Here is a 72,089-nt window from a genome sequence, read left to right on the forward strand (position 1 = left end):
TTTCAGTTCCTCCACAAAGCCTCTCTGCCACCAGGAGGATTGAGCCGGGCCCTGCCAGAGTCGAGGTCCATGGTGGGCCTCATCCGGATACAACTTCAGGCCCCCCCGCCACGGATCACGACATCGAGGGCTTGTTAAAATCCAGCCCACTGTCCCGAATACCCTCTGTGAACTCGTCCTCAAGGCTACCTTTGCCAAGTTGATTTGTCCAATCTATATGAATATTTAAATTGCCCACAAATATTGCAGTACATTTCTCACAAGTCCCCATTGTTTCTTGATTTATACTCTGCCCTACTGTGTAGCTACTGTTCGAGGCCTATAAACTACTCCCACCAGTGATTTATTTCCCTTGCTATTTCTTAATTCCACCCAGGTCTTTTGAGCCAAGATCATTTCTCACTACTGTACTGATCTCATCCTTGATTATTAGAGCTACCTCACCTCTTCTCCTTCCTTCCTATCCTTTCGAAATGTCAAATACCCTTGATTATTCAGTTCTCAGCCTTGGTCACCTTGCAACCAAGTCTCTGTAATTGCTATCATATCATGCCAATGGTTTCTATTTGTGCCATTAATTCACCTATCTTGTTACGAATGCTGTGTGCCTTCAGATAAAGAACCTTTTTAGTTCTGTCTTTTTACCATTTTTCCTGCTCTGACCATATTTGCTCGTGCATTCTTGTGCTTGTACGCTCGTATAGTGGAAGTAGCCATCAGACTAAAGGATCTCCACAGAACAAAAACAAAGGGAAAACAATGCCACTCAGGTTTAGCACGCTATCTGGTTGTAGAAAGCTAATTCTGGATCTAAGATAAATGACTCAGGTTTGAACATAAAAATTCATGCTGTTCAGCAGGGCTTTAACAAATAATTGCCATTTTCATGTTAACGTAGAGTATAGAGATATTGTTTTAAAAAATGATGGTCTGAAACATCTGCAGTAGATGTATGAATGCCGCCTTTTCAAATGGGTGGCAGTGTAAAATTTCAACTGGAAAAGGCAAAGGAAATATTGTAATAATTGAGGAAACTACTGGGGTCCCAGCATATTAAGCAATAAGAAGTACCCACTGGTGTGTTTTAAAAATTTAAAATTACAGGATAACATAATTACACACCAATTACTTTAACTTTTTTTTTAAGGACACAAAAGTTTTAACTTAGAATCGCTGCTCCGCTCCCAAGATCTTTTCTCTGTCTAAACTTATCTTTACATCTATCAATCCCTTTCCTAACCATATTTGCTCATAATGTCATCAAAACGGCCCAAGGAACTTCATAGAGGCACAATAAAACCAAAATGGATGCCAAGGCAAATGAGGAATTAGAAGGGTTTAACCAAAAGCTTGGTTAAAGAGATAGATTTTGAAGAGCATCTTTTAGGAGGAGAGGGAGTGGAATGTTTGAAAGAAGAAATTCCAGAGCATCAGGCCTTGATGCTGAAATCATGGCTGTCAATGGTGGGAAGTGGGGGAGGGATCACAAGGCCAGAGTAAGGAATGGAGGGAAGTTTAGTTCTGGAAGATGTCACAGAGATAGGGAGGGGAGACACCAGCTATTTAAATGAGCCGCCGCACGGCAGATCGAGTTGGTTCTGCAGCTTGCAGCTCGCATGTGCGGCCCAACGTTTTTTCATCCACCGCCAGGAGCGGCAGCAGGCTCTTAAAATCCAGCCCCATATTCCTCATAGGGCTATACTGCACTATCACAGCCCTTAAAATGGTGCAAAAACATGTTTTTGTGTTCTACTTCAAACTTGGTCCCTGTGGGAATACCATAGATAACAATTAATTAAAAATAAACTATGTTAAATATTTAAGCGTTAGTTTGTTGCAACCCTTCTACTCTTTCAACTGTAATATTAATGCACATATCAGTTCGGAAAGCTTAAACCAATTGGCCCAAGGAGATTGTCATTTTCCTGCACCTGCAAATTGAACAGCAATGACAGCAGCTTCAACCTTCTCAATTAGATTGGCATATTAGTCATGAATCTTATTCACTCAATAGATATTTAAACCTTTGTGTTTTAAGTAAACATTCAGGCATTATATTTAGTTAAAACACTGCCTGTGAAAGAATAAGTTGCTCCACTTGTTCTATCACAAAGAATTTTAAATTGTACCTTCAGAATGGATTATCTAATTGTAATTGTGCAAAAGAACCAGAATATAAATTGTCTCTTTTCTAATAAAATGTAACACTGAAGTCAAGATTACTAGTATTTTAATAAACTATTTCAAAATTAAAATGTATTCTTTTTCACAACTAGAAGGAAATCAAATGTTTCCTTTAACCCCCAACCTAATGAAATGTGAAATATTGGTTTCTCCACTTGTTGATATAATATAAATGAGTAACATTTTGTTCAAGAATATAAAAAAGATCCATACCTTATCTGTTAGTCCTTGCCTCACGCTGCAATGACAAGGCCTGCAGGCTTTCTTCATCCATATCCAGGTTGAGGTTTTCAAGGTAGTGTTTTACCCTCCGAGCCATCTGTCCATCTTTATAGAGTTCCCTTGCATCAAGAAACGAGCTGCAACATAAATGTTTCCTGTGTCCGCCTGTCTGCATCACATCCATCACAGCAGCATTTGTACTGCCATGGCTAAGCAACCTGCCACAGGGGAAAGAGAGAGAGATGCCATTGATTTCAGCATGGAAGGTCAGGTTCAGGTCAGTCTTGTTCAAGCTCAAAATAACACATGCTTCATTCCAGTAAGTCAGACAGACTAAAATAAAAGAAAAGGAATGAAGAATGAAAGAAAGATAAAAAACCAGCAACTACTCTGCAGATAACCCTCTCCTGCTTCAAGTTGGCAATCAACCTTTACACTACTATAAGCACGTATGTTCTTATTTCTGCCCAATAGTTACTTCTCAGCAGAAGAGTTGGAGCAGGAGTCAAAGGTCATGATGTTAAACAGTAGTTGTAATAAATCCTGACAATATTAAAAAGAAAATTGTCTCGATATTTCTCTACACCACTTTATGATCAGCAGGAAGGTAGACTCTCTTCTCCTCCCAAAGAATGGAATGTTTTCCTCTACATAAGATTGAAAAACAAATAACAAAAATCACTCCCATCACCTAAACAATGTCAGAATGTCAGATTCCTATGAGTAGATAAAGATCGTCCAATACGAGACCAGAGCACAAGAACTGAAAAATGTCAAAGCCAGAAGGAAGCAGCAGAAAGAGAAAATGCAAAATGGCAAAAAACATCCTTGGCACCTGCAGTAACCACCACTTACCCAGACTTTTCCATTTCTTCCTCCTGTAAGTGATAGCCCTGAATATTGAAGCGTGGGTTTCGGAAGAAAGACAGACAAAAATCCCAGGCGATTTTGTATTTAAATTAGCCATGCGACGATGGGCACGGAGAACACGTGGGATCATGTGGCGGGGGCGGCCTTTCATTGGTGGAACCCACCGTCACTGCCCCAAGCACCATGATCGCCACAGATATAAAACATTCTGTGCTTGCAGCCTCAAGGATTAACAGCCTTCTTTTCATGTAAGTATCTTCAGACCAACTTAAGTTGAAGCTTCTACTTAAATCAAAATCACCACCAACTTCATATCATTTATTTTTCCTACCGTCAAAGTGAATCACATGGCAGCCAGCAGGCAGCGTCCTGCTCCACGGTTCAGTGATGACTCCCAGCAGGTTTTCTTCTAGGCCGTCAGGGAAAGGCGGGAGGTCCTCTTCCTTGCAGATGGAGTCCGATGAAGTGCCTCACCAAGGCAGCCTGGATGGAGGTAGCAGAGGAGATCGCGAACTGTGAGGTAACTCTTAAGAACATGGGTGTAGTGAATCAATGATTTGTTCAGATCAGCAAGTATAACTGGTCCTGGCGAGACTGCTCCTTTGATTTGATCCATGGCTCTGTGTCTTTAAGGTAGAGGGTATGCAAGGAATGCAGCCAAATACATCAGCAGCCTTGGTCCCAACTACTAAATGATGAAGATTGACATTGTTTATCTGATTGGATATGTCGTGCGAAAGCCAATGCAGGATGAGTGATGTTGATGCATATATGCAATGGTAGTGATGCAACATTTGCCATGTCACAAGCTGATGGTCACAACACAGACATGTCCCAGCATCTGAGGGAATACGTGCCAGTCGGATCCCTTGATACTCGGAGGACTGCTGGGGACCAGGCCCCCGCTCAGCCCTATGGTTATGATGATCCTCTGTTTGTTGCTATGAGAAGTCTGCTGGATATGCAGCAAAGCCATGTGGAAAATATGTCGGAGATGCCTAAGATCATGCGTGGCTTTGTGCATGCCATGGAGGAGCCTATGCAAGTCATGACGTCTGCCATGTCCCAGGCATTTAAGCATAACGCTTCCTCAGTCGAGAGTCTGGTGAGCTCTGTGGTGCGTCTGGTTGACCACTCAAGTCATATGCGATCTGACCTGCACTCCATCGATGTTGCCATGGGCTCCATGTAGCAGAGTCTAAGTGAGAGGGGTACAGGGAACCTGGACCTCCCTCCAGGTGCTCCTTCCTCTCAGGGAGACAGACAGGTGCCATTGTGCACCCAGATGGAGGAGGAGCACATGCCAGCTGCCCCGGGGCCTTCCGCTCAGGACACCCCAGCACACGCAGTGTCTCATCCTCCCCCACCCCCCCAACCCCCCCCGACTTGACCACCTCACCTCCAGCAGACGAGCACATGGGGGAGACTCAAGCACTATTGCTGCAGACCCCCAGTAGGATGGAGCCATCAAAGCTCTGTTCCTTCAGAGGACACCTGCCCCACTCATCCACAGCACCGGGACAGTGCACTGAACAGACTGCCTCCACCTCAGCTGCTAATGTCAGAGTAGCACAAGGACGTAGTGGCAGGAAAAGAAAATTGAAACAGTTCTGAGCACAAAGGTGTCACGGGTGATGTTGAAATGTTCATGAATGCAAAGATGTATTGAAACCTTTTTATTTCTTGCAAACTTTGATCCACTGTCAGTAATACTTTGAGTGGTTACAGATGGATAGAAAGAAGTTTATGGAGGCCTATGGCAGGAACACAATGATGCTTGCAAAGCATCTCAAGAAATATCCTGTGTCCATATCTCATTGGGCTTTGAGCCTTCACTTTTCAATGATGGCTGTTTTCCTATCGATGACTGATAACTTTTTCGAACCCTGTCATTTGCTTTCTACGGTCATAACTTAACGCTGATCGCAAACATTCCTTTCAGGTGAAGCAGCGATTTACTTGAACTCAAAGTTCAGTCCGGCAGGCTGTAGTGTGCCTAATGGGATAATGAGATGCTGTTCCTCGAGCTTGCGTTCATGTTCAGTGGAGCACTGCAGCAAGCCCACGATAGAGATGTGAGCATGAGAGCAGGGGGGAGTGTTGAAATGGCAAGCAACCGGAAGCTCAGGGTCCTGCTTGCAGACTGAACGGAGGTGTTCCGCAAAGCGCTCACCCAGTCTGCGTTTGGTCTCCCCAATGTAGAGGAGACCACATTGTGAGCAGTGAATACAGTATACTACATTGAAAGAAGTACAAGTAAATCACTGCTTCACCTGAAAGGAGTGTTTGGGGCCTGGGATAGTGAGTTTATTTCATTTCATTGTAGTTTGTTCAGTTTGCTTACCCACTGTTTTTTTTCATGTTCGTACTTGCTGCTGCTCAATCTTCAGTTCGTTAACACCCTATCTGTACTAATGCTTTGTCTTTCAACACACCATTAACATATTGTTTGCCTTTGCTCCATGACCTCTTGGTCAGCTATGTGGCCTTGTCCAATCTACACCTTCTCCTTTGTTATCTCTTGCCCCACCCCCGGCTCACTTGCTTATAACCTTTGACATTTCTAATATTTGCTAGTTGCGAAGAAGGGTCACTGACCCGAAACGTTAACTCTGCTTCTCTTTCCACAGATGCTGCCAGACCTGCTGAGTGGCATTTCTTGTTTTTATTTCAGATTTCCAGCATCTGCAGTATTTTGCTTTTATTGTACTTGGAGGTTTTGTTTTGCCATTATTCTCCACAAAGACCAAGTAAATGCAGAAAACATTCTGTCCATTGTAGTTGCAATCATATATCAATGGGAACAGAACCTCTAATAACTAGAACACACAGATCCATCTCAAACCTGGATTTCTACGATCCTTACAGGTACATACCAGATACTTATCTCAATATATCATTTGAATGAGAGTCTAAAGCTCTGTTAAATATGCTATATTTCTTTATAATATAAAATAATGTACTTTTTTAGTAGTTCAGGTTGAATTTTCAATTACTTCTGCTGATGGGTTAGATTTTTAACTTGACGACGCAGAGTAAAATTGACAGAGTGGATTGCCTCCCCAGTATAGAAACTGTAGATTTTTATTTTTGTTAGCAGCAAGTTGAAAATCCACCCCTAAATTCAAAGTCTGTTCAACTTAAAATATCTGTTCAACTTAAAATATTTGAGACAATACTGCTTGTCGAAAGTGTCTTATTTTGATTTAATTCTCGCCCAAATACTTTTAAAATATCATCTGCTAATGGGCAGTCTTACATCAAAAGCAACCAAATGCACAAGGACCACTGATTGGCCCAACAGGAAATCTAAAATTTACATTATTGCAGTAATTACTGATAAAGGTAGTAATGGGAAAAGTAAGATTCATCTGAAAAAGTAAAATTTACTTGGGTTGGAAACAATGAAATAGTGATCACAATATCAGACATCTTGCTTTCTGTGAAAACCTGATCTTGGGTGGCACAGTGGCGCAGTGGTTAGCAGTGCAACCTCACAGCTCCAGTGACCCGGGTTCGATTCCGGGTACTGCCTGTGCGGAGTTTGCAAGTTCTCCTTGTGACCGCGTGGGTTTCCACCGGGTGTTCTGGTTTCCTCCCACAGCCAAAGACTTGCAGGTTGGTAGGTAAATTGGCTGTTATAAATTGCCCCTAGTGTAGGTAGGGGAATTGAGGGGATGTAGTAGGAATATGGGATTAATGTAGGATTAGTATAAATGGCTGGTTGATGGTCAGCATAGACTTGGTGGGCTGAAGGGCCTGTTTCAGTGCTGTATTTCTAGATAAATAAAATTACTTTATCAAATGGTCTGCAACTGAAATGCCTGATAGACAGTATACAGAGCCGCTTACAAAACCAGTGTTAGAAATCAATAATCTTCATCTTCCTATTTATTAATTGTCTGGTTTGTTTAGCAAAGTGATTTGGTCACCACAATGGAAAGAACAATAGGGAAAAATCACAATTATAACAAGCCTAATTGTTCATTTTAAACCAGCAGATGCATTTTAATTTTTTTGAAAACAATGCACCTGTTAGTTTGTTTCATGAAATTCCTTGATGATACACATAGATGTTCTTTATCATACTTTATTTTAAAAGAGGACGCACTTCACTGGAAATATGAGTGCAGGGACTCTATGGGAGGGTTTTGGTTTATTCAAGCTACTACAGCTTTTTTTTGTTCCTAATTTCAATTTGGCTCCATCATGGGATGACGAACTCAAGTTGAGTCAGTGCTTCTGACTTTGGAAAACTAAAGCAGTGAATGTACGAAATACATGACTGTACAGAACTTCTTCACTTATAGTAACAAATAGTAACCATTTGATGCTTTTATTTAGCTCTTGTTCCTGCTCCTATGTCCCTATGTTTCTATTCTAAATACAAATGACATAAGGGGATATGAGGATAGCGTGGGAAAAAGGCATTGAAGTGGATTATCAGCCACGATCATATTGAATGGCGGGGCAGGTTCAATGGGCTGAATGGCCTACTCCTGCTCCTATTCTTATTCTAATTTATTCTAAATTACTATAAAATATGAGACTTCTTCACCCTGCTTGTGTCAGGCCTTTGAAGAGCATTGCACTGCAGAAAGAAAAAGAGACATTTCCAAACACCGATTGTAAAACATTGTATACCTGACATTTAACACCAAAAACATACACTGGCAACATAACTATGATTAGATAATAACTAACACAATAACACTGCTTTTTGTGCTAGGTTATGCAATTCTTCGTTCTGTGGTATCAGGCAGGTTATTTCAATGGAAAGCAAGTTATTTTGTATCCTCAGAGTACCATTGCTGCTGGGTTTTCTGGATTGAAACAATCTGAATTGTGCTTATTCTTTTAACAAAAAGCATCTTGTTCACAGCCATCCCTATCTAAGAAGGTACTTTATTATCTACAATGAATAATTTAATGAGCTCAGATTACACCACTATGGATTCTATCATTCTGTGAATAGATAACACTAACCTTGTTCTGAATGTAACATCAGGATCCACATTCGCTGAAGCCATCCGACCAATATGACGAATTTCGTTGGCAATCACCCGCAACTTTTCATAATTTATCACGCCGTCCACTTTGGAGTCATTACCTAAGAGGATTTAAAAAACACTATTGACAAGGACAGCTAAACATATTGCTATTTTGCAATAAAATGTTTAATTACCTTCTAGAGAACCCCAGGTGAAGGACCAAGATCCCATTAAGGTTGTAAAGGTAAATCAGGAAGTAATGAATTGATGACACCAAGCTTGAGTTGTTTTAAATGTCTGAAGATTGCAGCAGGAAGGAAAGACTGAGTAAGATACAGAATTCCAAAGAATTCCAAAGTATTAAAATTCTGAGAAGGGATGAGTCAGATTATGAGACTACACAATGAGTATTAATTTCAATACTAGGAATGTTGGTAGGAGGAAGACTGCACTCACTGTAAATTGGGGCAGAACTATTAATAGTTAGCAGCTATGCTAACCTACAATAACATTGTAATTGTTGTGACCAAGGCGGGAGTAATGCATTATTAATTCAGTCCAACTACTCCACAGGTCACAGCATATCAAGAAAGTTTTCCACCTACAAAAGAATAGCCAAATTAGATACTCTATTTGTCCCCCAGAATAAAGCACACAAAACCAGGTTTCTTGAAACGACAACAACATTAACTACTTATTATAAAAGAAATAATAAGTCTTAAACAATAATTAGATAAATCAATATGTGAAAAGATTTTTTATTACACGCGGCGGCTCATTTAAATAGAGGGGGCGGAGCAGTCGCCCCCTCTGCATCATCAGGGGTGGCCACTGTGTCCCTGGCAATGGCGTCTGGCACCACCACACAGGCACCGGCGTCATTTTTAAAGGGCTTCAAGCCCTTCAGTAACATTTTAATATTTAAAGGTTCCGGTCTCTGGAAATAAAAATAAAATTTCATTTCAATTCTAAATCCCATCTCCCACCCCCCAATGGGTAATTTATATATGAAATGCCCTCTCCCCTATCATAAACTTGTATTGATATCCTAAACATTCCCCCCAGAAATGTGTTCCCTTTGACCCTCAACCCCTTCCCACTATCCCCACAGCCAATAAAAAATTTGTGCCCCATTCCCCCACCCTTCCCACCCTGAAAATGTTATTCTTCCCCCGTTCCCACCAGGTTCTCACCTCAGAACTCCGTACGGCGTTCCGAAGGCGCGCGAGCTGCCTTCGGCAGCCGTAAAATCGGCGTGGGACAGCCACCAAAAGTAAGTTCATTTACATTAATTTTTGTTAATTTAAATATTTAGATGAAGGTGATGGTGGTGCTGCTGACCGGAGTCTCCCCACTGCCAGGAATATGCGGCGGGCCCTTCTCGATGTCGGGGGTTGAGGTTCAGCCTCTCTCCACAGAACTTTACAGGCCCGTCGCCACAACCCATGGTGTTGAAGGGCTGGTAAAATTCAGCCCAATGTATTTAAATGGTAATAATCATTGAGAAATCATAAGAATGGTGTGAAAAGAATAGCGACACTTTAAGGAGAGCAAACTCTAAAAATGAAGCCACAGTCATTTTTTTTACACAGACCTACCTTCATGCAGGAATGTCAGATCTTTCTTGATGACTGGGAAGGCAGGAATAATGGGATACTGCAGGTTCTGATTGTTCAAAAGATTGCGGTATTTTGCCATATTCCTGGAAGGTTCCAAGAGGTCCTGAAGATCCTGAAATATCTTCTGATACTTGAATGATAATTTTTTCCAAGTATTCTGCAGTCTTGCCACTGGTGCTAGATATAGACCACTAGGTTTTGTGCAAAGACAAAAAGATACAATAAATATTACTTACAACAAAATTTAAAGAGGTCTTTTAAGAAGTGTAATCACCAACTTAACTGGAAATTTTGACATCTTTCATTCTTTTAAGCAAATGTTTGTTTCTCCCTTTTTTTATAAGAACTATTGAATGTTTGACATTATAGGTTGAAATGAAGATCATGGGTAAGATTCAGTTCACAATATCCGTGAGCAATACCAGTCAACAAAAGGTGTAGCACACATTTAGCAATATAGACTGTGACCACATCCTGCAGAGTACCTTTATAAGAGAATAAGATCTACAGCACAACTTATACTGTTATAATTTCATATTTTCCAAGATTGATTACAATAAATGTTGCATTGGTCTGAGTTTAAAGCAGAAATATATTCTTTCAAGCAGCTCTAGTTTCAATATTGTTAACAATTATTACGGCCGATCACCGACCAGAAATTAGCCAAATTGAACACTTTATTTAACCCCCAGAATAAAACACACCAAACCAGGTTTCTTCAAACAACAAATTAAATATTTATTAATAAACTAAATCAAAACAATACTAATTTATTTAGAGATACAGCACTGAAACAGGCCCTTCGGCCCACCGAGTCTGTGCCGACCAACAACCACCCATTTATGCTAACCCTACAGTAATCCCATATTCCCTACCTACACTAGGGGCAATTTATAACAGCCAATTTACCTATCACCTGCAAGTCTTTGGATGTGGGAGGAAACCGGAGCACCCAGAGAAAACCCACGCAGACACAGGGAGAACTTGCAAACTCCGCACAGGCAGTACCCAGAATCGAACCCGGGTCCCTGGAGCTTTTTTTTTTTAGAACATTACAGCGCAGTACAGGCCCTTCGGCCCTCGATGTTGCGCCGACCTGTGAAAACATCTGACCTACACTATTCCATTTTCATCCATATGTCTATCCAATGACCACTTAAATGCCCTTAAAGTTGGCGAGTCTACTACTGTTGCAGGCAGGGCGTTCCACGCCCCTACTACTGTGAGGCTGCGGTGCTAACCACTGCGCCACTGTGCCGCCCGGATAAGATAAATGTATGTCTGAAAAGACTTTATAACTTCTTATTCTTCCTAACCCTCATGCACACACACACTGGGCTGGACTTTATGTCTGGCGGAAGGGAGCTGGCCACCGACTGAAAAGTCGGTGGCGAACCCGCTTCCGCCCGGCCCGGGAATCCGACCCGCATTTTACGGGTCCCCGGGCTTTAATTGTTCCGAGGCGGGACTTCCCCCCACTTGAGGCAGGAAGTCCCGCTTCATTGAGCTGCCGGACAATCATTGGGCCAGCAGCTCTTCGTCCAATTAGCGCCACTGGGAGCGGTGGCCACTGCTGGAACTGCAGTCCAGCTGAGGACATGGAGCCAGGACTACAGCTAAGTTTGGTTTCCCTCGCCTGTGTGATTGGTCGCGTCCCGGCGAGGCAAGGGTAGTCATGTGGGGGGAAGGGGGGTGGGCGTCTCAGGTCCTGGGGGTGGTTGGGGAAGTGGAGACAGCCCTCAATCAGGCACCATGTGTCTGTTTGTCCGCACCCCCCCTCCACCACCACCACGATGCACTGAGGTTTCACTGGGCATCCTTTCACATCTCCCTTACACCCGCTTGCCATGGGTAAAATCCCTGTGGAGGAGGACAAAGGCCCTAAAGTGGTCGTTAGGTGCCACTGAAGGGTCTCAATTGGTCTGGGGCGGTGGCCCATTTCTCGCCCACCACCAGCCACATAAAGTGAGGCAGAGGAGCGAGCGGGTTGGGAAGGCCTCCTGGAGCCTCCCGGTCAATTTTACGCCACTCCCCCACACCGCAACCATCTGGCTAGGTGGGGTGGTGGAAAATTCTGGCCATACAATCAGAAACCAACACTCAAGCGGTTCTAAAATGCTGTTTTAAAAATTAGAGCTGTTTCTTAGGAATAATAAAACAAGTGGGTTGTAAGTCTTGGTGGGTTACATTCCCGATTCGGTGAGGTATCCCAGAGTCAAATGGTCAGATGCCACTCGAACTCTCCAGGCGAGTTTGATAAACAGTCTGTATTGGATAGGCATTCACGGTACTTTGGCTGCAGTAGGTGTCACACAGATCTTTCAACAAGAAGTATAACAACAGATCTCTTTAGATTTTGAATTAGCAGTCTATCAGTAGAAACTTTACTGAGTTTCCAGAACTCTCAGAAATACAAAAGGCAACAAAAAGTCATTCCTGAGGCAGAGACTTCTTGGAGACTGGAAGTAAAAAGGAATTTGCTACCCCCAGTAAGGCAAATATTCCTTTCTGAGGGTCTTTTCCTCTTTAGGTGAAACACAGCCTGTAGGCCTATGTAGATTTTATGTTGAGTGAGACAAATTCTTCCTTTCCTTCAGGAGAGCATGCTTTGCTGGTCTGCCAGTTCAAACCAGTTCTAGCAAGTCTTTACACACAGTCAAACTGATACAATATGGCATGTGATCTCTCTTTTCCTGTTGCTTAGGAAACTGGCTTGCAACTCACACTCTGTTCCCAGAGAATATAAAAACTATTCTCAGTCTTAAAGGCACACAGACGCCCTTTATTTTTTTTTAAAAAAACACTTCCATGACAAGATTAATAGAAAATAGTGTAAAAATCACTTTCTATTTCCACATATAATTAAGAATGCATTTTAAAATGACAGTTCCTGTTGCAGGTTTCTTCTACAAATATGTAGAGATAGCATGTAGTAGATCTTAAAAATGTTTAGTAAATGAGCAATAAAGCATGACTCATTTTCCACTTGCGTCCTCCCTCTTCCTCATTTTTACATTCTCGCTAATCCCCTCCTGCTCTTGTTTCTATCCTTACTCATTACTGAGCTAACTGCACCATTCCTCCCACCTTTCAGAATCTTCTTCCTGTTAAATTCAATAAAGCCTTGCAAGGTTTACAAATGATCACATAAACTACTGAGTGAAATTGAAAATAAATATCCCTGGATGCCAGTAAAGCACGAAAGAGGATTTTTGAGAAAAATGCAACTTCTCTGAATACAGCAATAAGAGGCCTCGTGCTCCTGTTCAACACCCACCTCATTAAGTGCTACTCTGAGACTGTTATGGATTTCAGTTCAAGCCAACATGAGCCTTTGCTCAGTTTTATATCCTGTACATAAAGTAATTGCTGTGTAATGATAAAACATCTGAACATAATTTGAATTCCCCTTGCCAGCTTGAATGGAAACACACAAGGGTTTCCTCTCATATTTCAGCTTTAAAGCATCTCCCTACCTTTATACTTTTATATTGTGTACCAAGTTTTCCATAGTGTATACTGTGTTTTGTGTTTTCTAAGAATCGGGATTTGATTTTCCTTCTGTCCGAGCATCCTTTTGGAAGCATGTGTGTTTGGCCTTTTTCATTATTTGTCTTCTATTTAAAGCTCAACATTGATCTATAAAACTCTAGGAGAAAGTTCTCATCCTAGTGTTTATTAACCCTCCACAGTCTCACCTCTCCTGAATATCTTCCAGCCATATAAAACCTTCATCCCATCCCCCCACCCCCACCAAGAACGATGCATTCTTCTGAAATTAACCCTATGTACAATCCTCCCCTACTTTTGCTTTAACATTGGTGGCCATGCTTTCAGTCATCTAGACCCTACGTTCCGGAATTCCCTCTCTAAACCTCTCTACTTCTCCACATCCTTCTCATCCTTTTAGAATCTCTTTAAAACTTGCCTCTTTGATTAAGCTATTAGTTACACTTCCTAATTCCTTCTTTGGCTTGGCATCATTCTTTTAATTGATCCTCAGGATGTGGGAAGCAGCAAGATAACTATTTATTGCCCATTTGTAGATGAGAAAGTGCAGTTGGTCTATGTCTGGAGTGACATAATGGCCAGCCTGCATGAGGGTGGCAGGTTTCCTTCCGATTACGTTTTGGTGAAGTGTCTTGGGATGTTTTTCCATATTAAAGCACAATATTAATGTTAGTTATTTTGCTGTAAAATTTGTCTCCACAGTCCCTGCTGCTATACACCTCATCATATTTCAACCATCATAAACTTCTCTGCTGCATGGTAGATGTTTCAACACCACATGGCTCAATACTGAGTTAACAATCCCAAACCCAAAGGTAGTTGGAGTAGTGATATATGTTTGCTAAATTTTGTGATACAAAGTTAGATTGTCTACTATAATTGAACATTTATTGTACTTGCATTCCATTTACAGCAAACGGTGATTAGAAACTTATACCCATGATCAGAGTTTAGTTGTTCCTACAATGACTGCAATAATTAAAAGTGAATGCATATAATTTTTAGAGGTAAAAGTTGATTTCACTGCTAAATATTTTTTACCTGATAATTGCAAACATGGAGTTAAAGTTGTTGCAATTTTTACAGTGCAGTGCCACCTTGATGAAATGTTTAATTATCTTTGCCCTTTTCCGTTTGTTTGGCTCTCGCAGTACTTCTGTTGCAACCCAGAATGCTTCTTGATTGAAAATCCTTTCAAACTTGACCAGGTTTTGACATTCACTCTTTGACTTCAGCTGGAACAAGTCATCAACATATTCCGTGGGTGCAATATTGTGGAATAATTCTAAATTCCTTAGGGAGAGCTGGATGGCAATTTCCTTCGGGCTCAGTTGTAGCACTGTCACCTGACTCTCATGAAGCAATTGTTCAGCGTCTTTATCTGAGCACAGGATCTCTGTCACATTGTTTTTCTTCAGATAGTATCTTATGAAGGAAAAAATAATCAATGTTACATTAACTGAGGAAAAGGACGCAGCAACAACACCGAGTTTGAATTCCATGAGAGGCAGGCCCATGAAAAAAAAATCAGGGATTAAATGACCTCATGTACTTCTCTGCATCTCCCAGTGACCAGCTACTGAACAGAGGACTGGGAGCAAAATAATAACCAATTGGAGGGGGAAAAGAAAACTTTACAAAATGAGTTAAAAATAATTTAAAAGAAATTCACCTGAAGTAGTGACCGATTTGATCCATTGCTACTAACCTCGTACACGTTACACCTATAGATAATGCTCCAAATGTAACTTCAAACTTGGTATTTTCTTATCCAACATACCCTTGCATTTTGGCAATTTAATCTTCCTTACCTGGCATTCAGCTGGATTCGATCAGCGAGTTTTGACAGCTGATCTGGAAGGCGTCGTTGTTTGATGACGCCTTCAGCAGAGACAGAGATTTCACACAGAGAGTATACTTCAGGATCAACAGGAATGGCAAATTTTTCAAGTGCTTGAACTACCGCCTCCTGCGCTGTTGTGTCCCTGTTGATAATTATCTGACGATGTTTTTGGTCTGCCTTCCAAACTGTTAATAGCTGACCTGGCAATTCTGTTCGAAGAAACAAAACAAACTGAACATGTGGGTAGTGTAAAGGAAGGCTACTTTTGTAAGATTATACAAACATTTGAAATCAATGGGCAGGAAAAGACTAGGTAGTTCATCAAGTCTGCCACACACTATTGTATATCATACAACAATATTATTTTTTCTTGTTCCTTAGTAAACACTTACAGACAGGACAAAGACTACATCAGCTTGTCAGTTAAAGGCACAGTGAGGTAATAGGACTTAATATTCCATTTAAAATCTATTCAGATCCTGATAACCTTTAATAAATCATGCATCACTTAGCTACTGCTTCTATATCTGACTACACTGCTGCAAATAAATATATATTTTGTTATACATCAATTTTGTTAGCAATTTTGTCAACTTTTTTTTTTACATCTATTCATTTTCATGAAGACCCAATTTCCAATACATAATGTCCTGGATTTTCCATTAAGAATAACGGTGAGGCTATCAGCGTTCATCACTATTATGGAATAAATCAAACAGCGACTTCCAGTGTCAGCAGATGTGCAGTTAAACATGGAAATCTGGAATTTTCGGTCCAATTTTCTCCACACCTCCACAAATTTTACTACAGCAGTCGCTCACTGATAGGCTTGGCATTAAAATACATGAAGGGGATGAAGTTTCTGAACTTAATGACCAATTGCCTAGAGAATATGCCAGTAAAAGTTAGGACCTGAGCATTGAGGTATAAGTGAACTTTTAAGAGAATGATAAATCTTCATTACTGCCAAACAACCTGCTCGGCGCTGAAAAATTATAAGTGTGGAGTCTCATTCCTTCAGAGTTAAAAAAAAATATTTTTACTTTATCTTTATGGTTCTTTTATCTTTCTCTCTCAATTACATCTTTCCCCAGTAACTGTGCTGTTACTGTCACAAAGGACATGAATACATGTATAGTAGCATCAATTCAACTAAATCTTCAACCATCACCGTAGTGAAGAGAGGCTTAGCTGTATTCAGTTATTAACTTGAATCATCACAGTTCAGAGCTATTTTTTCATAAAACTAATGATTATTTATGACCTACACAAAAGCAAAATAATGCGGATGCTGGAAATGTGAAATAAAAACAGAAGATGCTGGAAATACTCAGCATGTGTGGACAGAGAAACAGAGTGAACATTTCAGGTCAATGACCTTTCCTCAAAACTGGGAAAAGTTAGAAATGTGATACGTTTTAAGCAAGTGAAAGGGGGAAGGTGAGAAAAAGAACAAATAGATAGATCTTCAATAGTGTGGAAGACAGGAAAGATTAAATGACAAAAGAATTGGTGCTGAATGGCCAAAAGGAGTGGTAAAGATGAAAAGGATGTGTCCAGAGCAGCTGTGGATGACAGAATGGTGAACAGCTGCCATCCAAAAGCAAAAACAGGAGAAATTCAATTGAGGAAAAGTAAGAACATAAAACAGTATAAAACATGCACTTTCTATACAGTACATTCATCACAATTTGAGAGGGTGAGCCATTGTTTATTTTTACCAGGAGTGAGATGTTTATAGATCTGGCAAGGAATGGGCTGTCAGGAATTCAAGCCATACATTTAATTGAACATACGGTAATCAACTTTGCATATAGTAACACTTGAATATATTTATATTAGAGGATTAAAAATCAATCAATACCAACAGTGATGTCATTTAAAGTTGCTTCTAACTTACACCACACTATGGGCTGAATATTGTTCAACTCCTGACGTCAGGCTCCGTGGCAGGGTGGAGGGGGGCGGGGTGGGGGGCGGAAGATCAGAGTGACAGCAGCCCGCCACAGAGCCCGACACTGGGATTGCTGGGCCTGAGATTCCCGGTGGCGGTGAGGCTCTGTGATGGCCCCTCCACTGCTCTACGACGGGAGCCGACTTTAAATATTGAAATGATCTTTATGAATACATTTAAATACAATTCGCCGGGATCTTAGCTGCAATTCCGGATCTTCAGTGTGATGGGCAGCACTCACATGCATTCACTTGCCCATCCAGGGAAAGCTGGTGCCACCAATGGGAGCAAGGGGAGATCAGAGCATTTTCAGTGTGGGGAGGTTGGGGGGAGATGGGTTTGATATTTATTTTCAATGAAGTGGGGGGAAGGAGATGGAGGTAACTGCATTCTCTTGGCAGGGCAGGGGTGGCAGCCCTTTAAAAATGGCCCCACTGCCTGCATACAGACAGCGGACACTGTTCAAGGCGTCGCTGAGCACCCCTCCCCCCGCCCAAACATGATTGAGGGGGCGATCGCACTGCATATTTAAATGAACCACCGGGCTCAAGATGGCGGCAGCGTGACGGCACGTGGACTGCGCGTGCTGGCCGCCATTTCTTTTGCACATTGCAGTGTCAAAGCAATCCTAAGCGATACGACTCATTTAAATAGCCAGGGCAGGCCGCCCCACCCCGATCAAGCGGAGGGGGCCGTTTGTCTGTCCCGGTAATGGCGCAGCTGCCTGTGCGCGGGCGCTCAGCCATTTTTAAAGGGCTTTGAGCCCTACCGTTAAATTTTAATATTTAAGGCTACATTGAATTAAAAAAATTAAATACATTTATTTTGCCCTCTCCCACCCCCACCAATAACCACAGAATTAATTACATGCCCTCTCACTCCCCAAAACACTTAACTTGTCCACCTGACATTTCTCCTCCCCCACAAACTGCATAAATTTAACCTCAAACACTTCCCACCATCCCTACACTAATGATGTAACTTTGACCCCGTCCCCCCTCCTCCTGCACTGAGAAATTTACCTCCTCCCCCCTCCCCATCAAATGTTCCGCCCCATTTTCTCGGACGGGGATCCAAAGGTGCGGGAATGCCGGCCAGCGGCAGGAAGATTGTAACGGGATGGAAGGCGGCAGCGTAAGTATAATCAATGCATTCATTTTAATGGATTTGTACATTAAATGGGGGTCCCGACGCCGATGAGCTGAGGAGGGGGGCCGACACGAGGCCGCACCACTGGCAATATGGGGCTGGACCCTCCTGGTGTCGGGGTGTGTGGTGGCCCTCACCGGAAGCATTTTCCACTGCCCCACCCACCATGCAACCCGACGTCGCGGGTCTGTAAAATCCAGTCCACTGTCTCTGATTTAATATTAGTTTCCTTCGGATTTCTAACATGCTGACCTCTTCCTCTACTGTTAATACTGTTGCAATGTAATTACTCAACTTGTCCATCATTTCCTTATGTTCATTGACAATATCATCATTTTTGTTATCCATGGTTGTTTTGTTTGGCAAGTAGAGTTCTTGCCCCTTATGGGTACAAACTGGTTCTGTATTGTAATAAATTCTTTTCTGATTTTCCATCTTTTTACTCATGAACAGACTTTCCCAGTTTACTGAGAACAGTCTCTGTTTCATTGCATTAAAGTCAACCTTTCCTAAATGTAGAATCTTTGTAGTTGTATCTCCCTTTCAAACACTACATTGAACCCGATTATAAACATTTACACAAAATAACTATTTCTGTGTATCCCAAAGAATAAACTTGGTAAGAATGAGATTTCTTCCTCTTCATAAAACATGAGAGAACAGCTATCCAACTGACACAACAAACAGTATTTTGGAATAAACAAACACTTACTTGGTGTGGTGTTAAAATCACCAAGGTGATTGCCAGCCTGCATAAGGTTCGAATTCCTGGTCGAAGAGGTGCCACTTACAGGCAGTGCAGGTCGACACTCCTTTGATCCGGCTATGTTGTCGCCCTGTGACTTACCCATACTAATATCACTGTTGGAAGCAAAAGAGACACAAGTAAGTACCAGACCATAACTCTAAATCACAGACCTGCTGTACAAAGAACATATCACATAATGGGCTGCAATTTATACTTCCACCACCCGTAATCGGCAGTGGACGAAAACAATGGCGGACCACCGGTGTGGCCCACACGTCGCGGAGCCGCAGCTATATTAAGCACGGTGGTTCATTTAGGTAGCTGGGGCAGACCGCCCACCCCAATGACGTGGAGTGGGTGGATGGTCTGTCCCCGGCAGTGACGTCAGCTGCCTTTGAGCAAGCACTGAAGCCATTTTTAAAGGGCCTCGAGTCCTACATTTCCATTTAAATATTTGAAGATATATCGATATTTAAAAATGAAATAAATTGATTCTGATCCTCTCCCACACCTGCAACAACCACAGAATTAATTTCCTGTCCTCTCCCCCCACCATAAAACTTACCTTGTGCACCTGCCAAAGTTCATAAACTTTACAATTTACCCCTTCCCATCATCCCCTACACCAATGATACGACTTTGACCCCGCTCCCCCCCCACTGCACTGACAAACCTATCTGCTCCCTCTCCCCACCAGTGTTCCACCTCAGATCCCAGGACAGGGATCCAGACGCACGGGAGTGTTAGTCACCGGTACCAATATCACACTGGGCCAGACGGCGGGAATGAGAAGGTAATTTATTCATTCATATAAATTAATTAACATATTTAAATTTGGCTCCTGTCGCCGAGTGGTGCAGGGGCAGCCGCAAGGCCCCGCCGCCACCGGCAATATCGGGCCAGGCCTTCCAGTGTTGCGGTCTGTGGCGGGCCTCTGCCGGAGGCATTTTCCCGCTCCCCCCGCCACGACCCCCGACGTTGGGATCTGTAAAATTCTCCCCAATATCTACAGCACAGAAACATATCATTTGACCCTACAGGTCTACATAACAGACGCTTATAATTATTTTTAACATCATAAAATATTGCAGGAGTGTTATAAAACAAATTTTGACACAAATGGTCTTTGCTTAAATGAACAAAAACTTTGTCAAAGAGGTAGGTTTAAAGGAGGAAAGCAAGGTAGAGAGGTGCAGAGGTTGAGGGAGGCAATTCCAGAGCTTGAGGCTTTTACAGCTGAAGGCACGGCCACAAATGTTGGGCGATTAATATCGAGGAAGCTCAAGAAGTCAGAAATAGAGCAGTGCGGATATCTTGGAGGGTTGTGGGGCTGCAGGAGATTACAGAGATGCAGGGTGTGGGGATTGGTGATGAGACCATGAAGGGATGTGAAAACAAGGATGAAAATTTTAAAATCGAGGTGTTACTGAACTGGGAGCCAATGTAGGTCAGCAAGCACAAGGCTGAGGGTGAAAGGGACTTGATGCAAGGTAGGACAAGGGCATCAGAGTTTTAAATGACCTCAAGTTTAGGAAAGATAAATTTTGGGAGTGTAACCAGATTGCATTGGAATAGTCAAGTTTCATGTAACAAATGCATGGATCAGGATGTTTCAGCAATAGATGAGCAGAGGTGGGGCAGAGTTTGGTTGATGTTATGGAGGTAGAAATAAGCAGTCTTGGAGACGGCGCGATATGTGATTGGAAGCTCATCCTCGGGTCAAATATGACAACAAGGTTGTAAACAGGACGCTGGTGTTTATGCTCCACAAAGACTTCCTCTTATTTACTTCATCTCACCCATCAACATAGCTTACTATTCCTTTCTTCCTCATCTCTTAAATGCACCTTTGCTACTTGCTCAACTGCTCCACGTGGTAGCAACTTCCAGATTCTAACCACTCTGAGTAACAACGTTCCTCCTGAATTCATTATTGAATTTATTCAGGATTATCTTAAATTTATAGACCCTAGTTATGGAATCCCTCACAAGTGGAAACATATTATCCACATCTGCCCCATCAAATCTCTTCATAATTTTGAAGACCGTCATCAAGTCACCGTTCAGATTTCTCTTTTCTGGAGAAAAGCGCCCCAGTTACTTCAGGATTTCCTGATAGCTTTAACTTCTCAGTTCTGGTATCATCCTTGTAAATAATTGCTGCACTTTCTTCAATGCCACTGTATCCTTTTGGTAAATGAACACAAGAACTAAGCAAAGAAATCTAAGACTGGAATGTTACAGGCCCCCACCGAGGCAGGATCAGAGGCGCGGGGGCACGGAGAATCCTGGAGGGTGACAAGGGAGGCAAGGGGTGCGGAGGGCCCATCGCCTCCCCATCGCCCGGTGATCTTCTCCGGGGCCAACGATGGCTTTCCTGCCCAGAGGCAAATTGAGGCTTTTAAGTGGCCTATCAAGAGCCAATTAAGGGCCTCTTCCCACCACCACCACTGGGATCTTACCCTGCAGGCTTGTGTCAATTTGTGGCCCATGGAGAACCCCCACCAGGAACAATTCACCTCCCCTCCCCCTGGACCGCAAGACAATCCCCCCGACACCCCTCTCCTCAGTTCCCTCTTCTCCAGGGTTCCAGTGCTGGGCCTGGGTCCACGGCCTCTGCAGTCCCGACGGTGGCCACTGCTCCTGGTGGCACTGCCAATACTGCTGAGTTGCCAGACCTCTGATTGGCCAGCAGCTCTTGGAGATGGGATCCCCATCCCTTTAAATTTTTAAAGGACCCCCCCGCCTTTTTGGCCCGGCATTGGGAGCCCCGTCTCCAGCACAAAATCCAGCCCGAAGTGTGGGCTGACCAAGGTTCTATGTAAGTTTAAAATAACTTCTCTGCTTTTGAAATTTCTTCCTCCAGATATGAACCCCATTGCTTTGTTTATTTATTATGGCAGGCATGTCTGATTCTGCTTCTTTTGAACTTTCAGAAACTTTTAATTCATACTTACAAAGTCATTACTGGCATTACATTCATTACTTTTTCCTACATTGATACATCCACAATATCTGCAATCTAAAGCACATATGTCTATTTCCCCCTTTGTGTCTACAGGTAAGTTGAATTGTTTTTTAACTTCTACTTCAATGCAAGTAGATTTATTCAGTTTTCCCAGAATAACTGGCAACTAGCTTCATGCTTCTAGACTTGCAAATGGAAAACAATCAGCCAGACTTTCCACTGTCAATAACTCTCCTTTTCAGTGATAATGCTGAAATGGACAGATGTGTGGATATTGAATAAGAACAACCATGTTCCAGTTTATAAACCACCTGTCACACTCTTTAGGCTGACACAAGAAGAATAGCCAATGTGAAGATCAATGGCACCTTCAAAGAAGGAAGGGAGATGGAGGAGAAAATAGAGAAAATAAACAAAACAAAACACAGACAAGCCTTGAAATTCTACTACATTCATATAAAAATATTTTTTATTCACTTTGAACTTGGAAAAGAATACTACAGTTGGAAATGTTTCCAATGCAGATCAATGGAGATTTAAAGGAAATACAGCTTAAGAATGAATACCGCAGTTCTAACAGTTGACACAAATGTCTGCAATTATTTCATGAAATTGCTAACATAGTAGAAACTGTGAAAATATCTGAACTGTAAATATTGATCAGAAGTGAATGGTTTAGGTCCATTTAAAAAAACTACAATTGACATTTGGAGTTTTACGATAGATTTATCTATTAGATTCTCAAAACTAAACAAAGACAAAAATAATTAATGGGAATTTCAGATTTTCACTTTTGACTCAAACTCACTTTTCAGAAGCAACAGGTTAATCACAACAACTCATCCATGAAAATGAAATATTACAAAATATTATAGCATGAGCACTGGGCACTATTAGTATAAGGCCCATTTAACATATGGCATGATTCACTCAAAACATCCACAATTTTCCCTGCTGAAAACCTACACTTCCAGCCTGTCATATTGTCGACATAAAGAATGGGATACCATGTACAGAAACGACTCCCTGACAAAAAAGTAATGAAAAGAACAACTTATTTCTTCTTCCATCCTACATACTGTCAATTAACCTATCTGCCTTCTTTCTCTTTCTGTCCGGGTATCTTCTTCCATTTCCCTTAGCTTCACTCTGCTGTCCCAACATCTCAGACTGTGTTGACCCTGAACTTTGACTTTGACTACCAACCCCACTTAATGGTTGGTACTGTGGAATTGATTGATTAGTCTTAATCAAAGACGCTGACTCACTTTGCTGTATTGGTGGATTCTGTGATACTGGCAAACTTTTAGTTTCTTTGTGACTTGCACTTTCTTTCTGGCTTTCACTTGGGAATTGCAGGAACTTGGACTATGGGAGGTTTCTCATGCTCTCCCTTTGTCAGATTTCCTCTTTCAAGCAAATGATCTACATGACACTGACAGAGTCTCTCTCCAATTCTCAATCAATATGTAAATGCAATATGCAATTATGCAATAACTTCAAACACATACTTCTCCTTGTCACCTTGATGGTTTTTCCCCATGATCTTCTAACAAGCACTGAGCTCTCTACATTTCATGCCTCAAGTATCATGACTCGTCTTCACTCTGTCTTGTTTATTCCTTATTTTGCTATTGGCATCAGGCTAAAGCAAACTAAATTTTGACCTAGGAGCATGTTTAAAAAACAACTCATAAGGTGAGCAACCTATTGTAGACTGTGGAGTTATTCTGTAAGAGTACAGAAAATTGTCTAGCCTGTGCCAAAGAGAAACATGGACATTACTGCCTAAATAAATAAAAGTTCCACAATGGCAACGTACAGTAAGTTTCATGTTAGACTTACTCAGTGAATACGTAACAGAAAGATGATGACTAGATGGGATTGAAAATTTTTTGACATTCATTGGAGAGATAACAGTCTGAAGAGCATTCTGACACACTTTTGAAACTCCCAAAGTCAATTTTGAGTATGTTTGGGCGATTTGAAAGATTGCTTTGAGTATGTCTGCAGCATGGTATATAACTGAAAAAAATTGCATTGAAGACATATTTTGGGACAATGGGAGAATTCAGTTCTAACAAAGAAGACTAGTGTAATTATGAACAAAGGTTACACATTTTGCTGCAAGCGAATAAATTAAGGAATGAAGATAATGTGAATGTTTTCCTCACCATGATCAGGCAAAATAGGAAATCAGAAGGGAAAGAAGTCACTGGTAGGAGTAGTAGTTTATAGGAACCTGAACAGTAGCTACCCTATAGATAGAGTATAAATCAAGAAATAATGGTAATACTGCAATAATCGTGGCAATTTTAATCTTCAGATAGATTGGACAAATGAAATTGGCAAAGGTAGCCTTGAGGACGAGTTCATAGAGCGTATTTGGGTCAGTTTCTTAGAACAATATGTTGCAGAACCAACCAGGGAACAGGCTATTTTGGACTTGGTAATGTGCAATATGACAGGATTAATTAATGTAGGGGATAGTAAGGGATTCTCTCAGGAAGAGTGATCATGTTAGAATTTCACATTCAGTTTGAAGGTAGAAATTTGGGTCTGAAACTAGTATCTTCAACATAAATGAAAGCAATTACAAAGGTATGAAGACAGAGTTGGCAAAAGTCGACTGGGAAAATAGGTTAAAAGTAAGATGGTAGATAAGCAGTGGCAGACATTTTAAGGAGACATTTCATAACTCAACAAAAAAATATTCCATTGAAAAAAAAAGACTACAGGAAGGATGAACCATGTGTGGCCTTCTAAGGAAGTTAAGGATGGTATCAAATTGAAAGAAAAGGTATAAAATTTTGTGAAGATTAGCCAGAAGATGGGGAAAATTTTAGAAACCAGCAAAAGATGACTGAATAAATTATAAAGAGGGAGAAATTAGAGTATGAGAGTAAACTATCAAGAAACATAAAAACAAACAGTAACAGCTTCGACAAGAATATAAAAAGGAAGAGAGCAGCTAAAATAAACATTGGACCCTGAAAGGATGTGACTGGGGAATTAATAATGGAAAACAAGGAAATGGCAGAGACTATGAACAAATGTTTTGTATCTGTCTTAACAATAGAAGACACAAAAAAGCATTCCAATAATAGTAGAAAATCAAGGGGGAAAATGGAGGGAGGAACTTAAAGCAATCACTATCACTAGAGAAAAAATATTAGGAAAACTAATGGGACTAAAGGCTGATAAGTCCCCTGGACCTGATGGCCTTTAACCTAGGGTCTTAAAAGAAGTAACTGCAGAGATGGTGGATGCATTGGTTGTCATCTTCCAAAGTCCCTAAATTCTAGAAAGGTCTCAGTGGATTGGAAAACCACAAATCTAACACTCCTATTCAAGAAAGGAGGGAGACAGAAAGCAAGAAACTATAGGCCTGTTAGCCTAACAACTGTCATTGGGAAAATGCTGGAATCCATCGTTAGGAAGTAAGAGCAGGACACTTAGAAAACCATAATACGATCAGGCAGAGTCAACATGGTTTTATGAAAGGGAAATTGTTTTTGAGGATGTAACGAGTAGTGGAGAGAAAGGGGAATGAGTAGAGAGTTTGTTTGGATTTGCAAAAGGCATTTGATAAGGTGCCACATAAATTGTTACTACTCAAGATAAGAGCTCATGGTGTTGGGGCAATATATTAGCATGGACAGAGATTGGCTAACTAGCGGGAAACCCAGGATAAATAGGTCATTTTCAGGCAAACTGTAACTAGCAGGGTGGCACAGGGAGCAATGCTGAGTCTCAACTATTTCAAATCTATATTACTGAGTCATAGAGAGATACAGCACCAAAACAGGCCCTACACCCCACCGAGTCTGTGTTGACCATCAACCACCCATTTATACCAATCCTACATTAATCCCATATTCCCTACCACATCCCCACCTTCCCTCAATTCTCCTACCACCTACCTACACTAGGGGCAATTTACAAAGGCCAATTCACCTATCAACCTGCAAGTCTTTGGCTGTGGGAGGAAACCAGAACACCCAGCAGAAACCCACACAGTCACAGGGAGAACTTGCAAACTCTGCACAGGCTGTACCAGAACTAAACCTGGGTCGCCGGAGCTGCGAGGCTGCGGTGCTAACCACTGCGCCACTATGCCACCCTTAATGACTTGGATGAAGGGACAGAGTGTATTTTAGCCAAATTTGCTGAGATACAAAGATAAATGGTAAAGCAAGTTATGAGGACTCAGAATGCAAAGGGATATAGATAGGTTAAGTGAGTGGCAAAAGTTAGACACAGAGGGCTGGATTTTACGATGGGCGGACGGGAGCTGGCCACCGACGTAAAAGTCGGTGGTGAACCCGCATCCGCCCAGCCCGGTCATCCGACCCACATTTTACGGGTCCTCAGGCTTTCACTGTTCAGAGGCGGGACTTTACCCCGCTTGAGGGAGGAAGTCCTACCTCATTGAGCTGTCGGCCTATCATCGTGCCGGTGGCTCTTAGTCCCAGCAGCACCACCGAGTGCGGTGGCCACTGCTGGGACTGCAGTCCAGCTGAGGACATGGAGCCGGGACTGAGGTAAGTTTGGTTTTCCTCACTGGGCAAATCGGTCGAGCTTTTCGAGGCAAGGGTGATCATCTGGGGAGAAGGGGGGCGTCTTGGGTCCTGGGGGTGGTTGGGAAGTGGGGACAGCCCTCAAATGGGCACCCAGTGCCTGATTGTCAGGCCCCCCTCCCCACACCCCCGCATGCGCTGGAAGGCCGGCAGGTATCACTGGGGCGGCGTAAAATTCCGGCCAGAGTAAAATGTCGGAAAATGTGAGGTAATCTACTTTGGTAGAAAGAATAAAAAAGTGAAGTATTTTTTAAATGGACAGACTACCAAATGCAGCGGTACAAAGCCATCTGGGTGCCCTTGTACATAAATCACAAAAAGTTAGCATGTAGGTACAGCAAGAAATTCGGAAGGCAAGTGGAACGTTGGCCTTTATTGCAAAGGGGTTGGAGTATGTATAAAAGTAGGGAAGTCTTGCAACAACTGTCCAGGGTGCTGGTGAGGCCACACCTAGAGTATTTTGTACAGATTTGGTCTCCTTATTTAAATTGTGGTATTCTTGCATTGGAGGCAGTTCAGAGAAGGTTCACTAATTTAATTCCTGGAATGAAGGGGTTGTCTTATGAGAAAAGGTTGAGCAGGTTGCACCTATACTCATTGGAGTACAGAAGAATGAGAGGTGATCTTCTTGAAATACATAAGATTCTTGGGGGCATGACAGGGTAGACGCTGAAAGGATGTTTCCCCTCATGGGGGAATCTAGAACTAGGGGTACTGTTTCAGAATGAGGGATCTCCCATTTAAGATGAAGATGCGGAAGAATTTCTTCTCTCAGAGGGTCGTTAGTCTTTGGAATTCCCTTCTCCAGAGAGCAGGGAAGCTGCGTCATTGAATATATTTAAGGTTGTGTTGGACAGATTTTTGATCTACATGGGTTATGGGGCGAGGCAGCAAAGTAGATTTCAGGCCATAATCAGATCAGCCATGACCTTATGGAATTGTGGGGTAGGTTCGAAGGGCCGAATAGCCTATTCCTGCTCCTATTTCTTCTATTTTTATGTTCTAGGGAAACGATAGGATAATTTCAATAGAAGAAGGAAGGAGGAAATTAGAAGACATTCTTGCCTCATTAGAGGCTTATTATAACATTGAATCATTTACATAACAAGTGATGATTATGACTGAGTTAATGAGGTCATTTCAGAGCAAATTGAATGAATTCAGAATAGAGTATAGAATAATATAGGGAAAGGGCTGGGAAATCAGTAGATAGCTGGAGTGCAAAACTAGCAGGATTGGTCAAATGGCTTCTTTCTGCAGAAACAAATTCTATGATTCTGTTAACTCTGAAAGATCAATCCTTGGCGATAATTCCATTTGAACTTCTCAACATTGCCAATACTCCATTCCACCAGAGAAAGATTTTAGTTATTCGTGAATTATCAATTACCAGGTCTTGCAAACATGCAGAACTGCCTCAGTATTTTACTATTGCCGTTATGTAGCCACAACTATTGCCAATTACAATGTACTTACAAAAACATTTGTGGATCAATCGGTTCCTCTTGTTGTCCTGGAAGGATGCCAATTCGATTCCTGTTCCATATCTTCTTCCATTTTCTTCGTCCTGTCCCTGTGTTTGTCTTTGTCTTCGGACTTGCTGCATCGAAGCCAACCCTCTGTTCGTTGTCGACAGCATGATCCGGGATGGAGGAACATTCGCCTTTCTTGTCATCGATTTCCAGGAATTGTGTAGCACCAGCTCTCTTGTCTCCTGCGAGTCTTGATAGAAGTTCTTTAAATACTGTGGGAGAGGTATAAAATTGAATTAGCCAAGGAAGCTTTTTGATCACTAATCTTTTCTATGGCTGGAATTTTACGACACCCCAAACGAATGGGCTGGTGGCGGGGAGGGGGGAGGGTCAAATTGAGTGGGAGGCAGTTCCCAATCCCCTGCTGCACCTGTTGCAAATTTACGTGGGGCAGCGGCAGCGAGAAACGGCCTACCCGCCCCAGGCCAATCAAGACCCTTAAGTGGTCAATTAACTGGCACTTAAGGGCTTCCCTCCATCGTTGCGGGTATTTTACCCTTGGCTGGCGGGTGGCAGAAGCCTCAAAAATCCTGCCTGGTTTTACCAGGCGGCCTTCTTGCGGGCTGGTGGGGGGCCATCCCGATCGGGCACCCGGTGCCCAATGGATGGTTGCCCCGGAACCACAAAACATCCCCAATGCACAACACTCCTCCTGCCCCCTTAACCAACCCTCTTTGCCTTGCCAGGGCCTGATAGAATTTCCCCGTGAGGCCCTAAAAACTTACCTTTGTTCCGGGGCCATTATTCAACTTCTTTCTGATGGTTGGGTGTAGTCCCAGCCCTGGCCACTGCTCCCAGTGGCGCTCTTGGGACTAAGAGCTGCCGGCTCACTGATTGGCCGGCAGGTCCATTAGGCAGGACTTCTTGCCTCAAGGAGGTGGAAGTCCTGCCCAAGACCAACTAAGGGCCTGAGGAGTGCAAAATCCTGGTCGAGCTCCCCGGGCCCGGCGGAGGTGGGCTCGCCACCGACTTCGGCCGGTGGACTGGGTCCCCTGCCCATCAAAAAATTCTGGCCTTTGAATCTATGACCAGAGGCTTCCGCTACAACAGAGACTTCAGGGGAAACGAATTCTGCAAAATGTTGTACTCAGCATTTACAGAATGTACTCTGGGTGGGGGATTCAATATTCATCACCAAAGTGTGGTGAATAAGATTGGTGAGCTACAAGCACAAAGAGACATCTGGGAATATGATGTAGTAGCAAAAACAGAAACATGGCTTAAAAATAGTAAGGACTGGGCAATTAATATTCACAGATACAAAGACTGGAATTTTTTCTTATGGGGTTAGGAATCCAACGCCCGAAACATTTCTGGGTTCTGACCCTGCACTGCGTCAGCATCAGTGACACGATGCTGTTTGCAAACTCAAAGTAGTTAATTGGCCCGGGGCTGAATCCGGCGCCCAATTAGAGATGCCAGAAGTGTCCTGGAGATGGGAACAGGTCATTGAGGGTCATTTTAAAAGGCAAGTGGCAGCCATGACTGGGCTTGCCATTTCCTTCAGTAATGCAGCACCAGGGAGTTCAGAAGGCCTGTGTCGGTATGGGTAGGCATCCCCGGGCAGCACCACATTTCTCCAATGCCTCCCTGGAAGCACTGACTGATGCAGTCTAGCAGAGGACAGAGCGGTTTTTACTGGCCTCAGGAATGAGAAATATGCCCAGTGAGACCAAGAGGGCTTGGATGGAGGTGGCCATGGAGGCCAGCAGCCAGGGACTCATAAGAAGGACCTGGGCCCAGCGTAGAGAAAAGTTCAATGGCCTATTGTGGTCTGGTAAGGTGAGTGGCCACGCCACTGGTTCATTGGACACCAACTCGCTGAGCACATGAATGCAAGTGAGGTGATCTGACAGAATGACCATAGTTCTCCCTAACATTGTCAGATCAAGTATATAGTCGCATTACTAAGACAGCAGCCACCATCAGATATGGGGTACTATTCACAAGTGGTATCACTTAGGGGCACATAAGTTCACGTGTATGTCATGCCGAAGAGATGAGCAAGGGCAAGCCCAACCATGAATCATTCTCCTCTCAGTCCTGGCAACTACAGGCTGGTCAGTTTAACATCAGTGATGGGTAAGGTTTTAGAAATAATGTGGGAATAAGCTCAACAGGCACTTGGAGAGGTTTGAGTTAATTAGGAAGAACAGATTTGTAAAAGGCAGATCGTGTTTGACTAATCTAATTGAATTTTTGATGAAGTAACAGAGAAGGTTGATAAAGGGAATTCTTTTTTATTCTTTCATGGGATGTGGGCGTCCCAGGCCAGGCCAGCATTTATTGCCCATGCCTAATTGCCCTTGAACTGAGTGGCTTGCTAGGCCATTTCGAGGGCATGTAAGAGTCAACCACATTGTGGAATACGGTGGATGTTGTCGATATGGATTTTTAGAAAGTGTTTGAAAAAGTACCAAATAAAAGGCCAGTGGTTAGCACTGCAGCCTCACAGCTCCAGGGAGCCGGGTTCGATTCTGGGTACTGCCTGTGCGGAGTTTGCAAGTTCTCCCTGTGTCTGCGTGGGTTTCCTCCGGGTGCTCCGGTTTCCTCCCACATGCCAAAGACTTGCAGGTTGATAGGTTAATTGGCCATCATAAATTGCTCCTAATATAGGTAGGTGGTAGGGAAATATATAGGGACAGGTGGGGATGTGATAGGAATACGGGATTAGTGTAGGATTAGTATAAATGGGTGGTTGATGGTCGGCACAGACTCGGTGGGCCGAAGGGCCTGTTAAAGTGCTGTATCTCTAAACTAAAATTAACAAAATTGTGGCTCATGGAATAGGAGGGTCAGTGTCAGTTTGGATAAAAATTTGGCTTAAGGAGAGAAAGTCATGGTAAATGTTTGTTTTTCAGATTGGGGGATGGCAGACAATGGTATCCTCCAAGGGTTGTGCTAGGACCACTGCTGCTTTTGATTTGCATAAATGACTTGGAAATTGGAATAGAGAGTAACATTTCAAAGTTTGCTGATGATAGCAAACTTGGAGGTGGAACAAAGTGAGGATGATATAAATCAACTGTAACAGGACATTGATAGTGTCAAGAAAACCCAGTATGCCAAATGAGAAATATTAATTACATCAGTTGGAAACTTACCTTCGACTTTTAATGGGAAAAACCCTACAAGTTAACTTTTAAAAAACTAACAACCAAGATGGCCACTGCAATTCACATCTGGAATATCAGGAGATTGAACTGGTGACATAAAGTAAACAAGAGGCCCAGTCAGGAGAATGGCTTGCTTTAAGTGATTGAATTACCTAAAATGGCTTCATTAGCATGACAGTCAAAGCTATCCTCTCACATGAGCTGCATTTTATTTGGGCGCTGCATGGCGGCGCCCTTTCAACTCAGCGTGCCACCCGCATTTAGTGGCCACTGCAGAGCCCTCACGATATCATGCGCGGGGGCTAATTAGAATCATGGCGCCAAGCTGTCCCCCCCATATTACGTGGGAAGAGGTGGGACATTCGGCGCAGTGAGAGAGTTTTTGACAGTTGTGCAGCAGGTGCTGGGGCCCTATTTTTAGCATCCCAGCACCTGTTTCCTGACAGCTGTCAAAGAATACTTACCTGACTACTGAAGAGTGGGGCTGCTGTCAATCTGGCAGCAACGCAGAAAGTGCTGCAGAAATCCAACAGGTTAGGCAGTATCTGTGAAGAGAAGAAGCAGAGTTAACTTGTCCAAGATCACAGACCTGAAAGGTGACCCTGCTTCTCTCCACAAATGCTGCATGACCTGCTGAGTTACCCCATCACTTTTCATTTTGCTGCCACATACTTATCCCGCTGTGTTCCAGTGTCCTGTGAAGTTGCGATCCCCTTCTCCCAATCAAGTGTAACATGCTTTTTTGTAGGCGTGCCGCACCTGGGTGAATAATCTTCATTTTGCACATTCCAGGATGTGAGACTTAAATAGATCATAAAAGGTATTACAGAGGTTTACAGAGAACACACTGTCACAAATGGCAATGCATGGGTGTCACAGAAATGTAAATACATCTTTCACTAAATGTTCCTCACCAACATGTGTGTCCTTCTCTCTGTGTGAATGATGTCTGCCAGCATGTAGAGCCAATGTCACATACCTTTGCACCGTTGGCCTTTCAGGAGAGCCAACGTATGCAATAACATCATTGCCATGCCACCATTACTCATGAGCCTCTCCACGGATTCAGTGACATGGACATTGGCTCAGTCAGCTGCTGCCTCTAATGGTTTGCACAGGGATGCTGTAGATGTGGACTGGTGCACAGCAAGTGAGTGAGGGTGATGTGTGGCTTGCAAAGCTCATGTCGGTTCCTATGGAGCAGACAGCCTTTGTCTGATAAACCACTTCCGTACATCCCTAGCTCACTGCTTGCTCTGCGTGCAGAGTCTGGGTACCATCTGCCGTCCCATGTGTCTTTCATATTGTAGGTCCTCAGCGTCCTCATAGTCCGAGGGGGAATCCAGTTGACGTCTCTCCTCATCATGCCAGGCCTGGCCCCTATTGGGTGCGTAGTTGTGCAGAGCAGCAAAGAAAGGAGCTGGCCTTTACAGCCCGTAGTACAGGGCATCACCCTATCCATCCAGGCATTGGAGGCACTCTTACAGCATGCTGATCTCATGCTCAATGGTAGCTCATGTAGCTCAGTGGTTGGCGTTGTATCTCTCCTCTGCAGCAATGGTGGGTTCTTTCACTGGTGTCGGGAGCCATGTCTGAAAAGGATAGCCCTTATCTCCAAGTAGCCGCCCCTCCATCTGAGCCAGTTCAGTGAACAACTGTGGCAGCCTGGACTGGCGCAAGACACAGGTGTCATGGCAGCTGCCTGAGAAGCTGACATACATTGGAAGCAAGCATCTGCGGTGTTCACATACCAGCTTCACCTAGATTGAGAAGGCTCCTTTAATGGTAATGTCTGCAGGTGGTAGCCAGCGGGAGGCCTGATGGCCACATGAGTGCAGTCTATGAACATTACAACCTATGGTTCTCCGGCAATGGTGCCAGAACCAATAGCCTTCTGAGCCTGGCTGTGAGAGTCCGTTCTGAAGCGGACATACTCACTGGCCCTCCGGTGCAGGGCATTGGTGACCTCCCAGATGCAGCGGTGCACTGCTGACTATGTGACCCCAGGAAGGTCTCTGGTGGGCCTCTAAAAAGGTGCAGAGGCGTCAGGCTTGAGAACCGCTGCCACTATGAGGAACAAAGGCATGGGATGTCCACCAGAGCCCATGGGCTGCAGGTCATCCATGAGCAGGGCACAGAGACGTGTCACCACCCTCTCCACATGTGCAATTGTCTCTGACACTGGTGCTCTGACATCCGATGGCATGTCATGTGGGGCCTGCAGATGCACGGCAAACGCAATGGCGATCTCCCCTTGGGGGTTGCAGCTCATGACCTCTACGTGGATCGCACCTGCCTGTTGGTCTTGCCTCTGTCGCATACTGATCCTCACGTGCAGAGGATCACACAATGCAGGATGAGCCATACCTATTTCCATGTAATAAATAAAATTGAACCCTGCATGTATTCGAAGGTTCCTAACAGGGCATGGATTGGTGTTGACAGGTACATCAGCTGCTTTCCAGGATCAACTATGTGGCGTGCTATGGCATTGCTCATCTTCGCCAACACTCAGTGGCACAGCATGACCACATCAAGATCCTACCAGCTGAATCGATTGCACCCACCATCGACATAGCCTTAATGCTCCTGCCCTTTCTGGCACCCTCCCCACACACAGGGTGCCTAGTTTGCCATAGCCCCCTCACAAACACAGAGGGTACACTGTTCATAGAGGGATGGTACACGGTACCACCCTTCATGCGAGCACAACTTTCCCTCCAGTAATCCCAGACCCATCCCTTTCAGAATGCAGTGTGAGACCCCTGAATAACCCCCCTCCTTCTTCCCTTCAGGGATGCAGAGTGAGACCTCTGAATATCCTCCCTCCCTCCTCCCTTCCGTAATGCAGAGTGAGACCCCTGAATAACAGAACTTACCTTCGCTAGCGACAACTTCTGTCTCTGAGGACCCATCGGCTTTCAAAGCGTGAACGGGACGGCACGTGACGGCTGCCCGTTCAGCGAAAAATCTGGAAGTGTCAGTGGAGAGGCAGCGGGCTGCATATTCAGCAAAGGTGAATTAGCACAATATGTTAATTGTGGTGCCACCGCCGTGCGGCGAGGTGGCCGCACCGAGGTCCCGCCGCCACTGGTAATAGGCGATGGGCCCTTCTCGATGTTGCAGGTCATGTGGGCCTCTCCCCGCAGCTTTTTACCGGCTCCTGCGCCATGACCCGCAGCGTTGAGGGGCCGGTAAAATTCAGCCCATGGATTTTGAAAGAACCAATCCCCTTCAAGTGTGAACAGGCATCCTGGGGTATGTAGAACCTTGAATTTCATTAGAAAGTTCCAGAAAGCCTCCTTAGAAACAAAGGGAATTGAGAGAACCATGTGACTATTCAGAACTATTCATCTCTGAAGAAACTGGGAGTTGATACACAGACAGAAGACAAGCTGTAACAGAATGTGCAGCAGCAGAAAGCTATGGTGCTGCCCTTTCTCTCTTTCTTTCTCTCTCCCCAGAAAACATCAAATCTAAAAACCGTCTGCCAATGGAAGAGCCTCCAAGCCTACAGACTGTTACAACCAGAGGACATTTGTAGGGTGTTGAGTGCATACCTCACATCTGTCTTCACCCAAGAGAATGAGGATGTAGATATGGAACTTAGAGAAAGAGACTCTGAGGTTCTTGAGCAAATTGTCATAGGGAGTGACAAGGCATTGGAGGTTTTGGAAGGCTTAAAAGTGGACTAATCTGCAGGTCCGGACGATTTGTGTTCCAGGATTGCTGTGGGAGGTGAGGGTGGACATTGAAGGGGCTCTGACCCTAATTTTTAATTCCTCTCTGGCCACGGGGGAGGTGCCAGAGGACTGGAGAACAGCTAATGTGGTCCCACTATTTAAGAAAGTTTGTAGAATTAAGTCAGGGAACTACAGACCAGTGAGTCTCATGTCAGTGGTAGGGAAACTATTGGAGAAAATTCTGAAGGAGAGAATCTATCTCCACTTGGAGAGGCAAAATTTGATTAGGAATAGTCAGCATGGCTTTGTCAGAGGGAGGTCATGCCTAACAAATTTGATTGAATTTTTTGAGCATGTGACCAGGTGAGTAGATGAGGGTAGTGCAGTTGATGTAGTTTACATGGATTTCGGCAAAGCCTTTGACAAGTTCCCACATGGGAGACTTATCAAGAAAGCAAATGCACATGGGATACAAGGTAAATTGATAAGGTGGATTCAAAATTGGCTTAGCTGTAGGAGACAGAGAGTGATGACAGACAGCTGTTTTAGTGACTGGAAGCCAATGTCCAGTGGCGTACCACAGGGATCTGTGCTGGGTCCCCTATTGTTTGTCATTTATATAAACGACATAGATGACTATGTGGGGGTAGGATCAGTAAGTTCGCGGATGACACAAAGATTGGCCGAGTGGTTAACAGTGAGGTGGAGTGTCTTAGGTTACAGGAAGATATGGACGGGATGGTCAAATGGGCAGAAAAGTGGCAGATGGAATTTAACGCTGAAAAGTGTGAGGTGATACACTTTGGAAGGAGTAATGTGACACGGAAGTATTCAATGAATGGCCTGACACTGGAAAGTTCTGAGGAACAAAGGGACCTTGGCGTGTTTGTCCATAGATCTCTGAAGGCAGAAGGGCAGGTTAATAGGGTGGTGAAAAAGGCATATGGGACACTTGCCTTTATCAATCGAGGCATAGATTACAAAAGCAGGGAGGTCATGTTGGAGTTGTATAGAACTTTGATAAGGTCACAGCTGGAGTACAGTGTGCAATTCTGGTCGCCACATTATAGGAAGGATGTGATTGCATTGGAGGGGGTGCAGAGGCGATTCACCAGGATGTTGCCTGGGATGGAACATTTAAGCTATGAAGAGGGGCTGGATAGGCTTGGGTTGTTTTCGCTGGAGCAGAGAAGACTGAGGGGTGACCTGATCGAGGTGTACAAGATGATGAGGGGCATGGACAGGGTGGATAGGGAGCAGCTGTTCCCCTTAGTTGAAGGGTCAGTTACGAGGGGTCACAAGTTTAAGGTGAGGTGTGGGAGGTTTAAGGGGGACTTGAGCAAGAAATTTTTTACCCAGAGGGTGGTGACGGTCTGGAATGCCCTGCCTGGGAGGTTGGTAGATGCAGGTTGCCTCACATCCTTTAAAAAGTACCTGGATGAGCACTTGGCACGTCATAACATTCAAGGCTATGGGCCAAGTGCTGGCAAATGGGATTAGGTAGACAGGTCAGCTGTTTTAATGCATCGGTGCAGACTCGATGGGCCCAAGGGCCTCTCTGCACTGTATTATTCTGTGATTCTGTGAAAACAGCCACAGAGGTGGTGAGCACAACTGCTGTTTAAAAGGAATAAACCCTTTTGCGGTCAAATAAGAGGAAGGGTGTGAGGGGAGCCTGAGACCCCCTCCTCAACTGGCTGTAACAATAGGCTAGCAGAATGGGTAGAGAAGTCGCAGATGGAATTTAATACAGAGAAGTGTGAGGTGATGCATTTTGGCAGAAGGGATAGGGATATGTGCATAGATCTTTGAAGGTGACAGGTCATATTGAGAGTGTAGCTCACAAAGCATATGGGATCTTGGGCTTCACAAATAAAGGTATTGAGTCCAAAAGCAGGAAAGATATGATGAACTTACAAAAAGCTCTAGTTAGGCCACAACTAGCGTATTGCATCCAGTTCAGGTCATCACACTTTAGGAAGGATGTAAAGGTCCATGAGACAGTGTAGAGGAGATTCATCAGATTGGTTCCAGTGATGAAGGAATTTAGCTACAAGGTAATGTTGGAGAAGCTGGGGTTGTTCTCCTTGGAGCAAAGGAGGTTGAGGGGAGATCTGATAGAAGTGTACAAGATTATGACAGGTTTAGATACGGTAGATAAAGAAAATCTGTTCCCATCAGCTGATGATACAAGGACAAAGGGATACAGATATAAGGTTTTGGGCACGAGATACAAGGGGGAAGCGGGGAGGAAACTTTTTATGTAGCGAGTGGGTAATGACCTGGAACTGAATCAATGATTTCAAAAGGAAATTGGATAGGCACTTGAAGTAAAGAAACTTACAGGGTTATGGCGATAAATCGGGGGAATGGGACTCACTAGATTACACTACAGAGAGACAGCATGGACTTGATGGAACGAATGGCTTCCTTCTGTGCCGTAATGACTCAATTAAAGAATTATATTTGACATTAATGCAGCATCCAGTCCAGATATTAATAGAAAATGATGGGAAAGACCCTGACCCTGGGCTGGATTTTGTGCTGGAGGCAGGGCTCCTGGCACTGGACCGAGAAGGCGGGGGGAGCCCCACCTCTGCTTTTTCATGCCCTCTGGAGCGATCCTCCAGTCTTTTTAGATCAAAGTTTCAGGAGGCGGGATCCCGATCCCTTTAATGATGGGGACTATGCCTCCATGAGCTGCCAGCCAATCAGAGGGCTGTCAGCTCAGCAGTATCGACAGCGCCACCGGGAACGCAGGCCACTGCCAATACTGCAGACGCCTTGGACCCAGACCTAGTGCTGGAATCCTGTACAAGAGATAGGTGAGGCAGAGTCACTGGGGCCAGTCCGGAAGACCCCGGTGAGGAGGGCTGGGGTGGTCTTCCAGTCCAAAACAGGGGGGTCCAGGGGATTGAATTGGTTCCCATTGGTGGTCATCAATGGGACACCCACATCCCCTCCCACCACCTCAAGCCCACAGGATGGTCGCCTCCTGTCACATGGTGAACTCCCCGTGTGGTGGAGGCACCCCCCGCCACTGGTAACATCTCAGTGGTGGCGGGAAGAGGCCGTTAATTGGCCCTTAATAGGCCACTTAAAGGCCTCGATTGGCCTCTGGGTGGGAAGGCCATCGTTGGCCTGTCCTACCTCCAGGAAGATTGCTTGGTGACGGGGAAGCGATGAGCCCTCCGCTCCGCACCCCCCACCACCACCCACCCCACCCACCACCACCCATCACTGCATTCCGTGCCCCCTCCCCCTGCCTTCGATCCCGTCTCATGGGGCCACACAAAGTTGCTGAAATATCCTGAAGCCATTCCTTATCAATGCACTGCAAATACAGCAATTAAGTGCAACTGTGTGGAAGCTTTTACGATGCACCAAAGACATTACTATGAACAGCTTTGATATCGGGGCACAACTGATGTATAAACTGTTGCTAAATAGAAGAAATATTGGACAAAAAATTTCAAATGGGCCACATTCTGGAGCAACAGCTAAAGAAAGCAAGGGAACAGGTTATCCACTCAGCCACAGATGATGGACAGCTCAGAGAGACCAGGAAAAGAGGCAGAAAATAAACATTATTGTTTATTTGTTGTATCTGCAATGGCCCAGAATGTTACTTCACACCACAGCATAATTATTTCAGTTAACCAGATATCTTTGCCGGTCTTAAGTAATGCAGTTACTGTGGGAAAAAAAACTATTTAAAATAAACAGATCATGTAAATTGTATCTATGGAATTATAGCTGTACATAAAAACCTACCAAACAAGTTTGTTTTCACGGTGATAGACAAATGCGTGTTCGCCCGAAGAATTTCCAAGGCTTTAAGGAGCTGAATATTCTGAAAGTTTTGTCCGTTTACTTCCATTATCTGAAAAACAAGATAGCCTTTACTCTTGATTCACATCAAATGTGTAATTAATTGTCAAAAAAATGTCATACAAGTGAACATTACCATTACTGCCTTCCATTTTCTCTTTTGGAACTGTTATTTATCAGCAAGAAAACCCCAAAAGCCAATAAATAATAATAAAAGCAAATTACTGCAGATGCTGGAAATCTGAAATAAAAACAAGAAGTGCTGGAAATACTCAGCAGGTCTGGCAGTAACTGTGGAGAGAGAAGCAGAGTTAACGTTTCAGGTCAGTGACCCTTCATCAGAACTTGCCAAAGAACCCAAAAACCCCAAACCCCAAACCCAGCTCCTCAAAAAGGTAATAAAGCCTGACTCTAATTTAAAATTGATCATAGAGGACCAGTCATAGCTAACCATTCAATACAATAAAGAATGTCATAAGTGAAGCTTGTTGTGACTGTTACTTCATGGGAACAAAATTCTCCTAGTTGATTATTGAAAAAGTCAGTTTGAAGGTGGTGAGATAATTATATCAGATAGCTGGCTACGTGACATATTCTCTACATAATACAATAGTATGTTTCCAAAAATACTATGCTTCAATTAATGCTTTTTCAGTTTTGTCACCCTTTGTCACCCAAGAAAATTGGATTTATGATGTTACTTTGTGATTGCGATGTTTGTCCTTACAAGAATATAACTCTGTACATTACTACTACTGGAAATGGAAGATAAAATCAATCATCAATTACAAGCTTTCATTTCATGAATGAAGAGACATAGGGCCAACTTTTGTCCACTGGTCTAAATCACCTAAATGTTTAAGAGCTGGTCTTCATCCTGCCAGATTGGCATTGTGCTAATAATACTCAACTTTCATAGGTCCATATTTGCATAATTATTCACAGATTTTTGGCCGGTGTATGGAGTGGAATAGAAAGCAGAAAATTGCATGGAAATGAATTTCAAAGGAACAGGACAATTAAAGGTAAATGTCATAATAGTGTGGCAAAATTCTGAAAGGCTTTAGAAAGGCTCAAAAAATCTCAACCCATTAACAGCCTTTGCCAATACTTAACTGGCAAGGGAAATGACAGGGAAATTTGAAGGGACAGGAAGCCTCATATGCAGACAGGAATCTGCAGGCAAGTGACAGAGCAGCCACTACCCAACTCTGTTTAATTACTGCTAATTGGAGATGGCACTTCATAAGATGGTTGAAAGGAAGGATTGCCCATTGTGCTACTCCACAACACCAGCCCTTATCATCCATATTGCTGCATGCCTTAAAGACAGCACATGTAAGTTTGAACCTGTACCTGACTGACACTAATGGCTGTGCCAATCTTTTGCTGCATCTTGGAGGATATCACTGGACTTTCAATTCCAGATTTTTCTTAATAAACTGATTTTTTAAATTAATTCATTGAATTTAAATTCCACCAGCCACCATGATGGGATTTGAACTCACATGCCCAGGGCATTAGCCTGGGCCTCTGCATTACTAATTCAGTGACATTATCACTACGCCTCCCTGGTCCTGGGGATGGGGGTGGGGAAGGGTGTTTAAAAAAATAAGTATGGTACAAAGACTGTCGACAAGCTAAGTGTCAGAAAGGAAAACATAATAGGCCAGAAATGATCTAAAAACTGCTGAATGAATTCATTTACTTGCTCTTTACGCTTATTTTCATTTGCAATTCAGTTCCTAAGAACTGGAGATAATTATTTATACTGGTGTGAAGCCCATAAGAATATATGTCAGCCATCATATCACCCACTCCCTGGAAATTTATGCCATGTGAAAAAGGGACAGTGGCGGCAACAGTGGCGCAGTGGTTAGCACCACAGCCTCACAGCTCCAGCGACCCGGGTTCAATTCTGGGTACTGCCTGTGTGGAGTTTGCAAGTTCTCCCTGTGTCTGCGTGGGTTTCCTCCGGGTGCTCCGGTTTCCTCCCACAGCCAAAAGACTTGCAGGTTGATAGGTGAATTGGCCATTATAAATTGCCCCTAGTATAGGTAGGTGGTAGGGAAATATAGGGACAGGTGGGGATGTGGTAGGAATATGGGATTAGTGTAGGATTAGTATAAATGGGTGGTTGATGGTCGGCACAGACTCGGTGGGCCGAAGGACCTGTTTCAGTGCTGTATCTCTAAACTAAACCCAGCAAACAGATCTCTGATCATTTGTCTGTGCGACAACACTGTGAACTATTGCACAGAGGAAGTTGACGAGATGAAAATTGATACACACGAAATAGTAAGTCTCTTCATAAATGAAGCAAGGATTTTGTTTTTCAAAGCAGTGGTATCCCAATCTTTCTCAACGCCAGCAACCAAATAGCAATCCCAAAATTTTCCAGATCTTCAACCATTTGTATCCTCTTTTGTAAGTGAACTATAAAATGAAGACTTGACATGGTGCTCAGGACCCTACTGTCAGAGGTTGACTCCTTTCTGATAAGGAAACATATTTTGATAAATAAATGATCAGCACACCGCACCTTCACCTTGGTACTGAATGCCGAGTTTGGGAAACTTTAGATGGCACAACAGAAGGCAACTGGAGAAAATGATAATAAGTAACAACATCTTTCAAATCTCATCCTTCGTAGGAGCACAGAGTTGTAGGAAAATTATGTTTGAGTACTAATGGACTGTCACAGATGTGTAACCGCTTTGCGGAACACCTCTGCTCAGTCCACAAGCATGACCCCCCGAGCTTCCAGTTGTTTGCCATTTGAATTCACTGCCCTGATCCCATGCCAACATTTCTGTCCTTGGTCTGAGTGAACCTCAACGCAAACTCAAGTAACAGCACCTCATCTTCCGATTAGGCACTCTATAGCCTTCTGGACTCAACAGTGAGTTCAACAATTTCAGATCTTGACTGCCTTATTTGTTTTATTTTATTTTATTTTATTTTATTTTATCTTCGAACCATGGACATGTCTTTGATTTTCAGGTTTCTGCTTTAGGACAGAGCCGTTCACTATTCTGCCAATAACACTCTGTCTCTGGACAAGTGCTTTGACTTTCATACAACTATTAGCACTCTCTTCGCCTTTATTCTGCAACATCATTGTCATTTAATCTCACCTGCCTTCTGTCCTATCACACACCTCCCCTTTTGTTCCTCTTCCCCCATCTCCCTTTTCACTTGCTCAAAACCAATTACATTTCTAACCTTTGCCAGTTCTGGTGTAAGGTCATAGACCAGAAACTTTGGGCTGAATTTTACGCCGTCCCAGCGGGTCGGATGGTGGCGTGGGGGTGGAGTAAAATTGAGCGGGAGGCTCCGGAAGGCCTACCCGCCCCGCTTCCGCCTCCGGCCAAGTTTATGGCGTCGGGCGGAGAGTGGGAAATGGCTCGCCTGCCCGAGGCCAATCAAGGTCCTTAAGTGGCCACTTAACGGCCACACAAAGGCCCTCGCCCACCTCCACAGGTATTTTACCCATGGCAAGCAGGCGTGCTGGGGACGTGAAAGGCTGCCCAGAGCGGCACAGTGGTGGCAGTGGGCGGCACAGTGGCGCAGTGGTTAGCACCGCAGCCTCACAGCTCCAGTGACCCGGGTTCAATTATGGGTACTGCCTGTGTGGAGTTTGCAAGTTCTCCCTGTGTCTGCGTGGGTTTTCTCCGGGTGCTCCGGTTTCCTCCCACAAGCCAAAAGACTTGCAGGTTGGTAGGTAAATTGGCCATTATAAATTGCCCCTAGTATAGGTAGGTGGTAGGGAAATATAGGAACAGGTGGGGCTGTGGTTGGAATATGGGATTAGTGTAGGATTAGTATAAATGGGTGGTTGATGGTCGGCACAGACTCGGTGGGCCGAAGGGCCTGTTTCAGTGCTGTATCTCTAAAAAAAAAGAGATAGCTGCCGGCCGTTCCGCGCCCTGGGGGTGGTGGGGCCATGACAGTCAGGCACAGGGTGCCCGATTGAGGCCCATCTCCGCCTCCCAACCCACCCCCGGGAACAAGAAGCCCCCCTCCCCCCAAACGACACGCCAGCCTCACCAGGAAAGGACCAATCCCCCTGGTGAGGCAAGCCCAACTTACCTCGTCTCCTGGGTCAAAGGCGTCGGCTGGGCTGCAGTCCCAGCAGTGGCCACCGGGAGCGGGACTAAGAGCCCGCTGATTGGCCGGCAGCTCACTGAGGCGGGACCTCCTCCCTCAAGTGGGTGGAAGTCCTGCCTCGGGACAATTAAAACCTGAGGACACGTAAAATATGGGATGGATCCCCGGGCAAGGCAGAAGTGGGTTCCCGTCCACCTAAGGTAAAATCCAGCCCATTAACTCTCTTTCTCTCTACACAGATGCTGCCAGACCTGCTGAATATTTCCAGCACTTTCTGTTTTTATTACAGATTTATTATAGTCTGATTCATTATAGTCTGATTCATATTCCAATAATTCTGCTTCATCAATGAAATATTTCATGCTGCATTTGCAAAAGAGAGCGTTCCAGACAACAAGGTCTGAGGAACTATTCAATGGTCAGCAGAAATGAGGGATGAAGCTTTGTTACTTACATTCTGTGCAAACATATGTATATACTTTTGATACATTTGTTGGCAATTCATTATTTTTTTCCATAAAAATTATTTAAAACAAGACAAACCTGATCACCACATTTCAACCCAGTTTCTGTGGCTTTACTATCAGACTCTACGTTGTCAATGAAAATACCAAAACCTTTTTCAGTTCCTCCCAAAATGGTAAACGGCAAAGGGGCTTCTTGTGATGTCTTCAGTACTGTTACTACCCGTCGCTTGGCCTTAGCTGCACAAGCTAAGTTCAACTGTTGAAGGTGACAATCCATTTTCTACACAATACAAAAAATGTACAATTTACAAACTGAAATTCAACTTGATTTTTGATAAAAAGTTTTTGAAGAAAGCAGATTTCAAAAATAATCAAGTGTGATAATTACCTTAAGTGAGATAACTCACCTCTTGTTCCAAATTGCTTTTAAATTCATCCAGGAATGTGGCCATGGCACAATTTCCTTCAAACTCGTTGAAATCATTGTATACCCACCGTAATACTACCTGTGTAACCTGGAAAGTATTCAGAGAAATTTAGCTTGCACCGTTAAAGACATTGTATGTTTGATGTTTGCAAAATGTGTTGATTTAACTTCAATTAAGAATGTGCAGATGAAGCTTGATAGCTTCAATTACAGAAGCATTTACCCCGTTAATTTATCTTTTGAAGTTTACTGAAATCTTTTAGTTTGAGGTTATGGCCTTACGAAGGAAGTTGCAGTTCAATTTAGAACAGAAGGCAGATGGCAGAACAATGAGATTATTCAAAACAGTGCATTCTTTCCTGGATAATGAGTATTGTATTAACTTCAAATTACAGGAATTAAAACTACAGATGGTCCAAAAAATTCTCAATCCACTTCAGTTTACTTGTGAAAAGACTGTGTACTTCAATATCCTATGATGTGTATACACAGTTTTTTTAGAAATTCCCAACTCTGTGTCAAGTGAATGGGATATAATTCAACATTGCCTTAAGAAAGGATACAATTACTTTTGATGATTTTTAAAATCATTGTGCAGAGTAAATAATAGCTCTACAACTTTTACAACAATAACAAGAAACATGTAAATTAGTTAAGAACAGGTTTGCATAATTCCTGAAAATGGCTGCCAGTGACTGATAAAACTAACTGATCAACACCAATACTGCACAGGAGTGATAAAGCTACATATATACAGACTCTATGTCATAAAAAATGAAAATAGGCTCAAGTCAAATATGCAGCATTGTAGGTTGCTTCCCGACTGAACAATATCCAAGGCATACTATCAAAGAACATAATTACAAATGAACCTTCTTTTTCCAATTTATGTATATCTATATTTAGTTATTCAAAAGTAACTATTGGATTTTCGACATATTAAAGGTTTGTGAGAGAAAAGATCAGCACAAACTTTATCAGTTGAAACTAATTACTTAAGTGCTGAATTATTACAATGTTAAAAGTCAAGCCATGCATTTTTTTTTCTTTCGGCTAACCTTCTCCCTGAGATTTGGGTCATTAAACCACTCCAGCAATTTCTTTCCAACTTCCAAAGGGCTTGCTAAGAACGTCCTGCAGGTTAAAATAAAATCTTCGATGTACGTGGGATCCCCACAATGCTCCTCCACCAGGTGTTTTTCCAACTCCTCGGCTGTTCCCTAACATAGTATAATAGAACATTTCCTTAGTAAAGTTACATCTAACTAGATCGGCAAAATAAACTTTCATGCAAAAAATACAATGGACATCATGAGTGTTTTTTTTTAGATCAATGTTTGTTTGTGATGTGTTTAAACATTCCTACTTACTTTTATGATGATGTGTCCTTTGCTGGTTACATCGCCATCCAACTCTTGGTGTTCCCTTGTCATTGAAAGCTCTCCCGCCTCCTCCACCTTCTGCACATCATTTTCCACCTGGTTCAGGATTGGACAAGGGTCCTGTTGGGCTGTGCACACAGACTGGCAAGGAGCACAGAAAATGTTACAGCATTAGGCATATGTACGACATGTAGTAATGCTATTTATATGTATATAGGTACACACACTGAGAGGTAGTTTAGTCAATAAGTTATTCAGTTAGGAGAACCGTGACTTCCTGCTATTCCCGCTTTGCAACTATCGCACTCAGTGCTCAAGTCATAAAATATTCAATTTTAGTAAATGTTAGGAACTTGTTTCAATTTGCCAACTCTATAACCAGGCATGGATTGACTTCCCCAAAATGGCACGAGATCCTTTGGGATTTTCATGGGAAATGGGGGCACTGATAATACAGCATTATTGAATCATTCAAGTGAGCATTTGTGAAGATAAAAAAAATCAAAGTTACAAGTTCTCCTTATTTTTGAGTACATAACTGAGCCAAGTAAAGGCATTTCATCCCACTAAGTTCTAATAAGGCACTTTTTTAAATAATATGGTTTCCTTAAATTTGGCATAGAATTACTAGTGTCACAAATAGGTGAGAACCCACTGTAAATTGGGTTTTGTGCATTTGAATATTGATCTTAACCACCATTTTATACAGCATGTTAAGTTTTAGCTGGGTTCCACTTGTTAAAATGGAGGAGAGCATGGGACAGCAACTTGAAAGGATCTAGTTTTAGGACCCAGGAAACCCATATCCAACCTGCCTGGACTTGAAAATGTCACAGTTTGAGGGTAAAGCCTGTTTTCAATCCACAGCTGCCTTTTGCTGAGATTCGCACAGCTGTCTGCAGCTGCACACATCTCTCTAAGACAAAGTCTGAACAAGACAGAAAATTAAAGAAGACCCAGACTGCAAACAGTGAAGAAGACTAAAGACACAGTCTGCAAAAATAGCAAGAAAACCTGCCTTCTGCTGGTCGCTCTCCATCTAAGCAAAAGGCGACCTCAGCAAAATTAAGCTACCTCCATTTACTTTCGAGAGTGCAAAGAAGAAGAAATTTGTAAGAGAAGAGATATCTCCAACAGCTTCTCCCCCAATTCAGCATTTCTAGTCGGTGACCTCCAATTTTTGGACTTTTTGATAACTTAAATGGACACTAGTTTTAACTGAAATTCATGTCAGGTTATAGTTATATTTAGTAAATGTCCTTGCCTTTTTATGCCTTTTAATGTTTCCTTGTACATTTGCAGGTGTTCATGGTGAAGTTAAATCCCTTCCCAAGTTTAAGAGTATGTAAACAAACTCTATTTTTTGATTTAACTCTAACAACCATATTGTTGTTGCAGTCATTTATTATCAGGGTTTAAGGGAGGGAAAAATTCAATCACAAATTTATTTACGGAGAGGTGGTTAGAAAAACAGAGACATTTGTTCAGAGACAAAAAAAAAAGTTTAACTACCTGTTCTTCGCATTCATATGGGTAACAGCACTTCTATAAGGAGAAAATGGCTTGATTAAATAGATAATAAATTGGAAGATCCTTCATGCTTATAATTATTAATCTCATTAAAATCAAGCAAAATACATTTCATATAATTCATTACATATGTCCTGGGCCCAACCATCTTCAGCTGCTTCATCAATGATCTTCCTTCAATCAGAAGGTCAGAATTGGGGATGTTTGCTGATGATTGCACAATGTTCAGCACCATTCGCCATTCCTCAGATACTGAAGCAGTCTGTGTAGAAATGCAGCAAGACCTGGACAATATCCAGGCTTGGGCTGACAAGTGGCAAGTAACATTCATGCCGCACAAGTACCAGGCAATGACCATCTCCAACAAGAGAAAATCTAACCACCTCCCCTTGACATTCAATGGCATTACCATCGCTGAATCCCCCACTATCAACATGCTGGGGGTTATCATTGACAAGAAACTTAACTGGAGTAGCCATATAAAACCATGGCTACAAGAGCAGGTCAGAGGCTAGGAATCCTGTGGCGAGTAGCTCACCTCCTGACTCCCCAAATCTTGTCCACCATCTATAAGGCACAAGTTAGGAGTGTGTTGGAATACTCTTCAATTTCCTGAATTGGTGCAGCTCCAATAACACTCAAGAAGCTCAACATTATCCAGGACAAAGCAGCCCGCTTGATTGGCACCCTAATTCACAAACATTCACTCCCTCCACCACCGCACACAGTGGTAGCAGTGTATATCATCAACAAGATGCACTGCAGCAATGCACTGAGGCTCTTTCGACAGCACCATCCAAACCTGTGACCGCTACCACATAGAAGGACAAGGGAGGTAAATGCATGGGAACACCACCACCTGCAAGTTCCACTCCAAGCCACACATCATCCTGACTTGGAACTATATCACCGTTCCTGCACCGTTGCTGGGGCAAAATCCTGGAACTCCCTCCCTAACAGCACTATGGGTGTACCTACCTGACATGGACTGCAGCAGTTCAAGAAGACAGCTCACCACCACCTTCACAAGGGCAATTAGGGATGGGCAATAAATGCTGGCCTAGCCAGTGATGCCCACATCCCATGAATGAATTTTTAAAAATATATTTTAATATTTCAATTCTGTTATGAACACTCATTCTTCGCTACTGAAAATTGAATTTGTTTCACAAAAAAGATATCTTATACAATTCAGACAGTTGAAGTGACTGAATTAATTGTTCCACCAAAATAGGATTAATTACATATTCAGTGGCTAAATACAAAATCTATTGAAACCACACTTGGTGAAATGTCATGACAGAAAGTTGTTGGACTTACAGTTAATAGAAATTACTGTAGACAACAGTGGAATAAAACTTTCTATTCAGTTGTGAACACACCTTGCCGTTAAATATCATTAATTCAAAATTTTCCTTTAATATCAGATGATAAACATAAAACTCTCATTTGTTTTTCACATGCAAAGCTCAGATAATACTTGCTGTAAAATAAATGTAATTACCTGACAGTCATCAATCTTAGTTTTCATCACCCTCCTCGTGTAACCTCTCTCCAAAGTAGGAGAGACACCAAAGCTATTGCCCATGCACAACATTTCCAGCCTTCCATCAAAATATGTGACTTCTACAGAACTATTTAAAATGACAGCCCAAGAATCAAACTACAACGCAAGAAATTAAAGCAGCAAAAACACTTTCATTACTAATGGATTCTACTCAAAAAAACACAATATTTGTTTTTCTTTTAAAATTTAAATGTGGTATATAGAAGTTGTGTGTCAGCTTGACTTACATGGACATAATCACATCCCTTGGTCAGTGATTGTGTTTTGAAACCTTATAAAAGGAGGTAGTGCTCCTAACTCAGACCAATGTTCCAGTGTGTAGAGAGAGTTCTGCATTGTCACAGATGTCATCCATCAGAAAAGACATTAAACTGAGGTGCCATCAGCTTACCCCGTTCCAGTGCTTGCTAAACATTCCATGGTACTATTCCAAGAACGGCAGCAGCTCTTCCAGGATCCGATCAAACATATCTCCCTCAAACAATGTCTGATCATTTTTTATGATGGCTTCATTTGCCTATGTAACAGTTAATGCCTTTTAAAATTATCTATTGAATGTGAACTGCTTTGAAATCCTTTTAACACATGTGAGAACACTTTCTTCTATTTAATTCTGAGATGTTTTATTTTGACCCCATTAAAAATAACACCTAAAAAAACTAATGCTGATTGAACGATGCGGCATGTACTGTGTCATAATACAAATGGATGCTGGGGAATTCAAGCTCATGATACTGCATTAATGAGACAAAGCGAAACAGGCAGAAGGCCCAGATGAGAGTGAAAAGCAAAGGAGTAAAAAATTTAAAGGCTACTCATGTAGTCAGTGTTGTATGATCTTTTTAAGAGTGATGCCACTTTAAGAACTCAGTAAGCTAATGAGCTAAGTACCAGGATGTAGTCATGTGACTAGAAGCCATAGTCACTATGCACTGCTGCACTCTGGACAAAGATTCTGTAGTTTGTTCTGTATTGTGTCTGTTAGTTTTAGCTGTTAATAAACTTTCCAGAGATCTTCAAGAAACTGGAATCCATGAACCTCATAGTGTTGCTTGAGATAACACAAAGAAATGCGTGACAGTCAGATCAAGAGCATTGTTGGAGCAAGTGGACAATGGGCTGCAGGCTGCATGCTGACCTTTATCATTGGAAAATGATGTGAGTCGGGGGAAATTAGAAGTAAAGTCAAATATAAACAGTTACACTATCATATTTTAAGTCGTTCACCCTCAATAGCAGCTGGTATGAAACACATTTCAATAACAAGAAGCAACCATATAAAAGCAAAATACTGCAGATGCTGGAAATCTGAAATAAAAACAAGAAATGCGGGAAATACTCAGCAGGTCTGGCAGTATCTGTGGAGAGAGAAGCAGAGTTAACGTTTCAGGTCAGTGACCCCTTCATCAGAACTGATGAAGCAACTATATAGCTGTTTTAATATAGTGAAATATCCCAATGGGCTTCACAGGAGCATTATCAAGCAAAACTTGCCACCAAGCCACATAAGGAGATACTGGCACAGAAAAGAGGTAGATTTTAAGGAGCATCTTAAAGGAGAAGAGAGTGGTAGAGAGGCAGAGATGTTTAGGGAAGGAATTCTAGACCTTTGGATCAAGGCAGCCGAAGAGACGGCCACAAAGGGCAAGTCATTAAAAGCAGGGTGTGCAAGAGGGCAGAATTGGAGAAGTGCAGAGACCTCAAAGGGTTGGAGGGCTGGATGGGTTTTCAGAGCAAGGATGAGTTCATGGAAAGATTTGAAGATAAGGATCAGCATTTTAAAATTGAGGTGTTGCTGGACTGGGGCCAAAGTAGGTCGGGGATTGGTGAACAGGACTTGGTGCAAGTTAGGATATGAACAGCAGAGTTTTATACAAGGTTGAAGATGAAAGGTCATCGACCTGAAATGTTAACTCTGTTTCTATCTCCACAGTTGCTGCCTGACTTGCTGAGTATTTCCAAAATTTACTATTTTTTTCTCAGATTTCCAACGTCCACAGTATTTGTTTTTGTTTTGTTGAAGATGGGAGGCTGGGCCAGAGACCACTGGAATAGTCAAGTCTGAAGGTTGCAAAGGCATGGATGAGGGCTTGAGCAGCAGATGAGCTGAGGCAGGGGTGGAGTCTGGTGCTGTTACCAAGGTGCAAATAGGTAGTCTTGGTGTTGGAGCAGATACAAAGAACAAAGAACAGTACAGCACAGGAACAGGCCATTCGGCCCTCCAAGCCTGCGCCGATCTTGATGCCTGCCTAAACTAAAACCTTCTGCACTTCCGGGGACCGTATCCCTCTATTCCCATCCTATTCATGTATATGTCAAGATGCCTCTTAAACGTCGCCATCGTACCTGCTTCCACCACCTCCCCCGGCAGCAAGTTCCAGGCACTCACCACCCTCTGTGTAAAGAACTTGCCTCGCAAATCCCCTCTAAACTTTGCCCCTCTCACCTTAAACCAATCCCCCTCGTCACTGACTCTTCCACCCTGGGAAAAAGCTTCTGACTATCCACTCTGTCCATGCCACTCATAACTTTGTAAACCTCTATCATGTCGCCCCTCCACCTCCGTCGTTCCAGTGAAAACAATCCGAGTTTATCCAACCTCTCCTCATAGCTAATGGCCTCCAGACCAGGCAACATCCTGGTAAACCTCTTCTGTACCCTCTCCAAAGCCTCCACGTCCTTCTGGTAGTGTGGCGATCAGAATTGCATGCAATATTCTAAGTGTGGCCAAACTAAAGGCCTGTACAGCTGCAGCATGAACAAAGAACAAAGAAAATTACAGCACAGGATACATAGTAAGATGTTCAGCTCTGAGTTTAATAGGACACGTATGTTGTGAACAGTTTGAACAGATGGAGATGGAATAGGTGGTAAGGGAACGGAGTTTGTGGCAGGCACTGAAGGCAATGGCTTTGGTCTTCGAATATCTAGTTGGAAGAAATTTCTGCTCATTTAATACTGGATGTCAGTAGTAGTGTGACAAGTCAGTGACAGTGGAGAGCTCGAGAGAGGTGGTAGTGAGCTAGAGCTGGGTATCATCAGAATACATGTGGAATATGTAGAAAAGTTCTTTTTCAGTATTGCACCCAATGTTGACAGAGATATAAATCAGGTGAGTAAAGTACTGGAGAAATGACCCTGATCACAGAGATATCTGTAACTCATCCACACCATAAACCAGAACAGAGGAACACCCCTAAGGCTAGATTTTCAACAGGGTTCTCGAACTGGAAAATGGGACTAGTTCTGAGTCCAGGGCCCACACAACGTGCTTTAGATACACCCACTGCAATCTTCAATGCTCCAGGCAACTAAAGGGCAGGGAGCAGGCTCGCCATCTAATCAGAGATGGCGGGCAAACACCCGTTGCTGGAGAGCCAATGGGAGGCCCTCTAGCACTCAGAGATTGGCAGCCCCACTGGCCGAGGTGGGAGCTGCAAATGTGAACATGGAGACAGTGAGGCACAATTGGAGGGAAGTTATTTTTATTTTTTAAAAAGTCACAGATGCCTGATCATGAACCTGGTAGGGCAACCCTTCCCGGTGATAGTTAGAGGCCGCAGCTGTGGCCTCCAAACTGTTGTTGCATACATCAAAACAGTCAAGTTCCACGCAACAGTGACAAAGGTTTGGCAGCAGGTTGTCCATCACTCTGCAAAGGCCACTTGTTCTTCCATTATATGTAATAATTAACAGAGACAGCATCTTACTTTGACCAGCTAGACCGACGTATACATTAACTGAATCTAGCATGCGTGTCCTTTACCATGAATTGTCCAAGAAATGCAAAGAGGGCAGAACTTTGCACAGTTGTAATTTGTTCAACCCATCTTGCAGCAAAATATCAGTCCTAGTGGATTGTACAAGTTCCACTCCACTTGAAATAAAAGTCACTTTAAAAAGGTATATATATGTTCTTACTTGGCCATTATTAGTGGCATTAGCAATCCTACAACTAAAAATGTCAACTTTAAACAGGCTAGCATAAAGCATGTTCCAATACTGCATTTTACTCTTTAAAGACTTTTGAATAATGAACCTCTTTGTTCGTACAATATTACAGAGCATTGAAATCAGAAAGTTAGGAAGCAATAATTTATTGCCCATCCCTAATTGCCCTTGAGAAGGTGGTGGTGAGCTGCCTTCCTGAACTGCTGCAGTCCCTGGATTATAGGTACATCCAGAGTACTGGAAGGAAGGGAGTTCCAGGATTTTGACCCCACAACAGTGAAGGAATGGCGATATAGCTCCAAGTCAGGATGGTGTGTGACTTGGAGGTGAGCTTGCAGGTGGTGGGGTTCCCATGCATCTGCTGCCCTTGTCATTCTGTGTGATAAGAGTTCGAGGGTTTGGAATGTGCTGTCGAAAGAGCCTTGGTGAGTTGCTTGTTGATACACTGTTTTGGGTAATGTGATATCCAACATCTCAGATGGCACACATGTAGATTTATAAGATGAAATCTATTATAACGTTCAATTTAACTTCAAGTTTGTGTTTGCATTTTTGAACCCATACTGTCATAACAGCAATGCTTACAAAATACTTGTAATACACAGTATCAATCAATTCAGAATTTCACCTATTTTCTCAACGACAATAACTGGTAGACCACATCAGAAAAAAAAAACTATTTTACTGCTTCCATAGAATAGAAAAACAGCTTTCAAATCATAGGTTACTGCAACCACAAGATAAAATAGTCACTAAAAGGCTCCTGTTCCTGGTTAATGCATTTAGAAACTGTTCATTTGAGGCCTGCAGTAGTTGTTTTGTACCAAAAATAGTTCAGCATTTTCTATTTTATCTGGAATATGTTCTATAGTTCTACATTTTGTTACAGTATTTTTTATTCATTATTCGTTGTGTAAAGAAAATGTATGCCTTGTTTTGCAACTAGAAAGGAAATAGATTCACATGGATCAACTAATCATTTGAAACTTCAGTTAATTTGCTATAATGCTCATGTTCAAAATTAACTCAGAATGTTATCTGAAGTTGCACATCAAATTCAGCAAAATCATCAACATGTATCTTGTTGAGGTGACAAATAACACTTCTCCTACAGTTGATGAAGCAAGTGGGATATGTTTAACCAGAGCAAATGGAGTTTCAAATTTATATTGTGTAAGGAAATCTGTGCACATTAAAACAGAGATCAAAATTCAGCTAACTGATTTGAAGATACGCACCTCTTCACCAATATTGAGTATTAGATTGCCTGCCCGATTCACCACTTGAAAAACCATCATAGTACAAAGCTCTCTTTTAATTGATATCGGCAGGTTGGAAAAAGCTGGGAGCTGTTGCATGAATTCCAACAATTGTTCTGCATGTAAAAGCAAAAAAATTAAATTAGACTTGTGGAAACAGAAAGACTGAGCAACTATTTGGGCAGCTCATCTCATTCATCTCACACAATCCCTTTTGGAATCAGCGCACACATTGGCCGGGATTTTATGGGCGCCCCTGAGGCGGGGGATGGCATGGAGAATCGCAATGGGTGGTGGAGAGTGGAGGGCCCACTGCCTCCCCGTCGCCAAGCAACCTTCCCGGGGGTGGGATAGGCCAATGACAGGCTCCCCATCCAGAGGCCAATTGAGGTCGTTAAGTGGCCTATTAACAGCCAATTAAGGGCCTCCTCCCACTGCTGCTGGGATCTTACCAGCAGCAGGGGAGGGGAGCAACCACCATGCACAGAGGAGCGCTCCAGGAGGTGGGGTGGGGAGGCAGGAAAAGGCCGAGCTGGAGATCCCCCCACCTTTTTGGCCTGGCGCAGGGAGCCCCACCTCCTGTGCAAAATTCAGCCCATTGTTCCTGTATGCAGGTCCACACAGGACGAAACCAATTGTCTGGTGCAGAGGAGTCATAGAGAGAGAGAGCACTGAAACAGGCCCTTCGGCCCACCGAGTCTGTGCCAACCATCAACCACCCATTTATACTAATCCTACATTAATCCCATACCACATCCCCACAATTCTCCTACCACCTACCTACACTAGGAGCAATTTACCATGACCAATTTACCTATCAACCTGCAAGTCTTTGGCTATAGGAGGAAGCCAGAGCACCCAGTGGAAACCCAGGTGGTTACAGAGAGAATTTGCAAACTCTGCTTAGGCAGTACCCCGAACTGAACCTGGGTTGCTGGAGGTGTGAGGCTGTGGTGCTAATCACTGCGCCACTGTGCCACCCCGGACTAAGATATTGTGAACTTACAGATGTTAATATGTTCATATTAACAAATCATATATTTTTTTATTTCACAAAATACTGCAGATGCTGTAAATCTGAAATAAGAACTGAAAAAAGCTGGAAATAACTCAGCAGGTCAGGCTGTAAAGTGTCCAATCAAAAGATGAGATGCTGTGCCTCAAGCTTTCACTGAGCTTCATTGGAACAGTGTAGGAGGCTGAGGACAGAGAGGTCAGGGTGGGTATAGGGTGTAAAAAAATGCAGCCCACACGTATGTCATTGGTCAAGGAGACAGCAAGTTCTCCCTGTGTCTACGTGGGTTTTCTCCGGGTGCTCCGGTTTCCTCCCACAAGCCAAAAGACTTGCAGGTTGGTAGGTAAATTGGCCATTATAAATTGTCACTAGTATAGGTAGGTGGTAGGGAAATATAGGGACAGGTGGGGATGTTTGGTAGGAATATGGGATTAGTGCAGGATTAGTATAAATGGGTGGTTGATGGTCGGCACAGACTCGGTGGGCCGAAGGGCCTGTTTCAGTGCTGTATCTCTAATCTAATCTAAGCACCTAGTCTCAGCAGGCACGTTCCTCTTGTCTCGTTCGTGACATGCAAGACGAGAAGAAAAAGCTGGTTTCAGCAGCATTCTATTAGCTCCAGTGGTAGTCTACAGACCTTAGAGTGACAGTCTACCCACCTCAGAGTGACAGTCCACTCACTTAAGCATAATCGAGCCAGGATGAACATTGAGCATGAGAAGCATGTCTGCTTGTTTAAGATACCTCCAAATCTTGACAGAATTGTTGACTCAGCACCAGGAACAAGTTTCACATTATTAAAACAAAGTAATATATAATCATATAACTATTTTTATACAATAAAAGTACTTGTTTTGCATTGCACTGCATCCGTGGAAATTTTATAACATGGAAGGGGGGCTCACAAGCAACAATATTGAGTACCCCTGCTTTACAGCCAATGAAGTACTTCTGAAGTTTAGTCATTATTGTTATGTAGGAAATACCACAGCCAATTTGCACATTCCCACAAACATCAATGTGATGATGACCGGATAATTTTCTTTCAGTGATGTTGATTGAGGGATAAATATTGGCTAGGAAACCAGGGAGAATTCCCATGCTTTTCACAGAATCACAGAATTGTTACACCGCAGAAGGAGACCATTCGGCCCATTGTGTCTGCACCAGCTCTCCAAATGAGCACATCACCTAATGCCATTCCCCTGCTTTTTCCCCATAACTCTGCACATTCGTCCTTTTCAGATAACAGTCTAATTCCCTTTTGAATGCCTCAATTGAACCTGCCTCAACCATACACTCACACAGTGGATTCCAGATCCTAACCACTCGCTGCATGAAGAAGTTTTTCCTCATGTCACTTTTGCTTATTTTGTCAATCACTTTAAATCTGTGTTCTCTCATTCTCAAACCTTTCATGAGTGGGAACAGTTTTTCCCTATCTACTCTGTTTAGACCCCTCATAATTTTGAATCAAATTTCTTCTCAGCCTTCTCATCTCCAAAGAAAACAATCCCAACTTCTCCAATCTATCTTCAGAACTGACGTTCCTCATCCCTGGAACCATTCTCCTGAATTTTTTCTGTAAGCTCTCCACTGCCCTCACATCTTTCCTAAAGTGCAGTGCCCACATCTGCAATACTCCAGCTGACGCCGAACTAGTGTCTTATACAAGTTCAACATAACTGCCTTGCTCTTGTACTCTTTGCCCCTATTAATAAAGCCCAGGATACTGTATGCTCTCAACCTGTCCTGCCACCTTCAGTGACTTATGCACATATATACCCAGGACCCTCTGCTCTTGCACCCTCCTTTTAACAACATTACCATTATTGAATTCCTCACCAGTAACAACATGGGGTCATCACTGACCAGATACTGAACTTTAACAGCCATATAAATACTGGGCTACGAGAGGCAGGTCAGAGGCTGGGTATTCTGTGATGAGTGACTAACTTCCTGACTCCCCAGTGCCTGTCTCCCATCTACAAGGCACAAATCAGGAGTGTGATACAGTACATTCCACTGGCCTGGATGACTGCAGTTCCAGCAACACTCAAGAAGCTCAACACCATCCAGGACAAAGCAGCCTACTTGATTGGTACCCCATCCACCATTGTAAACATCCACTCCCTCCAACACTGCCTGCAGTGGGTACCATCTACAAGATGCACTGCAGCAACCCACCTTGGCTTCTTCGACGGCACCTCCCAAATCTGCAACTTCTTTCATGTAGAAATACAAGGACAGCAAATGCATGGGAACACTATCACCTCCAAATTCCCCTCCAAATCACACACCATCCTGACTTGAAAATATATCACTATTTATTCAACATCAAAATCCTGGAACTCCCTCCCTAACAGCACTGTGGGAGTACCACACGGATTTAAGCAGTTCAAAAAGGTGGCTCGCCACCACCTTTTCAAGGGCAATTAGGGATGGGCAATAAATACTGGCCTTGCCAGCAACATCCACATCCCATGAATAAAATATAAAAGCACTGTGTTCTGCTTCATTACTGGTTGAAACTTGGTTTATAATAAACTGATAATTTTGTTGCTTATTAAAGAAACCTGGTTGGTGTGCTTTATTCTGGGGGGAAATAAAGTATCTGATTGTTTTGGTAAGTGGGAAAATTTAAATATATGTTGTGACCTGTGGAGAAGTGGGACTGAATTAACAATGCACTCCTCCCACCTTGGTCGTAATGCAGTATAATAAATAATGTTGTCTCTCCTGCAGTAAATAATTCCTCTTAGATTAAATCAAGAGAGTCAAGAAATACTGGAATATACTTCTGATATGTTCATCAGTTATTAAATCTTTCTGGACATTAATGCACCACACAGACACAGGATAAAATAAAAATATACTAGAAAATTACATAGCAGGAAACTCATTACATTGATATATACTGAATGCATGACATCACACCACACACAATTTCATAACTTTCTTCCCAAACCATACATAAAACCAGATTGTGTTTACTGTGGCATAGATTTACCCCCAAAAAAACTATTTTAAGGAAATTCATTTTACATTTGTTTTCTGTGTATTGCTCATGTGAGATACACATTTCACAAAGTATGTATTGGGACTGGGCATGTGTTTTTTCACTCTTTCACGAGATGTGGGCATTGTTGGCAAGGCCAGCATTTGTTGCCCATCCCTAATTGCCTTGGACAATTGAGTGGTGTGCTGGGCCTTTCAGAGGGCAGTTAACAGTCAACCACATTGCCGTGGGTCACATGTAGGCCAGGACCAGGTATGGACTGTGGATTTCCTTCCCTAAGGACTTTAGTGAAGCAGATGTGATAATTCTATGTACACATCATTGCCTCCACAATATAAGAGTATCAAAGTACCTTCATGAATGTATCCTTTTTTTCAAATTTAGATCTGGTTGTCTATCGCAGTTTCACACAAACTCACCAATATCTTCATCTGTTCGATTTCGAGGATCTTTTCGAAGGCAGTCTCTGACAATGTCCTTGATTCTTAGTGGTTCCGAAGGTCCCTTAATATCCTCCACATCATTATTTGTCGTGTCCTCAACAGTCTCTGACAGTCCACTCGGGTCCATGTCCCCAGCTTCACTCGAGACAACCTTCCAGAAGTCACATTTCGGCCAGACCAGATAAGGACAGCAGATCTCCATCCCTAAAGGACAATAGTGAACCAGATGTTACAATTCTATATACAGATCATTGCCTCCACAATATAACAATAGCGAGACTCTCAAAATACCTTCAATAATTGATCCATTCTTTCAAATTTAGACCAGGTTGTCAATATCCATTTCACACAAACTCACCAATATCCTTATCAGTTTGATTTATAGGATCTTTTCGGTGGCCATCTCTAACAATGTCCCTGATTATTAGTGGTTCCGAGGGTCCCTTAATGTCTTCCACCTCATTATTTGTTGTGTCCACTACAGTCTCTGACAGTCCACTCAGGCCCATGTCCCCAGCTTCACTCGGGGCGACCTTCGAGGAGTCACATGTCGGCCAGACCAGATAAGGACAGCAGGTCTCCTTCCCTAAAGGATATTAGTGAACCAGATGTTATAATTCTATGTACAGATCATTGCCTCCACAATATAACAATAGAAACAGTCTCAAAACACCTTCAATAATTTATCTGTTCTTTCAAATTTATATCTGGTTTCCAATCTCCATTTCACACAAACTCACCAATATCCTTATCCGTTTGATTTATAGGATCTTTTCCGTGGCCATCTCTGACAATGTCCCTGATTCTTAGTGGTTCCGAGGGTCCCTTAATGACTTCCACCTCATTATTTTTTGTGTCCACTACAGTCTCTGACAGTCCACTCGGACCCATGTCCCCAGCTTCACTCGGGGCGACCTTCGAGGAGTCACATGTCGGCCAGACCAGATAAGGACAGCAGGTCTCCTTCCCTAAAGGACATTAGTGAACCAGATGTTATAATTCTATGTACAGATCATTGCCTCCACAATATAACAATACAGAGACTCTCAAAATGCTTTAAATAATTTATCTGTTCATTCAAATTTAGATCTGGTTGCCTATTCTCAATTTCACACAAACTCACCAATGTCCTCATCTGTTCTATTTCTAGGATCTTTTCGGAGGCCGTCTTTAACAATGTCCCTGATTATTAGTGGTTCCGAGGGTTCCTTAATGTCCTCCACATCACTGTTTTTTGCGTCCACTACATACTCTGACAGTCCACTTGGGCCCATGTCCCCAGCTTCACTCGGGACGACCTTCGAAATAAGACAAACACACAAGATGACCATGATTAGCAATAATAAGATACACAGGGACAGAAATCTGCTGCATCATTTTATTGGTATGGCAGCCTATCTTTTTAAATCCAATTCCTTGTCCTTTCTTCATATCCCTTAATGCTATTACTTTCCAAATAGCTATTCTTCTTTTAAACTCCTCAATTGATTTTGCATCTATGGTGCAATGTTTTCCACAATCTCATGACCAGCTGGTTAATGTTTTTCCCCGGTTCACTTATATCATCTTTGCTCAAATTTAAGGTCCTTTTCTTTGTTCTGGATTCTCCTACTAAAGGGAAATCATTTCCGATCTAACTATCGATTCTCTTCATTATTTTAAACAAGATCTTTTAATGTACTCATCTGTTCGATTTATAGGATCTTTTCGGAGGCCGTCTCTCACTTTTAATGTGCTCAACACCAGGAAATACTTAGACTCTCATTATAAGTACTCCCTTCATGTAGGTATTGTCATACACTGGGTTAAATTCCTAATTCATAAAAACTCAACATTTTATAAGTATCTGATTAGAATTAGATTAAAAAGATTTATTATCCAAAAATCATGACAATTCATCTCAGGGGAGATTTTTCTGGAATATAAACAGAAAATTCTGGAAATACTCAGCAGCTCAGGCAGCATCTGTAGCGAGAGAAACTGAGTTAACATTTCAGGCGGATGGCCTCTCCTCAGAACCCAGAACAGTTCTGACAAAATAAGTGTTTTTTTTTAATACTAGGCTTTGATAAGGAAGAAAAATGAATAAATTGGTCTGACTCTTCTGCTGTGAAATTACACAAAATTAAATACATCTATCCTTAACTCAAAGTTACTTAACACAAATTTTCCAGGCACAAAATGCCCTGTGCAGTTTCATTTGCAATGCTTAACTCAAATTACTGGATACATTCATTCAAGCAAAAACAACTGGAGTAGACAGTATAAATAGGATAAAATGTAAACATATAATTTTTCTTTATATTTTGTGGATCTTTGAACTTGGGATGTTTTACTAGGATCAAGTTGTTTGCGTTATCGTTGATCTGTCATAGGATTGCTCATGGGAAGTGGGAAGGGATATTGAATGAGGAGTATTATATGGTGTATTATAGGCGGTATTGCCATGGTAATATAGTTCAGGCGTTCTCAAACGGGAGTCTGCGCCCTCCCAGGAGTCTGCATGGCTTCCAATCTCCACTGCCCAGATAATTTAAAATAAATTTAATGCAGATCCCTGAAGGTGACTGTATCCAGGGCACAGAGCTTTACGTTCAGCCCCCAAGTCACCACTTGACACCAGCATGATATCACTTTAGCCCCTGGTCCTGGCTTCACAGAGCATGTAAGGAACCGGATAACGCCACTTGGTTCCAGAGGTTCTTAGCCATCGGATCCAGTGTTATTGTATCAAGGAGACAGTGCCCAGTCTCGCATGCGCAGTGCGCTCAGTTTGATAAAAATGGACAAGAAGAGAAGAGACAGCTGTTACGTCCATCAATGGCATTGGTCTCATCAGAACTCTATCAGCACCAGTGACAGTCTGATGACCTCACAAAGACAATCTACTGACCTCACTTATTTCCTTAGTTACCACTTATTGGTCATCTGCTAAAATATTGTGTAACCAGGGTAACACGCACCATGGAAACACCAGCAGCATTTTATGAAGAGGAAAGGTGTCATCATGATCAGTTTGACCAATCAGAATAACAGCTCCAAGTTAGAAGAAAGCGAGGCCAACCAATAATGAGTAACTCCAATAACTCAGGAGTTTTCAAATGGGGTTTACGGTCCCCAAAGTGTCTCTGGCGAGTTTCAAATGTGGCGGGGCCCACGCCCAGGATTCACTCCAGGGAGTCGCCGCAATATTTAGTGCGGCTTCTCATTTACATGGAGGGGGCAGAACGCCCACCCCAATGACGTGGAGGGGGCGGGCACTCCATCCCTGGCAAAGGGGTCTGGTGCCACTGCACAGGCGCTGGCGCCATGTTTAAAGAGCTTCCAGTCCTTACAGTTAATTTACATGTTTAAGGTAACAGTCACGAAAAAATTAATTTAGAAAATGTAATAAATGATTCAAGCCCCTCTCCCACCTACCAATGATTAAAGACTTTATTGATTGCCCTCTCACCCAAAAAAACTGAACTTCTGAACGTGACCTTCCCCCCCGAACCTTATTCACTTTCACCTTCAACCCCTTCCCAACATCCCATCCACCAATCGCAAGAGTTTTCCCCGCTCCCGCTCTTGTCCTGAAAACGTAACTCCTCCCCCCTCCCCACCAGTTTTCCGGCAATCGGACGGAATATCAGAGTGGGACAGCCGTCGCAACGAGGTATTAATTCATTCATTAACATTTATTTCCATTTTGAAATGAGGTTCCAGTCACCATGCGTCGGGGGGGCCGTCACGAGGCCTCGCCTCTACTGGTAATATGGGGCGGGACCTTCCTGCCGTCAAGGCCTGTGGCGGCCTCTCCCGAAGGTATCTTCCAAGATGTCGGGGGCTGGTAAAATCCAGTCCTGCGTAAAGATTTCAAGGGCTCCCTGTCTCCACTGCCCAGACAATTAAAAGTAAATTTAATCTCGACCCCCAAAAGTTACTGTATCCAAGGCACAGAGTATTACCTTCCAGCCCCAGGTTCCCGATTGACACCAGCACGGTTTCAGTTTAACCCCCGGTTCTGGCCTCGCACAGCATGTGAGGAACCGGAAAACGACACTTGGCTCCCGAGGCTTTTGGTTATCGGTCGTGTGGGATGTTGTCACGTACACGTCATCCACTTTCACCAGACTCATTTTTCTCAGCTCAATAGTAGCAAACAAGAAGAGGAGAGACAACTGGTACGGCCGTCAATGGCAGCAGTCTCATCAAAACTCTGTCAGCGCCAATGACAGTCTGCTGACCTCACAAAGACAGTCTGATGACATCAAAGTGACAGTTTGATGACATCACAAAGATAATCTTCTGACCTCACAAAGATAATCTTCTGACCTCACTGACTTCCTTAGTTACCACTTATTGTTTATCTGCTAAAATATTATGTAACCAGGGTAACATGCACCATGGAAACACCAGCAGCATTTTATGAAGAGGAGAACTGTCATCGTGGTCAGTTTGACTAATCTGAATAACTGCTCCAAATTAGAAGAAAGCAAGGCCAACCAATAATGAGCAACTCCACTGCTTTTTGCTTCTGAGGTCACCCTGCCCATGTTATAAAAATTCTACGAAGCCCCTGCAACACAACACAAGTACTTTTTCAGCATAAAAATTCGTTATACAATTAAACATTTATTTTAACTTCATGTAACTGGAAGATTGATTGCATAATCTCCAGTGCATTACTGAAGGAATGCTGCATTGAGAATGGTTGGAAAGCTTTAGTGTCCTGCCAACAGAGGAGATTCACCAGAATGTTGCCTGGGCTGAAACATTTCAGCTATGAAGAAAGACTGGACAGGCTAGGATTGTTTTCCTTAGACTAGAGAAGGCTGAGGGGGGACCCGATTGAGGTTTACAAATTATCAGGGGCATAGATAGGGTAGATAGGAAGAAATCTTTTCCCTTAGTGGAGGTGTCAATAACCAGGGGGCATAGAATTAAGGTAAGGGGCAGGATGTTTAGAGGGGATTTGAGGAAAAAGTTTTTCCCCCAGAGGGTGGTTGAAATCTGGAACGCACTGCCTGAAAGGGTGGTAGAGGCAGGAACCCTCACAACATTTAAGAAGTATTTAGATGAGCACTTGAAACGCCATAGCATTCAAGGCTACCGGCAAAGTGCTGGAAAATTGGATTAGAATAGATAGGTGCTTGATGGCCAGCACGGACACGATGGGCCAAAGGGCCTGTTTCTGTGCTGTATAACTCTATGACTCTATAACAGGGTGAAGGCGGGCTTAAAAAAGTCTCCTTAAAATGCACTATTGGACACATTTGTGTCATAGAATTAAGAGATGACCTTCTTTACAGATAATCAGTTTGGTGAATTTCACTGCACTGCTTTTTCGGGTTTGATCAATGTAAGGTAATAGGAAATTCAGAAAATAATCTTGAGATAATGCATCAGTGTTGAGGCATTCAACAAGTTTTGTCATGAATGTGAAAAAAATCCCAAAATGCTTGTGATACAACTATGAATGGGAGAAACTAATTCTGATATACATGCAGTAGTTAAATCAATTTATGACAGAGATGATTCAAAACTCAAGCATGTTTTAGCCCGACCTCCTTTCCTCAATACCTGGAAATTAGATGCAATTGTGTTTTTTCTACCACCATCAAGTCAGAGACAAATTATCACAGGATATGACCTGAACCACGCACTAAACCCCAGCATTACAGGTACCCACTGAAGTGAGTAGGTGTAAAGATCTCTCTTGTTACTGTTGGTTATTTATTATACATTGGCTGCTGCTCCTTACCGAATGAATGAAGGAAATATATTTCCTTTTGATGCCACTGTTGATAGCCTCAATGTTCTCCCTGTTAGCCCAGTTCTGATGTACCTCTCCGTGCTCCGAATTGATGGGCCCTGATGTCTGGAGCATAAGGTCATGAGAAATAGGAGCAGGAGTAGGCCATTCGGGCCCTCGAGCCTGCTTCACCATTCAGTAAAATCATGGCTGATGTGATGTGGTCTTCACTCCACTTTCCTGCCTACCCCCTATAATACTTGACTCCCTTGTAGATCAAAAATCTGGCTAACTCTCAGCCTCCACTGCTCTTTGGGGAAGAGAATTCCGAAGATTAACAACCTGCTGATCGAAAAAAATTCCTTCTCATCTCCATCTTAATAGGGAGACCCCTTGCTTTGAAACTGTGTCCCCTTGATCTAGATTCCCCCACGGTGGGCGGGGGGGGGGGCGAGGTGAGGGGGAGCCATCCTCTCCGCATCTACCCTGTCAAGCTCCATCAAAATCTTATAAGTTTCAATAAGATCACCTCTCATTCTTCTCAACTCCAATGAGTATTGGACCAACCTGCTCAACCTTTCCTCATACGACAAACCCCTCATCTCAGGACTCGGCCTAGTGAACCTTCTCTGAACTGCGTCCAATGCAAGTATATCACTTGTTATGACCAGGTGAGGATGGGTCACAAGCTCCTCTCTTGTCCTTTCTCTTATTTGCCACAGCAGGGTTTATTCCATTATTAAAAATGGTTGTGCTTACCAGTTCAGTGAGTGTTTTACCTTTTCCCTTTGTTGTGATTGCAAAAGAATCGATAGGACAGGTTTTCTTGAGTTTAAACAAGAAAGAGGTGAGTTTATTATACTTTACAATCTAAATAAAATGAGAAAAAAAAGACGCTACACATTCACACAAGCACTCACATGAGAATCACACACACACCCACAAATAGGTTACAGAGTGAGGAGGAATAGATTTGTGGTTGGATTAGAGTCCAGAACAAATAAAAATTAGTACACAGTCTTTGGTTTGGGTGATTCCATTATTTTCTGGCTGGAGTTGTGTTCTTGAAGTCTTCGGCTGGTAGATGTGCATTTTGTGGCTGGCCCACCTGGCTCAGGGTTTACTTGGAGGCGGACCTGTAGGTGGTTCTCTTCTTGGTGTCTTTGAATTGGATCTAGCAACCGGAAGCTAGGCTTTGCACACACCACCAGGCCTTCTGGAGAGAGAACGCCCTTCTGACTTCTGCACAGTTTGAGTCACTGGCTTGTCTGCCTTATTTACGGGAAACTCTCAACTTTCACAGAAATGGACAGACAGTCACATGATTGCCTCAGTGCATTCTCGGGTACCTTCTACCAAGATTCAAGTTTAGGAATTTCAATCTCTTAGGCCTCAGGATGCCAATATTTACCCATGGAGCGGTTTTCCCCTTTAATGTTAATGTTCCAGGAAGGCTTTAAAGGTCCTGCTAATGAAAGAAATCTCAGGTAGATCAATCAATAGAGCAAGCCATTATAATGTGTCTCCTCTTTGATGCAAATTGGGGTGGCCATCTTGGCTGCCAGTTATTTTAATCATTAACTGTAGGTTTCCAGATTTTTATTTTTATTTCAAGTTTAATGTAAGTTTCCAACCAATGAAATAAAATTCCTCATTTGGCATAGCAGCTTTTCTTGACACCTCTGCACCACATGGAATGAAATGCGATGATAGGAACATTTCATTACAAAGTTGTGGGAATAAAAGAGATCACACATTCACTCTCAAAGTCTTACTTCTCAAATTCACACATTAATCTTAGAATTGCTGGAGATGGCATTGTCTGCAACAGCTATTGTTATGACCGTGGAGGGAGAAGTGCACTGTCTTTCCTAGTTCCACTTCTCCACAGGTCATAACATATAGCGAAACCGAACAGCAAGTCAGAACCTCCTCACCCTCATAAATCATGACATGTCACTTCTCGGTAAACATCTCACCCAAGTTGTTTATTGAGCTAAGGCAAATGACTTCCAGTAAAGGTTGTTTTTAAACAAGACCTCAAGTGTCCCTTGTTCATCTCTTTAAAAAAACAAAGTCCAACGTCTATGGAATTACTTCAGTTCTCATATGAATCCATCTCCATAATTCTAACACATGAATCCTTAAACAAAAATTGAAGCAGCTTCATAACTGCATCCTTCGAAGAATGAAATGCCATTGAAGATGAAAAAGCACATTTACACACTCATTCTCGTTTACTCTTTATCTGTAGCTAATACCATTCTGCTTTGTACCATCTTTGCACTCAGATAACTCAAAAGAAGTTTTAAATCCTAGACAAAGCATCTGCAATTACATTATGTTTCCCTGCAATATGGATAATCTTTAAGTGATAAAGCTGCAATAGTAAACTCCATTGGAATAGTCTGGCATTCTGGTTTTTGAATTTTTCCACAAAGGCTAGTGGGTTATGATTAGTACATACCAATGCCTCTGTAGTCATGGTGGACATATATTTCAAAATGTTTAAGAGCTAGTAATAAGACCAAGGTTTTGTTTTCCACTGTTGAATATTTTCTTTCAGTGTTGATTTAGAATTTTGGAAAAATATCCCACTGGCCTTTCTATGCCCGATTCATTGTCTTGTAACATGACTGCACTGACCCCCAGGTCACGATTGCTACCCTAAAGGTTTAATGAAATATGGAGCAGCCGACACTGTTTCATTAATCAAAATGGCTTTCAGCCTCTCAAAAGATATTTGGCACTTCATTGATCACACTACCTTGGTTTTCTTTTATTGTAGCAATTCTATCAGTGGAGCAGTTATAGCAGTAAAATTTGGTACAAACATGCAGTATAAACCTCACAACCCCCCAAACCGCATGATTTCTTGCTTAGTCTTCGGGGTAGGGAACTCCACCAATGCTCGTACTTTTGCCGTTCTTGGCAACACTTGTCCTTGCCCTACTATATACCCAAGGTAGGTTACCCACACTTTTGTAAATTCACTTTTGGCAAGGTTTATCTCTAAATCATCCAATTGTAACTTTCTAAATAGAGCTTCTAATTGTTCCAAGTGGTTCTTCCAAGTGTCACTGTACACCAGCATATCACCAAGGTAAACCAGACAGTTAGGAGCAGTGGCTACCACATGGTTCATTAGTTGCGGAAAAGTGGCTGGGGCATTTTATATCCTGAATGGCATCACTCAGCACTGGGAAAGACTGTCTGATGTGACAAAGGTCACTATTTCTTTAGCTTAGAGTGTTAAAGGATCCTGCCAGTATCCCTTTAACAGATCTATTTTTGTAAGAAATGTGGCACTGCTCACTCTGTCAATACAGTCTTCCAAGTGAGGAATTGGGTAGGAGTCTCTCTTTGTTACTGCATTAACTTTTCTGTAGTCTCTGCAGAGTCGAGTTGAACCATCAAGTTTAAGTAACAATACTACTGGTGAACTCCAGCTGCTTTGAATGGGTTCAATCAGGTGGTTTTCCAGCATGTATTGGATTTCTGCTTTTACGTGGGCCTGTTTCTCTGGACTTAAGCAATAAGGATGCTGTTTAATCGGAAAGGATTCCCCTACATCCACATCATGTATGGCTAAGGTTGTACATCCTGGTTTGCCCCTACAGAACCCTTTAAATGCTGTGAGTAGCCTTGTTAGGTTTTCTCATTGTTCTGCAACTACATTTGAAAGCAGAGTGTCCAATCTTCCTAACAATTCAGTATGAGCTAAATGGACAGTAGGAGGTTCAATTTGAGAATTGTCTAAGCCTTCTTCTGCCTCATCCTCACTTTCCCTTTCATCCTTCACTGCCCCAACTACCTGGTATACCTGTGCTTGCTTATTCTCCTTCCGGCGATCATATTATTTCAGCATGTTGATATGACAGAGCTGATTCTTTTACCCACGATTTAGATTTTAGATGTTTTAGATTTAGAGATACAGCACTGAAACAGGCCCTTCGCCCCACCGAGTCTGTGCCGACCATTAACCACCCATTTATACTAATCCTATACTAATCCCACACTAATCCCATATTCCTACCACATCCTCACCTGTCCCTATATTCCCCTACTACCTACACTAATGGCAATTTATAATGGCCAATTCACCTATCAACCTGCAAGTCTTTTGGCTGTGGGAGGAAACCGGAGCACCCGGAGGAAACCCACGCAAACTCCACACAGGCAGTACCCAGAATTGAACCCGGGTCGCTGGAGCTGTGAGGCTGCGGTGCTAACCACTGCGCCACTGTGCCGCCCCAAACGATCTGGGGTGTCAATCAAATAATTTACCTTACCAATTCTTTTGGCCACTTTATGTGGACCACTGCACTGTGGTTTCAGTAGTTCACCCTGAAAAAGGTAGTAATACTAACACCTCATCCCCTGGTTGAAATGTTCGGGTCTTGGCATGCTTGTCTGCCCATTTCTTCATGGTTGTTTGAGAAGCTTTCAGGTGATCCTGAGGCACTTTGCAGGCTCTCGTGAGCTGCTCCCAGAACACGGATACATAAGCTAACCCAGAAGATTCTTCCCTCTGTTCTGAAAATTTTTCTTTAATTAGTTTTGGAGGACCTCTTACCTCATGTCCATAAACGAAATCAAAAGGACTAAAACCGGTAGACTCATTAGGTGAATCCCTAGTGGCAAACAAAAGAAATTCTAGCCCTTTGTCCCAAACATGGGGATATTCATGACAGTCTGCCCTTATCATCGTTTTCAGGGTATGATGTTACCATTCTAAAGCCCCTTGTGTCTGTAGGTGGTATGCTGAAGAATTTAACTGCATTATATCCAAATTATTCATAAATTCCTGGAAAATTTTAGACATAAAATTGGAACCTTGTTCACGTCCCCCGAACTCACAGCAGCTTTTGTATTTAGCATTACAGCTGCAGTCAGAGCTACAGCCTGATCTGTCGTACTCTCGTTCAGGGCCCCTTTCTCTGCATTGGCCTTGTGCACCCCAATGAATCCCATGGATTTAACCCACAACTTTCAGCTTTCTGTACAAAGATGTCCCACCTTGTGGTAATGGTAACTCTTAGGCTTTCGGACCTCACTTCTATGCTCAGCATCTTCCTTTCTGGCCTGAAGAGGAGAGCCCTGGGTGTTCCCAGCTGTCCCTTCTTGTCCTCGGCTACTTGCCTTCCTTTCACCCTCCCACCTTCTATCCTTCTCAGGTTTGTGGGGGTGATGGACAAAGGGTTTGGTTTGTAAACAAGCTCATAATCATCAGTGACCTCAGCTGCCTGTCTGGTTGTTGAAACCTTCTGGTTCTCTACATGGGTTCTTACCAATGGAGGAAGTGAATTTTTAAATTCTTCCAGGAGAATTATTTTTCTAACATTCCCTATGTTGCCTCTAGCTTTAGAGCCTGCATCCAACGATCAAAGTTAATTTGCTTTACCCTCTCAAATTCTGTATAAGTCTGCCCAGGCTGTCTCCGGAGGTTCCGAAATTTCTGCCGGTAAGCTTCAGGGACTAACTCATCAGCAGCGAGAATATACTTTTTGGATTCTCATAATCTGCAGAAGCCTCTTCAGAAAGCATGGCATAAACTTCATGAGCTCTGTCCAACCTGCTTTGCTTAAGCAGTGTCCAGCTTTCCTTCAGTCAGTTCATCTGTCTGACTACCTTTTCAAAAGAAATGAAAAATACCTCTACATCCCTTTCCTCAAACTTCAGGAGGGCTTGCCCAAATTTATAGAGCTCTCCACTGGGTGCTGGGCTGGAGTCAGCTCTTTCCTCACCAGAATTTTCCTTGGAGTCAAGATCACTATTTTTCTTAGTTCCAGCATTTTTAATTCAATTTCCCTCCCTTCTCTTTCTCTTCCCTTTTCCTCAAGTTCAAGTTTCTTCATTGTCAATTCTCTTTCAAGCTCTAGGTTTTTTTTCATTTCCAATTGCTACTGAATCCTGGCTAATTCAACTGAACTGCCATCTGGATTGCCTTTTTCTTCTTCCAATTTCAAATGCTGTGCTATTACTTCAATTATGTCTGCTTTCATCGCTCCTGGTTTTAACTCCAACTCCAGTTTTGCTGCCAATGCTATTAGCTTAACCATGGTTAAGTTTCTCAAATCACTCAGGGATAAGTCCTCTGTCTCCAGAAAGGTCGTAGCAACTGACAAAGATATTTGGTAGTGTAAACTTTACTCCAATGCACAAGAAACTGTTTTTCTTCCTTTTCCCTTTTCAATTATTATTTCTATACTTACAATTGCATGTCATCAGCTTTGGGTTATCCCGCACAGAGCTCCCTATTACCTGTTACGACTGAGGACAGAGGAGTGCACTGACTTTTCGAGTTCCATTTCTCCACGGGTCACTATATATATTTAAATGTTCACCCAGTTATCAACACAATCAATCACATACTGTACTCTTTATCTCCGAAAAAAATACATCAACCAGTTTTCTTTAATAAACAACAAAATTATCAGTTTATTGTAAACAACACTTATTCAGTAATGAAGAAAAGTATGTAGACACAGATTGAAATATGAAAGTTCCCTTTTTACCTTAGCCTCACGCCACACACACACACACACACACACACACACACACACTCTAACCGAAAAATACATTTTCTCTGTAGAGCTCTTTTACAAAAGAAAAACACAAAAAGAGAATACTTTGGCCAAATACTTGTTAATTCTTGATGAAAATGGATATGTCCAGTCCCAAAATGACATATAGTCCGGCACACGACAACACATAGATGGGTCACAGGGATCTTTTCTGGAGCAGTTATTTTCAGGCAGCGCAAGAATTAAGCTGGTAACCTTTCCAAGAGCTCCTCAGGCAAAACGCAGCATTGCACAGAGACAAAAGTAAGGAGGCAAGCTGACTGTTTCTTGGCTGGTTGATCTCCAACTGCTTTCAAACACATTCCACACCCCAAGTGAATCAAAACAATATCTCAGAAGCATAACCAAACAGAAAGCAGAACCTCCTGACCCTCATAAAGTGTGACATGTCACTTCTCCGTAAGCATTTCCCCCAAGTCACCAAGGTTTCTGTTTATGGAGCTTAAGGCATGTGACTTCCGGTAAAGGTTGTTTTCAAACAAGACCTCAAGTTTCCTTCCGGTGACCTCTTCTAAAAACAAAGTCCAACATCTATGGAATTACTTCAGTCCTGCAATGAATACATCTCCACAATTCTAACACAAGAATCCTCAAAAACAAAATTACAAAATAGAAGCATAACATTATTCTGGTTTAATTTTTTGAGCTTTGTTGTCACCCTTCGTTTGGATGAGGTACCATGAAGAAATTTGTGTTGTGTGTTATCAAATGCCTTAGTGTTAAGGGATCAGATGGGGAAGAATTTGTTAAGTGTGTCCAGGATAGTTTTCTGAAGCAGTATGTGGATAGCCCGACTACAGAAGGGGCTACACTCGACCTCCTCTTAGGAAATGAGGATGGGCAGGTGGTTGATGTGTCAGTGGGGGAGCACTTTGGGACCAGTGATCATAACTCTATTAGCTTCAAGATAGTTATGGAAAAGGATAGGACTGGTCCTCAGGTTGAAGTCCTAAATTGGGGGAAGGCTAATTTCGATTGCATCAGACAGGAACTCTCAAAAGTTGAATGCGAGAGGCTGTTTACAGATAAAGGGATGTCTGGCAAGTGGGCGGCTTTTAAAAGTGAGATAGGAAGAGTTCAGGACCAGAATGTTCCTGTTAGATGGAAGGGCAAGGCTGGCAAGGTTAGGGAACCATGTTTGACGAGGGATATTGAGGGTCTGGTCAGGACAAAGAAGGAGGCATATGTCAGGTATAGGCAGCTGGGATCGAGCGAGTCCCTCGAGGAGTATAGGGGATGTAGGGCTACACTTAAGAAGGAAATTAGGAGGGCAAAAAGGGGCCATGAGATTTCCCTGGCAGATAAGATAAAGGAGAATCCTAAAAGATTCTATAAGTATATTAAGAGTAAAAGGGTAGCTAGGGAGAGAGTAGGTCCCCTTAAGGATCAGTGTGGCAATCTATGTGTGGAGCCACAGGAAATGGGCGAGGTCTTAAATGAATATTTCTCCGTATTTACCATGGAGAAGGTCATGGAAGCTAGTGAGTTCAAGGGAGGGAACACCGATATCCTGGAGCATATCAACATTACAAAGGAGGAGGTGTTGGAGGTTTTGAAGTGCATTAAGGTGGATAAATCCCCAGGTCCTGACCAGGTGTATCCTAGGATGCTATGGGAAGCAAGGGAGGAGATTGCTGGGGCCCTGGCAGAGATTTTTGTTATCAACGTTAGCCACGGGTGAGGTACCGGAAGACTGGAGGATACCTAATGTGCCTTACATCAGTGGTGCGAAAGTTACTGGAAGGGATTCTGAGAGACAGGATTTATATGCATCTGGAAAGGCATGGTCTGATTA

General features: G+C 42.9%; 1 protein-coding gene across 1 annotated transcript; it reads right to left on the bottom strand.

The window, feature by feature from the left end:
• Nucleotides 1-2,398: 2,398 nt before the first annotated feature.
• Nucleotides 2,399-58,106, bottom strand: LOC137371310 (rap guanine nucleotide exchange factor 2-like). The gene is made up of 15 exons (XM_068033721.1): nucleotides 57,947-58,106; nucleotides 53,473-53,609; nucleotides 48,221-48,379; nucleotides 45,175-45,327; nucleotides 44,863-45,024; nucleotides 43,785-43,892; nucleotides 43,454-43,657; nucleotides 38,744-38,852; nucleotides 28,121-28,382; nucleotides 19,055-19,203; nucleotides 15,208-15,448; nucleotides 14,438-14,821; nucleotides 9,866-10,077; nucleotides 8,263-8,386; nucleotides 2,399-2,624 (listed from the first exon to the last, which is right to left on the bottom strand). Exons 1-15 carry the CDS (start codon nucleotides 58,095-58,097, stop codon nucleotides 2,399-2,401), a joined length of 2,781 nt encoding a protein of 926 aa, XP_067889822.1. The 5' UTR covers nucleotides 58,098-58,106.
• Nucleotides 58,107-72,089: the final 13,983 nt, after the last annotated feature.

Source organism: Heterodontus francisci, chromosome 1, assembly GCF_036365525.1.
Source record: "Heterodontus francisci isolate sHetFra1 chromosome 1, sHetFra1.hap1, whole genome shotgun sequence".
Classification (NCBI taxonomy): Eukaryota; Metazoa; Chordata; class Chondrichthyes; order Heterodontiformes; family Heterodontidae; genus Heterodontus; species Heterodontus francisci.

What these genes read in the sequence shown, in the direction of transcription:
- LOC137371310 (XM_068033721.1), bottom strand. Translation starts at nt 58,097, where the DNA reads ATGGACCCGAGTGGACTGTCAGAGACTGTTGAGGACACGACAAATAAT. An exon ending in ACCCAAATCTCAGGGAGAAG is followed by an intron (nt 43,893 to 44,862) that starts GTTAGCCGAAAG and finishes AATACTTTCCAG; the next exon opens with GTTACACAGGTAGTATTACG. An exon ending in GATGTTACATTCAGAACAAG is followed by an intron (nt 2,625 to 8,262) that starts GTTAGTGTTATC and finishes CCCCTGTGGCAG; the next exon opens with GTTGCTTAGCCATGGCAGTA.